A 64,556-nucleotide genomic window follows, 5' to 3' on the forward strand; every position below is an offset into this window, starting at 1 on the left:
TTATATAACCTGTAACAATAAAAAAAAAAAAAAAAAAAACAGGTCAAAAGTGAAATAGGTGCTTGTGATAAGAAAGGTAAGAACAAAACTGCAGTTCTTGTGATTGAGTCAACTTCATGGGCTTGAATTGCTCCCATAACCGGGAGCTGTTGTTTTACAGAGAAAAGATGTAGATGGAAATTGAAACCCCGTTGACATATAAACAAAGACTTTGGTAGTTGCTAGTCTAATCTAAACCGTAAAGGATTTGATGTTTTGCTTTTGGACTCGGCATTTGGTAGTTGCTCTATCAATCGTTGGTATACCAGCCTAATTATGCCGTTTAGGAATATAACACCACAAAATTATCCAAATGACACGGGACCAGCCGAATAACAGGTTGAAAATTCGACATATGTCAAACAGTTTGATAAGAAGAGACATGTTCATCATATTATGATAAATAATGTGAAAACATTTGAACTTGCACTGTATATACAAGCAATGTAATTCCATTTACATCTGAATGAAAAAATTAACGCTGAACAATGCAAAACCAACTGAAGTAGATATGTTAAGCTCAAGTCACTCAAAACAGATGTAAACAAGAAGAAAATGTGAGACTGAGTTAAAATTCCCTTCCAGCCACACCTTGTAACGCTGACAAACTCAATTTTATTTACCTCCAAACAAGGTATGAAGGCGTTGAAGATCATCTGCTGAGCAAGTATCTATTAAAGCATATATGCCTGGTCTTAGAGCCTCATCTATTTCCCTGAAAATTAAACATACAATAGTTCAGCTAACCAATGCATTTCTGTCACCCCAAGATGGTCCACACCAAAAGGTAACGCTTTTGGAGATTGTAATAGGTACTTCTTTTTATATGTGATATTACCCTCTTACTGTATAAAAATTGGAAGGGGATTGCATAATTACAAATTCAAGTTTTCCAGAAAACTTTTCAGAGGAGAAAATGGGATGGAGAAAGCGACTTATGAACATAGGATCTACACCAACCTCGCCCCTTTTCCATCTTAACTAAGGGCCAGCAGGAATTGATGTAACAAAGTAATTTGGATTGTATTATTTCTAACAAATACAATTGATCCGCTATTATTGTCACAATATAATATAATTATGGCTCGTTTGGGACTGTTTCTTTAGGAAACACTTCTACTTATAAGCGTTTCTACCAAAAACGCTTTTATTATAAAGACATTGAAATTTTCATAAGAAATCGAAGTGCTTCTTGGAAAAGCACTTGGGAGTGCTTCCTGAAGAAGCGCTTTTATGGCCCATAGAAACGCTTCTAAACTTTTCTGCCAAACGCTGTCAGAAGCGCTTTTGGTTGTCAGAAAGCGCTTTTAACTGTTCCAAAAGCACTCCCAAACGAGCCCTTAATCTGTTATGTCTATCAAGCTCACTAGGAAACTCATGAACATCATAACAACAAACAGTCTAAGGTACCAGAAATTACCTTTCTGTTTTACGAGGGCCATGTCCTGAATAAATTCATACGTAATTGGATAAAAATTGGGAACAGTGCGGACCAAAGACATCTTTTTGATGCCTTATCTGCAAAATAGATATGATAAAACGTGGTGAGAAAGATTGTAAGCAAATAATGTATCAATTATCTTACGAACAGGTTTTCTAAATGCAATGATTTTCTTTAACATGAAAGCTGATCTGGTGAGCCAAAAGGTGCCCATGCACTAAGCAGCAACCCTTCATTAAATTTTAAAAGAAGGCTTAAATAACTCCCATTCCCGAGAAGAACCCAGAAGAATTTTATTATTGGGTTTAGAGTTCAGAATACGAGTAAAAAAAATTGACCAAAATAACAACATGGTAGAGAGGAAGCTCCCCACATATATCAAATATGCAGTATATGAAGATCCCATCATTTCATATTTCCTTTGTTGTCAAGAACTTAAATAATTTAACTAGAGACGCATCATATATAATGTCATGTCTTGCTGCTTTCATATCAATTCTAGTATTCCTTTCATTTGGGGTCTAATGAGGCTGGTTCTCAACAGCATTTTTACAAAGGACAATTTATATCCATAGTTAACTGTGTCCAGGACCTTCCCCAGGAAAGTCAGATTAGGAATACATATAAATATATACATTCATATATTATACATATCATGCTGAAACTTGGTTGTTTAAGGAGGTGAAATAGTTGGGGGCCTTTGGTCCTGCAGTAAAAAAGGTAGGCAGTACGGACTTATGACACAGAAAATTAAAATATAAGACACTGGTTATAATGGAAGATACCCAGAATCTAAGATAATAATGATATTTTTATTGAGGCATATGAAATGTCACCTACCTCTTCATAAATTCTTCGGAGACAACCTGCACATTTGACTCCCTCTTCCACTTCCCATATTAAAAGAAACCTTTCCTGAGGACTGCATTAGCATCCACTCTCTCCAGACAATGAAGAAGAACACCAACAGAAGCTTGAAGTATGGCAATGCACCGTTCATATTCACTAGAATTACGGAAAAAAAAAATTGAAATCATATGTGGAGAAAACTGAAAAATGAAAAATAACTTCAGAGATTCATAAGCGTCTGAAGCCTCTTCAATAATCAATTTTGCATAAACTGATTATGAAAAGATTAAAGCTCCTCTTCTTCATATTCATACCATATCTCTACCTTTTTACTGTTATGTTTTCAATTTTGGCCCAATTAATAGTCCAAGTGCACATTACACAAATTTTTTCTTTCTTTTTTTTCGGTTGAAACACCTTACAAATACTTTATGAGGATTTTCATACAAAAAGACTTACGTCTTGTGATGCTTCAGAACAATATGCAACAAGCGACAGCAAGCAGCAAATAGGTCGATTGAGTATTGCCTATCTACGCCAGAGAAATGTTTACTTGCTACTACTGAATTAGAGATTTGGTTATTTGGAACTGTTGACGAATCATCAGGAACAAGAGCTTCAGAAAGTTTTAAAAAATGGGAGTCTCGAAAAAATGCTGACGGTATACGTGAAGATTGTGCTATGTGACAGGCCTCCATTTGGTAAAGAGCATGCTTGCCAGAAATTCTTGCCAGTACGTCAACACACAAGAATGACCGTTCCTGGATCTGGATCTGTATCCCCTTTATTCCAGATCGATCTCTCATAAAATATGACTGGACTCTGCAAGTTCAGAATAACATTGAACAAGCTAGAAATGAAGCTCTGAATGTGTCTTTGAACCACATTCAAGTGTTTGCGCCTAAGAAGCACGGACACGGATACGGATACGGAAATACGATACGACACGACACGGGGATACGACAAATTTCTAAAAATTAGGATACGATACGTCGTGGATACGGCAATTTAAATAATATATAATAATTTAAAAATAACAATATATATAATTTATAACATATTTTAAATAACATAAAAATGATAATATTATTACTTTTGATATTATTACTTTTAACATACTTCCACTTGTCTTGGTTATAATATTATTACTTTTAATAAGACAAACAAAACAAAATCCTTTTGTCAAAATGATAAGATCAGCCATCACGTGGGGTGTGGGTGAAACTATGAATATTAAACAAACAAAATCCTTTGACTGAAAAAAAAAAACAAAAACAAAAACAAAATCCCTCTGTCAAAAGAACAGAGAAGCACGCGTGAGAAAACAAAATGAAAATGGAGAAGAGAACCCGACGCCGCCGACAATGAAGAATGAAGAAGAAGAAATTGATGAGTAGGGGCGCCGCTGGATGAAGAAGAAAAAGGAAGATCTGGGCTTCTTAAGGACGAAGAAAAAGAATTGATGAGTGGGGGCACTGCTGGATGAAGAAGAAGAAGGAAGATCTGAAAGAAGTGGAGACGTTTCCTGATACGCGTATCCTAAACATCTGATACGCGTATCTGTAATGTCAGATACGAGTATCTTTTTGCCTTTGACCGTATCCGTTTACTCGGATACGTATCCATCGCGTATCCGCACGTATTCACAGCGTATCGTATCCCCTAGCGTATCGGATACGGGATACGCACCTCAACCAGCGTATCCGTGCTTCTTTTGCGCCCTGAAAGGCAAATAAACGGTCAGAAAAGCAAGTTCCAACAAACTTCAATCATATGCACTTGAATCCATGTAATAGCTGAAGTGGATCATAGTACTTTATAAGACGAGTAGGATGACATCGATAAAGATGTGAAAACATTCTCTAGAAACGTGCAGTATCCATGCAGTGGCTGAACCTTTTGAGAGAAGAATCTTCCTATTGCACAAAAGAAAAAAGTTTCTAAATGCTGGTGAAGTTTTCAAAACTAACAAGGTTTAAAGTGAGCAGAAAATTCGGAATACAAATGAGCATAGCTACCAAACAAAATCCCAAGCAGCATGCAAGAGACCCCAATATGTCCATGATTGTTATTTTTTGAATATGTACTAATAGCTGAGAGAATATACATTAGAGCACGGTAATCCTAACTGTGTGACTTAGATGGATAACTTTTATGAAATATATATAGCTTCTCTAAATTTTGATTTTTTAGTTTATACATAGTTCATGGCCATTTTGCTCCAGGACAAGACCAATGTCTTCCAATCTAGGTTCCAAAATAGTCCAACATTTTCCTGCAAGGTTTATGTTTATATCTACTATGTCTTCAAAATTAGTAAGAAACTTATTTTCTTTTTTGTATTACATATTATCACTTGAAAGTACAATGTTCTTAAATAACATTAATAATGTGCATGCAAAAGAAAAGAGATTTAGTAATAGCAGAAGAACACCTGGAACTGAAATATATGTTAGAATTCAGTTACAACTGCAAGGAACAACAATCACTATAGATAACATCAATGCAGTAGAACCATTTCATCCAAAATTATCAAAATATTACCTGAAACACGTTCTAGAATCAAATCCAAGCAATCAATGCTCCATCTACGCTTCCAGTGTGTACGTCATAACTCATGGTGCACCCTTCCTGCACACCAACTAGTGCTCTCTCTATAGCTTGTACAGCAGATAAAAGATGCAAGTCTGATGGTTTCTTTATAAACACTGTGAACGATGACCTCAAACTAGCTTTAAGTTCATCCAATAAGTATGGCCAGCCAGACAGAGATGCTTCACAAAATTCCATAGGAGAATGGAGCATTTTGGTGCTTGAGGGTGGCTCGTTTCCCTTGTAAAGTTTTGTATTTTCCTAAGCCCTTAATTGTAGCTGAACCATCTTGTCGTACAAAGTTCTGGATAAGGTAGGATTAGTCAGAGGAAAATCATTTGCTACTTCTTCCAAATACTTCAGAACATCATCAAAACACACAAAATAAAAAAAACATGGCACATGATTCATGTCCGTTGATTCCAATAACAAGACTTGTTGATGTCTAAGCCCTTTGAGCTGAATGCCTTGGAGCAGAAGTTACTCTGTCAGTCTATGTTACAGTCTATGAACTTTAGTTTCTTTTAATTTTTCTTTTCTGCCTTAATGTAATTTGAGCCTTTGGATCATAGTCCAAGTGATCTCTTAGCTAGTCTAGGATCTAAGCATTAGATTATGACAAATGGATTCATCTCATAGGATGCTAGAATCAAAGGCTAGGATTGAATAAGCTTTGTAAATCTGTTAGAGAATTAGATTCTCTCTCACACACACTTACATACATGTAGAGTGTAATACAAGAGAAATCGATCCAAGTAATCAGAGTAGCAACGTTCTCTCTCTCACATTTTCTCTGTGATTTTTCTCCTCTTCCCAAACCACCTTACAAAAACTGCAAAATACAATGAACTCTAACATGGCCTCAGAGCCAGGTTTGATCATTTGAGCTGGGAGTAAATCTGTGAACAAGGAGAAGGAATTGATTTGTTGAGCTGTTTCTGAGCTTCTTTCGACTGTGCAGCTGAGTTTCTTGAATCCAATGTCTCACATGGCAGGATCTAGCACCGCTGAGCTTCGCACACCAGTGTTCAATGGAGAAAACTATGAATTCTGGAGCATTCGGATGAAAACAATATTGAAATCTCATGGACTATGGGATCTGGTTGAACATGGCTGCAATGATCCAGATTCAAAGAAGGAAAAAGAGATAGAAGAGATTAAGGATGCTGAGAAGTCCACAATGGCTCAGCTTCTGATGAAGGATGCTCGTGCACTTGGATTAATCCAAAGTGCTGTCTCAGATCAACTCTTCCCCAGAATTGTGAATGAAGAGACCTCAAAGGGAGCTTGGGACATTCTGAAGCTGGAATTCAGAGGAGATAAACAAGTACGAAATGTAAAACTGCAAGGATTGCGTAGAGAGTTTGAATATACTCGCATGAAAGACAGTGAATCTCTATCTGTGTATCTTGCTAGATTGTTTGATATCTTGAATCACATGAAAAGTTATGGAGAGGAATTATCCAGGGAGAGGGTTGTGCAGAAACTGCTGTTTAGTCTGCCTAAATCCTATGATCCTATTTGTTCTGTTATTGAACATTCTAAGGATCTAGAAATTTTGGAAGTGCAAGAGGTGGTTGCCTCCTTGAAGAGCTTTGAGCTCAGATTGGATCGCCATACTGAAAACTCTACAGAAAGGGCCTTTGCTAGTCTGAATATTGAGGAGAAGAATCCAAAGAGTGGCAGTTTTTCTGGAGACCAAAAATCTCAGAAAAACTGGAAAACAAGTGATGGTAACAAAATAGCCTGTAAACATTGTGATAAGCTGCATTATGGCAAGTGCTGGTTTGAAGGCAAGCCTAAATGCCATGGATGTGGAAAATTTGGGCATATGATCCGAGAGTGCAATGGAAATAAAAATGCACATAAGGTGAACTATGCAAATCAGGTGGAGGAAACAGGTACTTTGTTCTACATGTGCAATGCTGCAACAGATGTGAAAAAGAATCACTCATGGTATATTGATAGTGGTTGTAGTAACCACATGACAGGAAATGAGGGGCTCTTAGTGGATATTCAAAGGAATTTGAATTCTAAAGTCAAGATGGGAACTGGAGAGGTAGTTCCAGTGGCAAGAAAAGGAACTCTGGTGATCAAAACCAAGCTGGGAAAGAAGCACATACAAGAAGTAATGCTTGTACCTGGTCTGGAAGAAAATCTACTTAGTGTTGGGCAAATGATGGAGCATGGTTATTATCTTGTGTTTGGAGGGAATATGGTGAATGTGTATGATGATCAGTCACTAGGAAATCTGATTGTGAGGGTTCAAATGACCAATAACAGATGTTTTCCACTTACAATGATGCCTGCAAGTGAGTTGGCTTTAAGAGCAAGTGTTTCTCACTGCCTGCAGACATGGCATAAAAGGCTAGGACACTTAAATGAGAGAAGTTTGAAACTGCTTGAAAATCAGGGCATGGTTCATGGCCTGCCTCATTTGGAGCAAGTCTCTGTGGTTTGTGAAGGCTGCATGTTAGGAAAGCAGCACAGAGATTCTTTCCCTTTGGAATCTACTTGGAGAGCATCACATCCTTTGGAATTGGTTCACACAGATATCTGTGGACCAATGAAAACAGACTCAATATCAGGAAATAAATACTTCCTGCTATTCACTGATGACTGCACTAGAATGTCATGGGTGTATTTTATTAGAAACAAGTCAAGTGCATTGGAGTGTTTTAGAAAATTCAAAGCCATGACAGAGCTGCAGAGTGGGTATAAGATAAAAGGCTTGAGAAGTGACAGGGGTGGGGAATTTCTGTCAAGTGAATTCAACAGTTTCTGTGCAGAGGTTGGCATTCAAAGGCAATTAACAGTGGCATACTCCCCTCAGCAGAATGGAGTAGCAGAAAGAAAGAATAGGACAGTAGTTGAAATGGCAAAGTCCATGTTGCATGAAAAGAGTATTCCCTATGAATTTTGGGCAGAGGCTGTAAACACTGCAGTTTATCTATTAAATAGATGTCCTACTAAGGCTCTAAACAAAGTAACACCTTTTGAAGCCTACACTGGGAGAAAACCAGGAATTGCTCACTTAAAAATCTTTGGATCACCATGCCATGTGCTAATTCCTTCAGCACTAAGGCACAAACTTGAGGAGAACAGTCACAAATGTATTCTTGTAGGCTATGGCCTGTGTGAAAAAGGTTACAGGATATTTGATCCAAGCTCTAGGAAGGTAATTCTGTCCAGAGATGTGCACTTTGATGAGGATGGTTTATGGAAGTGGGAAAATGAACAAAAGGGAGAAATAACAGTTTCTATGCCTGCAGAAAATCAGAATTGTGAACCAAGTCTAGACTTGGACACACCACTGCAAATGGATGCAGGAACCACAGTGCAAGATGAACCAAGTCAAGACTTGGATGCATCAACTCAAATGGGTGAAAACACTATCCTGCAAGAGGAGAGAATAAGTGGAAGCTCACAAGCCATTGACCACACACCAAAGAAATGGAGAAGTGTAAATGAAATCATGGCTCAGTGCAACATTTGCATTGTTGAACCTGAAAGCTTTGAAGATGCAAACCTTGATGAGTCATGGAGAAATGCAATGAAGGCTGAACTGGAGATGATTGAAAAAAATAACACATGGACACTAGTGGACAGACCATTTGGTAAACCAATCATTGGTGTCAAATGGGTCTACAAGACGAAACTTAATCTAGATGGATCTGTGCAGAAGAACAAGGCCAGATTAGTGGCAAAGGGCTACTCACAGAAACCTGGAATAGACTACAATGAAACATTTGCTCCTGTAGCAAGGTTGGACACCATTAGGACCTTGATTGCTCTTGCTGCACAGAAGGAATGGAATTTGTACCAATTGGATGTCAAGTCTGCATTTCTAAATGGAGTGTTAAAAGAAGAAGTTTATGTGGAGCAGCCACAAGGGTTTGTTAAAGACAATGAAGAAATCAGGGTGTACAAGCTGAACAAAGCTTTGTATGGACTAAAACAGGCTCCAAGAGCCTGGTATGATGAGATAGATTCATATTTCAACAGGGCAGGATTCAAGAAAAGTCCTAGTGAGGCAACACTTTATGTCAAAACAAGTGACACTTCAGGTATTCTTATTGTTTCACTTTATGTGGATGATATTGTTTATACTGGAAGTTGTGTGAAATTGCTTGAAGAATTCAAAAATGACATGATGAAGCACTATGAGATGACTGATCTCGGCCTGCTCTATCATTTCCTTGGCATGGGAGTTGTGCAGACCAATAAGCACACATTTCTTCATCAGAAGAAATATGCAATGAAAGTAATTGAAAAGTTTGGTCTAAAGGACTGCAAATCTGTGGTGACTCCACTAGTTGCAAGTGAGAGGCTGTGCAAGGAAGATGGGAGTGAGGCAGCAAATGAGAATGAGTATAGACAGATTGTTGGTAGTCTGCTCTACTTGACAGCTACAAGACCAGACATTATGTTTGCTTCTAGCTTGCTTGCTAGGTTCATGCATAATCCTACTAGAAAACACATGGGAACAGCCAAGAAGGTATTGAGATACATCCAAGGCACACTGGATTTTGGAATTGAGTTCATAAAAGGGAAGTCAGCCACTTTGATAGGGTATTGTGACAGTGACTGGGCAGGAAGTGAAGATGATAGAAGAAGCACCTCAGGCTATGCATTTACACTAGGATCAGGTATGTTCTCATGGGCATCCATTAAGCAAAATACAGTAGCTTTGTCTACTGCAGAGGCAGAATATGTCAGTGCTGCTGAAGCAACATCACAGGCTAAGTGGCTAAGGTTTGTTCTTGAAGACTTTGGTGAGGAGCAAGTGGAAGGTACACCAATCTTGTGTGATAACACCTCTGCCATAGCAATGGCTAAGAATCCAGTTTTCCACCAGAAAACCAGACATATCAGTCGAAAGTTTCACTTCATTCGTGAAGCTATTCAAGCAAAGGAGATTGAACTAATCTACTGCAAAACAGAAGATCAGATTGCTGACATCCTAACCAAGGCCTTGTCCAAGGATCGCTTTGTGTATCTAAGAGACTTACTTGGTGTGAAATCAGCTAAAGGGTTAGAAGGGAGTGTTGATGTCTAAGCCCTTTGAGCTGAATGCCTTGCAGCTGAATGCCTTGGAGCAGAAGTTACTCTGTCAGTCTATGTTACAGTCTATGAACTTTAGTTTCTTTTAATTTTTCTTTTCTGCCTTAATGTAATTTGAGCCTTTGGATCATAGTCCAAGTGATCTCTTAGCTAGTCTAGGATCTAAGCATTAGATTATGACAAATGGATTCATCTCATATAGGATGCTAGAATCAAAGGCTAGGATTGAATAAGCTTTGTAAATCTGTTAGAGAATTAGATTCTCTCTCACACACACTTACATACATGTAGAGTGTAATACAAGAGAAATCGATCCAAGTAATCAGAGTAGCAACGTTCTCTCTCTCACATTTTCTCTGTGATTTTTCTCCTCTTCCCAAACCACCTTACAAAAACTGCAAAATACAATGAACTCTAACAAGACTTGTGTAATGCCAGTAAAAGTATGCACCGAGCTTGAAGACCGGGGAGGACAATTCATATGCAGACTTAGCCTCAAAATAGCTGAAGATGCAATTAACAACTGCCTGAGCAAAAATGCTGAGTCAGGGTAATCACCATTTAGCAGGAGTCTCAATAAAGGCTTATCCAAAGACTGCAATTCAAATGAATCAACATCATTCAGTGCACTGGCAGTGCAATTTGCACCTTCCAAGTTAAACCTTATGAACACTACCAGACCCAGAGTAATCATGGATGTCAGATGATGCTGAGTATGTCATTGCAGCACCAGATTCATCATGAAGTTCACCACGTGCAATATCAATCTCAACACCAGCGCCTTTGGGTAAAATTTCCTCCACACCCAACAAATCTACATTGAAGTCTGACTTTTGAAAATTTTGAGCATCACATAAAGTTCTGGACTGTTGATTACTGTCAAAAACCAACATTGGTAAGAGCAGACTTCAAAATTCTGCAAAAACATCTATACAGAGGTAAAGTTCAGAGATGGGTTCAAGTTTCTGCGTTGATGAGTTTACTTTATGATCACTACTTCTCGAATCTGTATGGTTCACAAGACATGCTAGGCCCCATAAAAACCCACTAATGCAAGAAATTAAGAATGAGAACTTGTTCAAATTTAAACCATCAACACCAATCTCCACTTTTCCATTACAAAGGGCATCCTTCAAATTTACCAGTAAGCTTTACATCTGTTCCTTCAAACTCTTAGCAATAATGGTTACACTTTTCCAAGCTTCAATATAGTTGGAAGAATCCAAGCACGGATCAAATTCACTTAAACTACTATGTTCATGAACAAGTCCAGCATTCAGTTCAGCAACTTTAGAGAATTGAACAGCACGATTAGATTGATATTTACTTAATGTCAGAAACACATAAAATGTGTGATCCATCAAGGACAAGATCATATCACTAACTGGACGGCAAGTATCTTTTGACAATGACTCTTCAAGCCCAACGACCGCATTCACTGACTTGTAAAGCCATAAAATAGGAAATGAATCCTCAAAGAACATTAAATTATGTGAGGTACTAGCCGCTGTCTTCTCCTCACAAGCCAGAATTATATATTTCAAGGCTGTCCGACAAGACACAAACAATCTGAAGAGCTCGTGATAGTGATGCGAGTACAATGCATTCTGATAATCTAATAAGCCGCTAAAAAGAAGCCTGAAAAACGTAGAATGGGTAATATTAATAAGTTTGGCTTATTATCACAAAACGTCCCTAAGGTTTACGAAACTATCAGATTGCATCCTTAATGTTTTTTTGTGTCACTTATGGTCCTCAAGGTTTGTATGTGCAATCACAAATGGTCCCTGACGTTAGGTTCTGTCAAAAACTCTGTTAGTTTGCTGACGTGGCATACATATATATCACAAAACATCCCTGATGTTTACACACTTATCACAAATGGTCCTTACGAATTTATTTTTTTTTTAAATTTAAAATTCATAAAGTTTTGGTTTTCTTTTTAAAATTATTTATAAATGAAAAAACAATTTATAGAAGGATTTTAATCTTGAGGACCATTTATGAACCCTAAACCTTTAGTTTTTTTTTTTTTCATTTTTAAATTTTATGAATTTTAAATTATTTTTTAAAAACTTCATTACTTTGTTGATGTGGCATATATATGAAGCCTACATCTACAATAATATAGTGTCACATGTATTTAAAATTTAATATATATTTTAAAATAATTATAATTCATAAAATTTTAAAAAGAAAACAAAAATTTTATGAATTTTAAATTTAAAAAATTAAAAAATTTCGTAAGGACCATTTGTGATAGGTGTGGGAACCTCAAGGATGTTTTGTGATATACATATATGCCACGTCAGCAAACTAACGGAGTTTTTGACGGAACCTAACGGCAGGGACCATTTGTGATCATGCATGCTAACTTTGAGGACCACGAATGACAAAAAAAAACATTAAAGATGCAATCTGATAGTTTCGCAAACCTTAGGGACGTTTTGTGATAATAAGCCTAATAAGTTTTTTAAACGTTAGGGACGTTTTGTGATATTAAGCCTAATTTATAATTGACAATCATGGAGCATCAAATTACATACGAATATGCAATAGCATGGTAAGTTACTTCTGGCGCTTTGTGTAATTGACAACCAGGGAGCATCAAATTATATATCAATGTCCACTTGTATTTTAAGTAAGTTGTAGCATTACAAATATTCAATGTGATTTTTTTAATTATAAATATTTCCTTTGTGTATGTATTGTAGATATATATAAATTGAAATAAATATAATTATATTAAAAGTAAATAAAAATTTTGAAATATATAAATATATATTAAAAATATGTAATACTCTAATTTACAAAGAAAAGGATCCCTATTATAACGATGAGGTAAGCATGCACCTAAAACATGTAACATTGGATACTTATCCTTGTAAACCCAACGGTTTACATTATTACGGACTCTAGTTATACTATATTGGACATAGTTGTTCCCAAACCCTTTAAAACATATCCTTATTCTTGTAGGATACAATGTTTGGGTTTGTATTTATGAAACTTTGCATATTCTTAATATTTGTAACGAAAGGGACCTGTAGTACAATGTGAAGGTTATGGTCGACCTTGGAGGAGTAAAAGTGGGACATTGTGCTTGTACACAGAAGATTTTTATAAAGGTAAGGACTCCTGGTTATGCTATTATGGACATAGAGGTTCCATAAAATTATAAACTCTATCCTTAATCTTGTAATTCCATAATTTACAAAGAATTGAACACCTAGTATAATGCTAAGGTAAGAGAGGACCTTATAGACATAGAGGTTCCATGAAAGTATAAATGATATCCTTAAGCTTGTAACATACTAGTTTACAAACAAAAACCCCTACTACAATCTTAAGGTAAGACTGGACCTTGGTATAGCAAAAGTGGGTCCTTATAATTGTAAACACAGGGGGTTTACAACATTTAGGACTGTAGTTATGGACATCGAGTTTCCATTGCGTTATAAATCCTATCCTTAAACTTGTAATACCATAAGTTATAAGCAAATGACCATCAGTACAATATTAAGGTAAGATTGAACCTGTGAGGAGTAAATTGGGTCATTATTATTGTAAACACAAGGGAAATTAAAGATTCGTATTATACTAAAATGGACATAGTCATTCCATCCTTAGTCTCGTAATACCGTAAATTACAACAAGAAGGAACCCTTGTATAAGAATAGGGTAAGCGTGGACCTAGATGGAATAAAATTAGTCCTTACCCTTGTAAACATAAAGGGTTTACAACATTTAAGACTTCTGTTATATTGTTATGGACATAGGTGTTCCATAAATTTATAAAAGGGATCTTTAATCCCGTAATAGCGTAATTTACAAAGGAAATGACCCCCAATACAATGTTAAGGTAAGAATGAACCTTGGAGAAGTAAATTGAGTCATTATCCTTGTAAAAAGGATGGTATTATTCTAAATGGACATACTCGTTCCATTACATTGTAAAAGTCATCATTAATCTCGTAATACGGTAATTTACAACAACAAGGAACTCCTGTATAAGAATAAGGTAAGCATGGTCCTTGGTGGAATAAAATTGGTCCTTACCCTCATAAACACATGGGGTTTACAATATATAGGACTTCCGTTATATTGTTATGGACATAGGGGTTCCATAAATTTATAAAAGGGATCATTAATCCTGTAACAACTTAATTTACAAAGGAAATGACCCCCAATACAATGTTAAGGTAAGAATGAACCTTGGAGGCATAAATTGTGTCATTGTCCTTGAAAAAAAGGTGGTGATTACAACATTAAGGATTCGTATTATACTAAAATGGACATACTTGGTCCATTACATTGTAAAAGTCATCTTTAATCTCGTAATACCGTAATTTACAACAATAAGGAACTCTTGTATAAGAATAGGGTAAGCGTGGATCTTGGTGGAATAAAATTGGTCCTTACCCTTGTAAACACGAAGGGTTTATAACATACAGGACTTCTGTTATATTGTTATGGACATAGGGGTTCCATAAATTTATAATAGGGATTCTTAATCCTGTAATAGCGTAATTTACCCAAAACATTGGTAAATCCGCTAAACACCAAAACATTGGAATCACCGTCATAACTTGCAATACAAACAGAACCAAGACTAGCAGCACAAAATAAAGTTAACATATTAACTTCATCAATTGTTCGTACATATGGTTACCAGAAAAAGTTAACATATTAACTTCACCAATTTAAATTTTCACACCCTCTGTTACATTTTTACATCCTGTGTTAGTCTTAATCTATGATATGGATACCATAAAAAGGACACCAAATAAGACATTCAACCTAGATGTTAAAAAAAAAGTTTCCTACCTAACCATAGTCACAATCCTTTGAAAACCACTTTACAAAAAAAATTAAAAAATTAAAAAAAGTTCTCGTATTATACCATGGTGACCTTCCTTCCAAAAATATAGGGTATGCACCAAAACCAATAGCATCACATCATTAGATCTATGCTCACAAAAATATATATTGGTCAATTACGAGGTATACCTGTACGTGTTTCTGGTATAGTAACTTCTGACTTTTTTTGTTTCCAAATATAAACCTTCTTTTTTCTAATAGTGACATCCGCCACATCCTTTTTTTAAACCTCAATATTACCAATCTTCTTCCCCTTCGCCGTAAAATCATATGCATTTTCCATCACTTTCAATGCTTCACTTATCACATACGCAATTGATTTTTTTTATTTTGCAGCAACTCAATAGCAAGTCACATCCGTACATTAGAGTCGTACTGCAACCAACAACAACAAAATATCAGCATTTCATTACGTATAAAACATTTTTACCATAAAATCGCACATGCGCAATTCATACCTGTTCATGCTACAATTAACCATAATATTGCATGTAACAAAAATGCCACAATCCACACCATTAGGTTGGACGGGATTAGCATCCAATGGGGACACAACAGAAAAGAAGGAGAACGTCCACCCCGTCTCAAATACCGACAAGCTGTCATCATGAAAAACGGAGTCTAGGTACAACAACTGTTGCATGAACAACAACACAATCGACATAAGTAACATCGAGCAAAAAAACTACGTATAAGTGCATTGAACAAAAGCTTCTCCACCTAAAGTAAGTTGGTAATCGTTCTCGCGTTTCTTATTATAACGCGCATTAGGTAAACTGTTCCAAATTTATGCTTTCTTACGGAAAGTGTCACAAACCAAAAGATACTAGTGACCAATTATATTATCGTGCATCAGAATATATATCTGCAAAAAAGTGGTATATTCATTATCACTGATAATTCACATAATTGGAGCTTGCATACGAAACCCACCTGCATGCACTTCTTCAATCGCCCATCAAATCTTACGAGACGATAAAGCTTGTGTGTCCTAGCACACGACGTCATACAATCACCTGGACGTACCAACTTGGTGCCTTCCTGCATTTTATGCACATCATCTTTAACCAAAAAATATCATTCATTAATCTTATCCATTTACTTACCGACCGAAAATACGTAGATATGAACTACTTTTTAAATTCATAGTCCTTACATCATCAAAGAGAGGCGACAAGGGGCAAGGCTTCCGAAATGGTAACGATTTATAGCTACATCACCAGTTGTCAAAGAGTAGTTTTATACGAAACAGAAAAACTAAGTCTTCTAATCAATTTTTCTTAAGTCATTATGACAACATGACACATATAATAATTATTTTCACAAATTTGGTTTAGGGTATACCTCCAAGGTTTTGGAACCAATGAATTGCAATAAAATGCAAAACTTATTAGATCTATATCATCTTTAGAAATATTATTGGTCATCCGAAATAGACTGACATTCAATCTCTTCATAATCAGCTCGTAAGCAATTGCCTGGTTTTTTCATTTGCTTTAACTTTCAACGCATTGAAGTCTTCATAAAGAGTTATCTTGTGGGGACTGGACTTTTTATCTGCTGTTGCATGAGTCACTATCAGATCCCTTGTTGAAGTAGAACCGTAATTCTCTATGAACAAACTTCTTACGTCATTGTGAGCCATTTTATCCTAGTACCCATAAATCATTACAAAATAGCATTTACAAATCAATCTAACTGAAACAAAAATATATTTGATGATACAATGAGTCTACATAAAATAGGGACATCTAACTTTGTTATTACATCGGGAGACAACCAAATAAAAATACAACGTAATCCATAGTACAATGATTTCTGCAAATCAAATATTCGATGATTGTCATCATCCAAACATTACGTACAAGTGAAATTATTAAAACAAATACAAGCAACTACAACCAATACTCATCATACCTCATTATGAGGTTGTTTTGCATGTTTTCTCTCATGGATGACTTCAACAGAGGAGCCAAAGTTTTATCAAGATTTGCAAATCCTTTGACATTGTCACCTTGTTCATTGGGAGTTCCGTCTTGTTTGTCTTGCCTACTTTTTGGAGGTTTTAGTATTTCCAGGGTCTAGTTGTCCCCCATCACACCCCATATCAAACATGTTATCATCTTCCTTATTCAGTTTAACTTCGTGTTGATAAGGGCATGGAGTGCGCAATGTTCTATCTTTCTCTTCATTTGTTGATGCCAACTAATAAATAACGTTGGAGAGTGATTTGTTCATACGAGCAATAGTGGCCAACAAAGTTGTCACATCCATTTTTATTGAACTTAACTCTTTAGTAAAGTGAGTCATTGTTTTTGCATAATTTCTGAGATCTCTAGATTCAACATTGATAACAACTACCTTATCACTTTCAACCCCCCTTTTTTTTTTTTTTCACTTCTTCATTTTTGAGGTCTCTACTTTCTCCCACATAGCGAGTGGTAGCATAGACCTATCCACAAGTAGGGTATCATGAGCTATAGCATCAAGGTAAAACAATTGAAGGAATAACAAGCAACCAGCGATGTGTTCTCCTTAAATGACCTGATATTATCTAATAAAAATTTTAATGAATAACTTGCCCAGTTTTTCCTTGCTATTGCCTTGCTATCTCTTAACGGAAGCAGATATTTTAGATTCACATACATGGAAGTGGTTGAATATAACAAGGTGCATAGAGCAAACATGGCAAAACCAACTTTGAAAAAAACACTTGCTTCTTCTGTCCCCATCATCATCTGCTTCAACTCATTATTCTTAAAAGCTTCATCCCAACCAAAAGAGAATTTCGCATATTTACAATGTGTTGCTCATTCATGGATCCCGTGAAGTCAACTTCCTCTCCTCCACACTTAACACCATTATGCACACGAAGTCATCCAAGGATATCTAAGTGTTTTCCCATGTAGCACGATTGATGATTCAGAAGGATTCAATTTATCAACCAAAAAACGACACATTGAATGAGATAGTTTTCCGCACTTCATTTCCAACAACGAAACAAATCTCATTTCTTCAATGGCTACTTTTTTCTCATCACTTAAAACATTTATAGTGTCATTTACATCCTTCGGACTACATCGTGTGGCTATCTTCAAACAACTCTTGTTCTAGGTGTTCGTTAAAGGTTTTTTAGGTTCATACTCTGCTTTCTGAATAGCATCCAACTGTTGCCACATATAAATGGTTTCCTTCTTAGTCTAAGGAAGAAAATAATAAAATTCAATCAATTCATTATAAGTTGTGAGCTGTAACGTCTCTGTTTAAATGTATTGTTGCCAATTTATCACCTTAGTATCCACCTTTCTCCACTATTTTTTATTGCTTCATTTCATCGCCCTTTATTTTCCTATTTAAAACATTCACATTTAGTTAGTCCTATAAAAAAAAGTACTTAATATACTGGAAGAGACGTTTAACACTTACAGATTGTTAAAATAACCAGTCTTGCGACCAATCACCGTCTTTGACTCGTCTTTTGTTGTTTTTGGATTTTTGCCCTTATTATGCCCATCACTGTTCTTTCTCACTATTTTATAATTCCAATTAATGATGAGCCTGCATTAAACAAGAAAAACATTTTATCATATAAAATAAACTCAATAAAAAATAAGGCTTTTTATCACAAAACGTCCCTGACGTTTGCGAAATTATCAGATTGCATCCTTAAGATTTTTTTGTATCACTCATGGTCCCTAACGTTATTATGGGTGCTCTTAAATAGTCCTTCCGTTAAAAAAAACTGTTAAGTCCCTATTTTATGAGGGATATAATCGTCAAATCAATCCCTTTTGACCTCTTCAATGCCTTAAACCCATTTGCCACCAATTTAGAACCATGTCCCTCCATTTTTTGTTGGAATTGGCGGGCAACTAAAGCTGCAATTCATTTTCACATGGAATTGGCGGGCAACTAAAGCATTGAAAATGGAAAGGAACAAATTGGACTATAAACAACACACGTTGAACAAATTGAATAAACTAAAATATCAACCACTATGAATAAATTGAACCAACTGCATACATCAAAAACCACTTCCATATATAAAAAATCACATTCAATTACATCATCAACCACATTCAGTTCCATTAGATTAACCCCTACATGACTTCTATCAAAAATCACTTCCATACATACAAAAATCCTAGACCACTTCCATCAAAAACCACTTTCAGTTCCATCACTTTAACCCCTAGAAAGCTTCCATAAAAAAACAATATCATACATCAAAAACCTTAGACCACTTCCAATTACAGTTCCATAAAACAACATCTCAAACTCTCCATGGCCTTCCTTTCTTTGCTGGAGACTTTAATTTCCTTCTTTGGATAGTTTGTGATGTTGAGGCTTGCTGGGATGAAGAATTGTGTGCAGTAGGAGGTTGTGATGCCACTTGAGGTGCTGGAGAGGGTTGTGAAAACCTGACAACTGCTAGAGAAGGTTGTGAAATACTTGTTCCCGTTGGAGCATTAGAGTTTGACCTTGATTGCTGCATTTTCCTCCCTCCTCTTGCCACCTAGACAACAATTAAAGTCAAGCTATAATACAATAATTAGAACCATTTTAATCACAATACAACGATTTTGTAAAACCTTAAGTTTTGGTTTCCTTTGTCTAGGTTTAGGGACCACTTGGGCACTTGGAGGCTGCAAAGCATATGAAGAATTTTAGTAATTAATCAATAAGCAAATGAATAATATAATTCCTTGAAGTAAGAATATAATATACCTGTTGACTTGTTGATTTGCCACATGTTTTTTTATTATGGCCAGCTTGGCCACATTTGCTGCAACTAAATTTGACATGAACCCACTTAGATAGTTTGTTTCCTTTGGTTGCAGCAAGTGGATCACCTTGCTCCCTAGCCCTTTTCTTTCTTGGCCTCCCAGTTTGCTTCTTAAATAGAGGAGGCAACAATGGGTGAGGACCAGTGCTTAGCCACTGATCCATACTAGGCATTGGAGAAATAATAGGGTTATAGCACTTAAGATAAGCTTCCCTTTTGTAGCACTCATCTACATATGAGTAAGGGTCATGCTTCCTTCTAAGAATGCAACTGATCGCATGTGGACATGGGAGCCCACAAAGATCCCATCTCTTACATGAGCATGTTTTTATTGCAAGATCCACCGCAAATTGCCCCCCATGCATATTTGTGACTTGATACTTCATATCCCCAGACAAAGTAGGAATACAATAACCAGCCTCAAGCTTGTTCTTCTCCATAATTTGTTCAATCCTTGGACCAACATGCCTTTTCCACTTCCAAGCTGCAACCCTCCTATTTGCCATCCTCACCATGAGATTTGTCCTTATACCCTCAAGCATTGACAGAATTGGCTTGTCCCTTGCCTTTAATATTGAAGAATTGAAAGCCTCACAAAGATTATTCAGCAAAATATCACACTTATACTGAGTTCTAAAGTGTGATCTACTCCAATGAACTGCAGACTTTGGGTGCAACCACTTCCAAGCAACTTCACTCTCTTGCTTCATCCTCTCCATATGGCATTGCCACCAAGGAATTGTTGTTGCCCTAGCTGCATCCCACATAATTTGTTTTAATGTCAGGCCACTATGTGAAGTCTTGAAATTGTTGTAAAAATGACGGACACAATGCCTATGTTCTGCATTGGGAAGTAAATCACCAAGGGCAAGTCCTAAACCCTTTTGTTTATCTGAAATGAAAGCATAACCATGTCCATTTTCAATGGCTAAGTCCGCAATCAGATTTCTTATAAACCACTCCCATGTCTCTTTATTCTCTATCTCTACAACAGCGTAAGCAAGCGGGAACATTCCATTGTTCCCATCGATCCCCACTGCTGCCAATAACTGACCAGGATGTGGTCCCTTAATGAAACACCCATCCATACCAATTACGGGCCTACAACCTTGCAAAAATCCAGTCTTGCATGCTTCCAAACAAATATACAGCCTATGAAACCTTCTTTGATCACCATCCATCTCAGTTTTAAGCAAAACTGTGCTTCCTGGATTTGCCCTCTTCAATTCCTCACAGTAATCGTGTAGCTTGTGGAATTGCTCAACAAAACTACCTTTGTTTAACTTCGTTGCCTTCAGCTTAGCTCTATATATTTGTTGCATACTCGGCTCCAAGCCAAAATCTCTCTGAATTGCAGCTGTAAATCCAGGAACTGACCAATCCGGATCAGCCCTTAACTGATTTGCATACCTTTGAGCAAAAAAAGTAGAATTCAGCCAATAATTTCTTTGATCCCTTGAACACTCATGCTCCAAATTCAAGGTTTTGATGACCATTGTTGGTGAGTCATCAATTCTCGAAGCAAATATCACAAAAGGGCAGCCCACCTCACATGCAGCTCTTACTCTTTGTTTGTCATCCTTTTTAAACCATATGTTCTTCCCTACCATGCAAGTATAGTGTTGCACAGCCTCTTTAAATACTGTTTTGTTGGCAAAGTGCATGCCAATATCAAAGGTTGGATTTTTTAGCATAGCTTCTCTCCTCCATTGTCTGAAGTTTGGAACATTTATTTTCCTCCTATTGCTGGTGACTTCACCATTCTCATCACACTCGTCATCACTATCTTGTTTGCTATGAAGATCTTCTGAATTCTGGACATCATCTGAAATCTCCCCTGCATAACCCATTTCTTCAGGCTCTTCTTCAATTGGATTGTCAATGCACTCCTCAAACATTGTATCATCAATCTCCACCTCTTCTGCATCTGTATCTTGCTCATAGTCACTATCTAAGAACTCTGTATCATCTTCTTCGTCACTCTCTTCATTTTCACTAGCATTCCCAGCTCTTTCCCTTTCTTCCTGCATATTAACTTCTCCATTTTTTGTACCATTCCCACCTTGTCCCTCATTTTGCCCTTCATATTCCCCTTTCTGACCTTCAGCTTCTTTGTAGGTGCCACTTGCTGTTTCACTTAGTAAATCCCCATGCTGACCTTGCCATGACAACTCATAAAGTGCCACATCAAATGAAACAACATATAGATGGATAATTTTGTTGTTAGGCCTTTCTGCAACCATCTGCAACACATTTTCATCATTACCTATTAATTTGTAATCCTTATCACGAGGCAACTTGTAGTAAAAACATATGTTCTCCCCTGTATAACCTATTTCTTTTGCAATCCTAACTAGCTCAATCCACGATAATTTATCTCCATCTATATTGTCAAGAAACACAACCTCCCCTCCACAATATTCATCCCCTTTTTCGACAGCTACTTGCATCAGTGTACCTCCATAGTGAATCTCAAGAGTAAGCTTGTCAGGATCTGCCAGAACAAACACTTAATTAATCCTAAGAATTGAAGTCCGTTTTTTTTCCTTTATTACCTATTTCAAAGCTTTTCTATAATAAATACATACACCAACCGCATGAAAACAAACCATATATGACAAACCACAACCACACACTGACAACAGCCAAAGTACCAAAGCAACAAAACAATAAACAAACCCCCATATTTGAATATGACATAAACTAGTCAAATATGGACCACACCCAAAGCATAAAGCCACAAGTTAAAGCATAAAAATCCTCATAAGAACCAAATAGTCAAATACGACTCAAACTAGTCAAATATGAACACTTTGCTTTTTCATTCTTCAAAAGATTCTTACCTTTATACGTTGGAGCCTTTCCTCCTTTTCGATAGGTTTCATTTGCCTCATCCATCTTCTCTCAATCGCTTTTGCAGATGAACTTTACCGCCCAATTTCCCAGAAATAAGGGTAGAAATAGGTCTGATGATGTTGACGACGACCTCGAGGAAACATATTTGAAGCGTGAGAGGGAAAAGGGATCTGACGATTTTATCCCTCATAAATTTGGGGATTTAACGATTTTTTTGACGGAGGGACCATTTAAGAGCACTCATATTAACGTTAGGGACCATGAGTGATAAAAAAAAACCTTAAGGATGCAATCTGATAGTTTCGCAAACGTCAGGGACGTTTTGTGATAAAAAGCCAAAAAATAATAACATGTCAACTCATATGCAAATTGTCAAACTATATCAAACAAACTCAACGGGAAAATAACATTTCAACTCATATGCAATTGCCAAGGGAGATATGAAATTGCAGGACCCTTAGGCATTGCATGTTTGTGCCCTCTACGCATTCCGCGTAATTCTCAGCCATCCAAAACTATTTCAATACTTGTTCTCATGCTATCTACTTACATGGAAATTTTACAATTTTTAATAATATGTGAATGAAATTAAATTCATATTAGGTTACCACCCTTTTTTAAAAAAAATCTTTCAACTCATTCAATAGTTCGAACATCCAAGAATACAACATATTAAACAAAACAAAAAGTAGTCTTATCAAATAAACTCATCGAAAAATAACATGTCTCATATGTCAATTGTCAACCAGGTGATATGAAATTGCATTACCCCTAGGCAATTGCATTTTCGTGCTATAATATATCACCTTCTACATATCCAATATAATACTGAGGCATCACAAATCAGTTTTAATGGTTGTTCTCAGCCTACTGACTTTAATGAAAATTTTACAATTTTTAATAAGTTTACCCACCCACATAAATTAAATTCATATTACGTTTTTAAATTTTAACTTAAAGAGGTGAGGTTAGGGTTTAGCAAAACACAGGTCATATTACGCAATACTAATTTTACAAAAGGTTAGAGTTTATCAAGAGATAAATGAGATTCTTCAATACAACCCTTACAAAACTTCAAACCAAGTGCTTTAAACCTTAAGTAAATAGTTGCCAATCAATGGAGGAATCTTCACCACATAATATATGTCAACTCATATGCAATTGCCAAATCATAGAAACAAATTTCATGAACCCTATAAAATTGAATTTTAGTCAATCATATCGAATAAATTGATTTTTATTGAATCATATATGAAATTGCATTCTTGCCAGTCATATCAAACAAATTCAATTGGGAAGTAATATGCCAACACATATGCCAATTGACAAATAGAAAGCTATGAATTGCATGACCCCTATGCAATTGTATTTTCGTGGTCCAATAAATCATCTTCTATACATCTAACGAAATTCTTATGCATACTATTACAATGCTTGTTCTCTATATAAAAGATTAAATTGCAACGCTACCCAAAATTAACTTATAAATTCTTGAGATTAGTTAGGGCTTAGCAAAGGACGGGATGAGATTAAGGTTTACGCATAAACATAATTAACTTTAAAAGAGGTGAGGTTAGTTAGGGCTTAGCAAGAGATAGGTGAGATTGCTCAATACTAACCTTAGAAAGCTTCAAATCCAGTGACACCCAATGCTTTAAACCTTAGGAAATAACTGACAACCAATGGAGGAGATGGCCATCTTCAGCAGTAGAGTTTTTTTGGGTTTGAAGTTCAAGACTTGATTTTGGGAGCATCACGCAAAAATACCCAAGAAAAAACCTATTACCTTGACCTGTTATAGCAGGTTTTCTTCTATTTTTTTTAACAAATCAATTACCATGTGCACTGCACATACTTCATAAAGGACAAATGGCGCATAGGTGCGCCTGGTGCACTATAGAACGTGCCGCACAAATCAATACTGAAATTCCTTTTTATTTCCAAATAGTGCCACAAGATCCCTTATAATTTCTGCACGCAAACATGTATCAATTTCCAATATTTCCCATATCTAAGTAAAAACAAATATAAATTTTAAAAAAAATCCATTTTTATGCAGGAAATTCATACTTGTAAAAAAATGCTTATTTAAACAAAGCCCACTCACAGAAAGTCCAAGCTAGTATGGCTCGGTGGGGGTCTCGCTTGTTAGCTAGCTGGAGCCTAAGCACCTATTAAAGAAATATCGAGATATGTTAACAATTGTATTTCGAACATGAACTTTAAATTAGAAAGAAAACTCTAATTCTCGGGATTTAAATGCGTAATTTTTTGTTAAGATGGTTTTGATAGGTTCATGGTCTACGGTTTGGTCAACTTCCCATTTTTGGTCAACCTTGGCCCACGGGGCCAACGACTTCTGATTTCCAAACTGAGAGTTCCCAAAGGTCCAACTCAAAACAAGCAACATGTCCCAAGGGTTTGGTCTCCATCGAGCAGTCGAATTACTCTCGATCGCACAATCAGACGATTATTGGTTACTCAACCCTAAACTCCTTGAATTGAAGTATCTGGGACTCCAATTCTTGACCCATGAATTCCTACTCGATTACGGAAAATAACATACTTGGAATTGGAGTCGATCCAACGGTCCGAACATATCAAACCCAGATATCACCTAATAGGCTTAAGTCTATTCGACTGTATACGATAACCAAAATCGAATCCCAGCATACCATTGTTCTCGGGACGACAAGGGGATCAAAGCATAACCGAATGGGACACCACACCATGGCCCACGCGCCGGCAACTCATGGGTAGCTTGAGAAATTTCCGCACGCGTCGGCAGTCTGGGTAGCTTAAGAAATTTCTGGCAAAGGAAATTTCTCAAATCACCCAACAATACCTATACCTACGTGATCAGGGCAACTAGGGGAGCAACTTATATAACTGGGCCGACCTCCAATTTGGTTGGGAAGTGGCTGGAAAACGCTGTCAATGTCTGACAAAACCTAGGTTTCTAATCAAACACTCACGGCTTCAAATGGATCCAAACTAACTATCAAAACGGCTGGAACGCAAAAAATGGATGAAGAAGCATACCTTACTCGTCGAATTCCATTGCCGGAATTGCCGAAAACAACTATGGAAAAACCACTACTTTGTTCCTCATTCCAATCGCTTCACAAATCGAAATTGGGTCTGGAAAATTAGTGGTCATGTAGAGGAGGTGGAGAGGAGTGTTTTGCAAGTTGTGGCTTCGGATTTGGTGGCCGGACGACGCCGGAAACGCCGTAGGAAGCGGCAGTATCAATGAAGAGAGAGAGAGAGGGGAACATATTTTTTTTGAAACCCAACTTTAACAAATTTATGGTTGTGCCATTGCACTTCTGTTTTACCATAAACTTCTTCATTAAAACTCCGATTTGAGCCCACTACATGTCTACGAACTCGTGAGAGCAAGCTCTACGCCATTGGTCGTTTCAATTCCCCAAAGTCCTTTACAAATTTGAAGTGACCAATTTACCCTTACCCTTAAGGATAAAAATGTAATTCCACAGTTAAATTTTTAATTTAATAATTATTTTAGATTGGGATGTTACAATAGGAGCCTCGAAGGCTAGGGTTTTGCAAAGAATATAAACTCTTCTTTGGAAGGAGTTTATTGTTTCCAAAAATTGCAGAGATTGAGTCCATTAGGGATTTGATTGGGATCAAATCTCATAATTTGATGATGATTTCTTCAAATATGGATAATATCTAAATTGGTGATATTATCTTATGAAATAAATATAATATCCCATATTTAAGATATTATCCCTATTTTTAGTATTAATTAGTTGGCCAAATAAATGGGCTCAATTAATTAACCTAGGGAAAATTCTTTTTTTCCAAGGGGCATCTCATAATTGGAGATGAAAATATTTGCTCCCATAAAGAGATGACCAAATTTGGAGCTGAGAGCGTGAGTTAGGTTTTCTTTGAGTATGACACCGGAGAGAAGATAAGAGGAATTGGAAAAGAGAAAGAGCGACAGTGAATTCAGAAGACAAAATTATAGGTTGGTACAATTTTTAAGAGGGGAAGAGGGTTCTCAAGTTTCAAATATGGCATTTTTGGTGGCTAAAAGAAAATTTATGATGTCTGTTTCTAATCAAATTTATATAGGTTATGGATTGCATGTTTACTATTTCATATAGGGTAAATTAGTCAAATGGTCCTCAAACTTATACTCGATTTACATTTTGGTCCCTCAATTAAATTATTTGTTCAAATGGTCCATCAACTCTATATTATTCGCTTCATTGGTCCTACCATTACATTATGTCAATATTTCTGTTAAATATGTGGACAAATTGGTCATTATTTTTCCTAAACTTAGGTTAAATCTAACATAAAATTAGACGGTAGGACCACTGGAGCGAATAATATAGAGTTGATGGACCATTTGAACGAATACTTTAGTTGAGGGATCAAAATGTAATCAGGTATAAGTTTGAGAACCATTTGAATAATTTACCCATTTCATATATGCTTCAAGAATGGACTTATTTCTATATAAAGGATTGTGCTTCTTTTAAATACACGACTAGGCTATTATGTACTTTACCTTCATTTGACTTGTACCACTAAGCCTACCTAAAAAAAAAATTCAGCACTCGGCTGGAGTAGATCCGCATGTGGCCTTAGGTGTCTATGTTTTCATTTTATTTTAAGTCACACATGAAGCATGCTTGCATGAGGTAGGCATGCACTACTTAACCAGGTCAAGTAGCTTGCACATGGTGATCAATCCACACACGTACAACAATTAGGTGAACGTAAGACAAGGTTTTATTTTATGGTCTCAGTTTGCTGATTAATCTTAGAAACTTCAAAAGTTCGGCCCAGTTTTTGCAATTTGCTGATTAGATCACAAGATGTCCAGGGTTCCTCATGTGACTTTGTGAGTGTACTCTTTGTTGTTTGTAAAGGATCACCGTTTAAGCATTTTAGCTCACCAGCCACTTTGGATCCACTGCTCAAAACAAAGAGACATCTTTGCCATAGCATATTTTCAGTTGCTAAACAGGCCACTGACCCAGTTGGCATGTTCTTGTTTAATAAGGTCTAAGTACTACGAAAATTCTACCATGCGCCAGGAGCATGGATGCGCCCAAATTTCAGTCATTAGATCACTTTGAATCTATGGCTCTTAACAAACACTGAAATTGAATCCCACCAACCTGTATAACTGGTGAAGGAAGAAAGAGAAAACACAAACCAAAAAAGCTGGCAGCCAACATGGGCTATTTAAAAAAGACAAAAGGCAATGTTTATATATATATATATATATATATATATATATTATTTATCTTTTGAGTTGATTAAATGTATACGAATAGTAGGCTAGTTTTTTTATTATTTATTAATTTCTCTTTTGGGTTGATGTTTACGTATATGAAAACTTAAAGTAAGAATGTAATTAACTGAAAAAACCAATATAAATTAAAAGAAAATTACAATAAACAGAAATTTTAAATATATTTATATTAAAATAATAATAATAAGGATTAAAAAATTTGTTCCATGTTTTTCTTCCACTAATCTCACTTCTATTATTTCTCTATTATTCCATCGGTAACTAGGATGTAAATGATTTCTATAAATAAAAAAACCAAATATTTTAGTAAAATATAAAAATATTAGGTATGAACAAAATTAGGAAAAATAATAGAATGATTTAAAGTTTCAAAAAGTAGTTAGTAAAACATTAAATTCTTACATGACAAATATTTATTTATTTGTGGTTATGTTAAGTAACTTTGTAAACATCTTGATTACCATTTATAAAATATATATCTAGTTCATTGACAATTTTATGTGCATAAAATACAAAAAAAAAAAAAATACAAATGTTATTTCACCAAATATTTTAAAATCTAATAATATAGATTTTTATAAACTTGTTCTTAGTTTAAAGAATAGTTTATATTTGCATATAATATAAAATATTATTGCTAATAATTTAAAAATCTAAGAGTATAGATTTTTATAAAATTGATTCTTAATTTAAAGTATATTCTTTTTTGGCATATAATATAACATATTATTGCTAAGCAAAAGAACACTATCATACACAAGCATAAGATCATATAAATACTTCTTTGTAAAATCGACCAATTATTAATCGAATTTTTTTTTCTCCATGTTTTCAATGCGATTTCTTTTTAATTTTTTCATTGTGTATTTATAAATATATATATAATAAAAATAATAAATAATAAATAAAAAATATATAAATATGTTATACCTTAATTTACAAAGAAAATGAACCATAGTACAATGTTAAAGTAAAAGTAGACATTGAAGAAGTAAAATTGGGTCCTTAGGCTTGTAAACACAAGAGTTTACATCATTAAGGACTACTATTACACTATCATGGACATATGCATTCCATAAGCTTGTAAATCACATCCTTAAATTTGTACATTACAATCTTTGGTCTTGCATTTAAGAGACTTTGCACCTTTGTTAAAACGTTAAGGTGAATCCTAATCCATAACATTGTAATGCTCATTTACAAAGAAAATAAATTCCCTTATAACATTGAGGTAAATATGGACCTTAGAGAAGTAATTGTGAAACTTAATTCTTGTAAACACTAGGGTTTACAATATTAAGGACCTCTTTTACAATGTTTTGGACCTCCATGTTCCATGAACTTGTAATGTGTATCCATAAACTTGTAATATCTAAATTACAATAGAAAGAATCTCTATTACATGGTTAAGGTAATTGTGGACCTTGGAGTTGTAAAATGGGCAATTTTTCTTGTAAATGCAATGGTTTATAACATTAAGGACTTGTGTTACAGTGCTTTGGACGTAAGCTTTCTATAAACTTGTAATGCAGATCCTTAATCTCGGACATTACAAGATTTGGGTTCTCAATTATGATTTTTCGCACCATGATTACAAGTTTGAGGTTCTTCCTTATCCATAGCGTTGTAATATCTTAATTTACAGTTGAAAGGATCCCTCTTACAATGATAAGGTAAAGGTAGACTTTGGAGAAGTAAATGTGGTCCTTATTCTTGTAAACACAAGGGTTTACAATATTAAGGACCTCTTTTACAATGTTTTGGACCTGCATGTTCCATAAACTTATAAAGTATATCCATAAAATTGTAATATCATAAATTACAATAGAAATGATCTCTATTACAAATTTAAGGTAATGATGGACCTTGGAGATGTAAAATTGGTACTTATTCTTGTAAATGCAATGGTTTATAACATTAAGGACTCGTATTACAGTGCTTTGGATGTAAGCTTTCCATAAACTCGTAATGCAAATCCTTAATCTCATACATTACAAGATTTGGGTTCTCATTTATGATTTTTTGCACCATGATTACAAGTTTGAGGTTCTTCCTTATCCCTAGCATTGTAATATCCTGATTTACAATTGAAAGGATCCCTCTTACAATGATAAGGTAAGGGTAGACTTTAACTTTGTAAATGTGGTCCTTATTCTTGTAAACACAAGGGTTTACAATATTACGGACCTCTTTTACAATGTTTTGGACCTCCATGTTCCATAAACTTGTAACGTGTATCCATAAATTTGTAATATCATAATTTACAAGAAAAAGATCTACATTCCAAGATGAAGTCAAGAACGGATCTTGGAGATGTAAAATTAGTCCTTATTCTTGTAAGTGCAACGATTTACAATATTAAGGACCCATATTACAATGGTTTGGACATTGGCATTCCATAAACTTGTAAAAATTTACCCTTAATCTCGTAGATTATAAGATTTGGGTTCTCATTTACGCTTTTGTGCACTACGATTACAACTTTAAGGTTCTTTATAATCCATAATCTTGTAATGTTATAATTTACATTAGAAATGATCTATCTTACCATGTTAAGGTAATGGTGAATCTTGGAGAAGTAAATTTGGTCCTTATTATTGTAAACACAAGGGTTTACAATATTAAGGACCCTTTTTACATTGTTTTGTATGTCAATGTCCAAAATGTTGTAGAACTTATAAACTTTGAGTTTACAAGATTATGAATATACTTTACAAGTTTATGGAACATTCAAGTTCAAAACAATATAAAAAGGGTCATTAATACTATAAACCCTTGTGTTTACGAAAATAAAGACCGCATTTATACAGCCAAGTACCAAGGCCTTGGGAGAAATTTGAACATGTTTCACATACTATGTAACTGCCAAACAGGCAATGATAATTGCATACTCTAATGTAATTGCCAAACAGGCTATGGTAATTGCATACTATAATGCAATTGCCGAACAGGCAATGGTAATTGCATACCTAATGTAATTATCAAACAAGATATGGTAATTGCATACCATAATGAAAGTGCAATTGAAAAACATGCAATTAATGTCTCCCAGTTTGGGAATTGCTCATTATGTTGCCAATCTATCCTTTAACTCCTCCCATGTTATCTAAATCCCAAACAAATAGTAAATGACGATTTTGTCTTTGAAGGTTAGTGGGAAATTATGAGTAATTTGCAATTTGCAAGCGAAGACAGAATAATTGCGTTTATTAGCTTGGTATTTACTTATGCAATTAGTATCTTCCTGTTTGGCAATTACAGGTTACCTAGAATAAGTTCAGATTTCTTGAAGTTTTTGCATTTTATGCATTGTCATGCCAGTCCAAGTTGGTTTCTAAGTTTAGGCGATTACAAATTTATGGATTGGGGTGAATCATGACGTTCTCATTAATAGGAAAAACTGTGTAAATTGGGACCCGAAGTCTTATAGCACATGTAATGGAATGAGATTTGGACATATTTGCAATTACAAAACAGAGTGTAATGCATTTGCAAAGTGGTTACCCGCATGCCATGGCTATTTTGCACGTAATTACTGGCTCTAGTTTGAAAATTTGACATTATTTGAGAGACATTTTGGACATTTATCATATTGACCGCCCCACACCCTCATTTGCACTTCCTGATGTTATTAGTGACTAAACTCATAGAAGGTGATTCCTCGCAATTACCAGACAGGGAGCTAGTAATTGCATATGGAAATAACTTAATACATTGCAAATTGCATTTTTAATGGCATTTTTATTCTTTAACTTCTTTCGATGGTCATATAGAATTTTGTGCCGCATAAAAAAAATATAGAACTGATTCCTCCAATCAAGAACTGAAACTATTGAAAGCATTGCATAGATAAATAGATGAAAGATATATTATTCAATTAATCACAGAAACATGGAAATGAAATAATAACAGTAAGGAAATGATAAAAGAAAATTGCTCAATACCCTGTGCAGAAACCATTTCCAATTTCAGGTAAAACCTCTCTGAAGATTACATAAACACAACCAAATTACATGTGATAGATATGGGCATATATAAGCATATGCACCATATACCTGTAAAAATAAAAAAATAAAAAAATCTCCAAAATCAAACAATCCAAAATTCAGAGATTCCAAAACCAACTAAAACAATCACTAATCATTCCCCAAAATAAAAACAAACACTAACAGACCAAACAATTTTTTTTTTCTTCTTCATATTTCTAGCTATATATTTTTTATTTTTTGGTCATTCAAGCTTGCTTTATTAAAGCATCAGCCAAAGACATCAAAGGCCAGCAAAACAACAGAGAACGACAAACAGAAAAATAAATTTAAACTCAAGGCACCTTGCATAAGAACACGAGCAGGTTAAGTAATAGCCCAAAAGAGAACTTGTCATGCACACTCAAGGCACCCTGAAGAGCATTGTTGGGACCAATATGAGTCATTCTTGGTAGTCCTTCGCTCAGCATACTCCCTCTAATCAAATAAAGTTCACCAAATTTTGACAAGAAATACCTAAAAATCTAAGCTAGTTAAGTGGACTTTGGAAGAGGTAATTAGAGAAAAAATTCATATTCAAAGGAAATTTCAAAAATTATGAGAAGATCATCATTACATAATTTAAACACTAGTATAAAGTTCAATAAAGAAACAATTTATAGATATTGAACTGACCCACCAAAATTTGAAATTTCAATCTAAAATTTCATACCAAGTGGATCTTGAGAGTTAATTCAACTAAAAAACTATAGCAGAATATAAAATTTAGAAAATATTAGGCTCAACAAGAAATACAAGAGAATTAAAAACAAAAAAACAAAATCAAGGAAAATGATATTTGCTAGAGGGTGATGAGATGAGGTCCAAGATTTGAATATACAGCAGTAACACATCATACTTGGGCTAAGATGAGATCGAAGATGGCGCGTGCAGTTTGCATCAAGCCGTCGTCACTATCAAGAGAGAAGAGAGCTGCGCAATCTGTACATGGGAGGAAGACTTAGTCACCGTTGTCGAGAAATAGAGGAGTTGGCAGTTGAGATGGGTGGGTTTTTGGTCGTCGTCGAGAGAGTGATAAAAGAGCAACTTTTCTGCTAGGGTGTGGAGAGCACCACCATAATCTTTTCTATTTCTTTTTATTTCTTTTTGTTTTTGAAATATAATGTATATAATATTACCTGCTACCTGCTGTGGCAGTTTTGAAAATTGGCGCATTAGTGCGCCAGGTCCACCGTAAACGTTGTCCTAAGTACTAAAGTCCCCCACATCATATATCATATTTCTCACAATATCATCTCGTGACATATTTATATATAATAATTTTTTTTATTGATAATTATGAAAAGAGAAATTTGAACTTTAGATATTATATTACTATAATAAGAGCCAGTTGATTAAAAATCATCTGAAATTTTAAAATGTAATATGCAATTGATTTATACTTAATATTAAGTCGACATGTAACGCAACCAAGTTGCCCATCAGAGTCAATAAAAATCATCCACGATGCACCAAAGTGTCAACATCTTCCGTACATCACAGAGCCTCATCTGCCAAGCCGAAGAGGTCATGTATATGATGTAGCAGTGATGTTTAGGCATTCTAACCCCAAACCCATCTGCCAGTCATCTCAACCATTTCACAGAGTACTGAGCGACCCACCACCGCCTCATGGTACCCAACAAAAGATTCTATAAGAATACACTGTCAGTAGTGAGCTTGGTTAGTTCTCTCAAGCTTTGGCCTTTGGAGACTCCTTTGAGGTTAGTTCTCTGTTCTTGAAAACCAATTAATTAATCAATTTCCATTCCATAATGCATGCATGTTTTGATGGGTTTGGATTATCAAGGGATTCAACTTGATTGGATCTTGAAGCATTCTACATCAGTTCTGGGATTTGTTTTCCGGGAATTGCTCTTCTTGCGGCGAACAAATTTGAGTATTTTCTTACATGCTAGTCTCATATCTGTTTGGTTGCTGAAGAAACAAGTGGAAATGAGAATCAAATTGAATCCATTGATTATTACCTTTTATTTGGCTTTACAGAAATCGAAAACCCACCTTTCATTTTGTTTGGTAAATTATTGAGATACCTAACTGCTGAAATTTGAAGGATTGGAAACATAGTAATATATTTGGTTTCCTACATTCTTTTGGAGCTTCGTTATAATGATATGTATTATTGATTGTTATTGGGAAACTGGAGGGTTGTGAATTTTCCTGCTGTATGCAACAAACTTGGTTTGTAAACCACTTCTTAATTGTCAATTATCATTCTATAAATTAATCTCATTACAGTTCTTACTCGGGTGGTTGGAATATTTCTATTTGTTTTCATTGGATAGTGTAGTAAAGTAAGTGGGTTCTTATCCGTTATTGGTCACATGGGAGAGGTGGAAATAGATGATTACTGCCTCTTTGCAGATGATCAATGGTTCAAATCTGGTGGTTGAATTGCAGGGTGAGTGTTGAGCACTAAACTAACCATTGGGTCACTGTCTGTCAAGTGCTGAAATCTGTGGAAATGTCAATACCCAATTCAGACATGTCTCAGACTGGAAATATAAGGCATGTTGATGCCTTATGTAGTGTGGCAGAAATTGAAGAAATTGATTTTTCAAAGTTGTTAGACCGACCAAGCTTTCTGAATATGGAGAGAAAAAGATCATTTGATGAGAGGTCACTCAGTGAACTATCTGTTGCATTGTCCCCGCGTCACTCATCAAGAAATGCTGATTACTCTTCCAGATTTTTTGACCATCCTGAATATGTATTTTCGCCTAGTAGAACGTCATTCATTGGCACCCCTAGGTCACTGACTGGCTTTGAGCCACATCCAATGGTTGCTGAAGCCTGGGAAACTTTGAGGCGTTCGTTGGTGTTTTTCCGTGGTCAGCCAGTTGGGACAATTGCTGCAACAGATACCTCTGAAGAAAAACTTAACTATGATCAGGTAGAGACCTCCTCTCCTTGTTCTTCATATTAAATGTACATATTCTTGGAACGTTGATTCTGCAATAATAGAGAGAACCTAAGACTTCATTGTTTGTATATCTCCATTTGTTTATGTTTTCAATCTTTTGGTTATAGTATCACCCTACAAATACACACACACGTGAGGAACATTTATGATGTTTTTGCATTGAAGACATGAGTTATTGTGACACATCCATATAGTAAACAAATTTGAAATGCATTGTGTTATCCTTCTTGTCAGTCCCTGAGTCGTCTTGGGGAGCCTCATTTTCAGTTTTTGATGACCACCATGTTTATATGTATACATGTCTTAGGACTTTTGATACATGCATACAAACAGGCTTAGGCACATTGTCTGCCTGGGGGCAGGGGGGGTGGAATACCCAAGTTTCCAAGCTTTATAATTAACTTGCTGATTTAATGTTCCAATAATATATTTCAAACTGTGGGATATGATCTGCCTTGGATATTCTTTATGCAGGACATATTTTTTTATATGTTGAACAAACTTTATTAGTTTCAACTTTCAACTTATCCAGTTCTCCATTTGTGCTTTTCTTTAACTCTGATTTACCAGGCAGAGTTTCTGTTCCATAAAGTTGGCGATCACAAATTTTATTCTTATTTTTTCTTCTTATGCATCTGTGAAGGTGTTTGTCAGAGACTTTGTCCCTAGTGGATTGGCTTTTTTGATGAATGGTGAACCTGAAATAGTTAAAAATTTTATCTTGAAGACTCTGCGTCTTCAGTCATGGGAGAAAAAGATTGATAGGTTCCATCTTGGAGAAGGAGTAATGCCAGCTAGTTTCAAGGTACTCCATGATCCAGTCAGGAACAGTGAGACTTTAATAGCAGATTTTGGCGAGAGTGCGATAGGAAGAGTTGCTCCTGTTGATTCTGGATTTTGGTGGATCATATTGCTTCGAGCATACACAAAATCCACTGGAGACTCTTCATTGGCGGAACTTCCTGAATGCCAGAAGGGTATGCGGCTTATTCTAAGTTTATGTCTATCAGAAGGGTTCGACACATTTCCAACCCTTCTTTGTGCTGATGGATGCTGCATGATTGATCGTAGAATGGTAAGATTTTCATAATTATGTTGAGTCCTGTTTTTCTATCATCTGGTATGAATCAGGCCATCATGCCTAATATCATGAGTTCACCACAGTCAAAGCCCTTAAAATATTAGCATATGCATAAGTTGTTAGTTTTGCAGCTAGTAACTTAGTCTACAACATTCAGAAACTCAAATCATCCTTCTGTGAGTAACTCTAATATTGAATTTCGTGTCAACCTGGTCAGCCTTCTCGTTTGTTTAATTGTCTAGGAGGATGGAACTTGGATCTAACATATTCGAATTTGAGTCGATATTTTCTTGTCTGCCAAAACAAATAAATCTCCCAGTTAGTGCCTTCTTCCTCATGATCTGAGTGCAGCATTCGAAATTATATTGTAAATCAGGTTTGTTGTAAAGGCTTATGAGCTAAGTCACTCACTTGCCATGTTATCTCTGCCTGAAGGATTGTTTTAGGTTCTTATGACCCTGGCAGAGGTAAATTCATGCAACTAAACCCATCGTGATGTTTTGGTGCACAGACTTTTGAGAACTTTTAATCTCCCCATCAAATTTTCAGCTTGTCATCAATTAAATTGCAAAAAACAAAAACAAAAGCAAAAGAAAGTTAATTTAGATTACATTTTCTTGTAATATGAAGCACTGTGGGCACTCTCTTGTTAGAGCATTCATTGATCTTCATCAGTCGTCACTACTAGCTGCTTTCAATTTTGTATTTTAAGATAAATATGCTGCTTTTTTAGATTTTGGTTTTGTGTTGCCTATCTTTTCAATTCCTTAGGCTCACTTCTGTATTGGTTTTGTGTTTTCAGGGTGTCTATGGGTACCCCATCGAAATTCAGGCTCTTTTCTTCATGGCTTTAAGATGTGCTTTGCTGTTGCTTAAGCAAGATGATGAGGGGAAGGAGTTTGTAGAGCGCATAGTAAAACGCCTTCATGCCTTGAGCTATCACATGAGAAGTTACTTTTGGCTTGACTTTAAGCAGTTAAATGACATATATCGATATAAAACTGAAGAGTACTCACATACAGCGGTCAACAAGTTCAATGTGATACCAGATTCTCTTCCAGACTGGGTCTTTGATTTTATGCCAACTGGTGGTGGTTACTTTATTGGGAATATCAGTCCCGCCAGAATGGATTTCCGTTGGTTTTGCTTGGGTAATTGTATGGCGATTCTTTCATCCTTGGCAACCCCTGAACAATCCGTGGCAATAATGGATCTCATAGAATCACGGTGGGAAGAATTGGCAGGAGAAATGCCACTAAAGGTTTGTTATCCAGCTATAGAAAGTCATGAATGGCGGATTGTAACAGGCTGCGACCCGAAAAATACAAGATGGAGCTACCACAACGGAGGGTCTTGGCCAGGTATGCTTGCACTCTATAGCCTCCTCTGTACAAAATTTTACCGTAACTACTGATGGCATTATGGAAATTGCACAATAGATCAGTAGAAAAAGATTGGAAAAAGAGAACTTCTCCCCTGCTCCCCATCCTTCTCCCATGTCGCCTCCTTCACCCCTCCTTTGGCCCATTCTGCTGGACCAATTCTGCAGTTTACATGAAAGCATATTGAATCTTTACTCAACCAACTCTTATTCTTCACTAATTTGTAGATTTCACCCTCTTTTGTCCACATTTCTCTATCCATGGTGCAAATTTCTTTTTCCCTATAATTCAGCGTTTGAAATTTTTCAAGACAGCATCAACGCTATCTTGGCATGGACTGAATGTCTGCAAATAATTGCAGACGAGATGAGAGAATATAGGGGTTTTCTAGGACAGAGCAACAGATGCAACTTGCAAGTAGAGTAGGATGTTTCATAACTATTTTACTCCATAAATTTTTGGAGAAGTTGTCATTTTTGTCACTAGAAAGGTTTGGTCATGAGTTATTAGCAGTGAATTGAGATAAAAACTGTAGTATTTTTACTTTGCCTAAAGCTTGAGTACTCTACATATACCTGTGTATACATCTCACCGTGATAATTAAATGATGTGGTGATGTTGTTGTTAGGGTGTTCCTTTATTTTTCCTGCCATTTACATGTTGTCATTGTGGTTGATACAGTGCTGTTATGGCTTCTCACTGCTGCATGCATCAAGACTGGGCGGCCTCAGATTGCTAGACGTGCCATTGAACTTGCTGAGAGCAGGTTGCTGAAAGACAATTGGCCTGAATACTATGATGGGAAACTTGGTCGTTACGTTGGGAAGCAGGCCCGAAAATTCCAGACCTGGTCAGTTGCGGGGTACTTGGTAGCAAAGATGATGTTGGAAGATCCGTCTCATTTGGGTATGATAGCGCTCGAGGAAGACAGACAGATGAAGCCGGTAATGAAGAGATCAAATTCGTGGACTTGCTAAATTCGATTGGTCAACCTATGACCTACTCGCCTGGTTTTGTGTTGGAGTTGTTACTGTTCATTAGAAGTCTTTTGAGCACAAGTCAGCGCCAAAATGCCTTCATTCAAAACTGCTGGGAAAGTAGGAATTATCTGGATGCTACATCATGGATGAATTTAACACTCGGTCTCATCGGATAAAACCAAGTTGGACTGGATTATTGTCCAAATTAGTTCCCCAGGGTTTCTCTGAGTTCTCAGATCATGTTTCCTGAATGGGTTAAACCAATATACGTTCCTGATAAAATGTTGTACATGTAGAATTCTTCTTTCCTTTTCTTATTGGACATGCAGAATTCTTCTTGAAATATGATTCTAGACAAAACAAAACAAGAAATAGAATTTCCAAATTCCAACTTGTGTTGGATACTGAAATTTTTTTGACTTACAGTTTTATAATTATTTACTATATTACGTATATACACGTACGCAATGGTCTCTGCTAACCAACGAAACATAAAAGTTGTTTCTAAAATGAAGGAGAAAAAAAAACGGTGCCTTGTCATCCAAGAGTATTTGGATTCGGAATAGCACCTCTTGGATCTTTAAAAACTTCGATGCTTATTTTAATATTTGAAGTTAGAGTAATGTTACACTTATCATATTTTTATCCTACATTTTTATATTACATGATGTGACATGTCCATATTATATGCCACATCAATTAAATCCATGAAGTGTATTTTAATTTAGACAATTAGAAAATCAAATACTGGAATAAATCATAAAAGAAAAGAAAATATTAAATAATTTTAATTGATGTGGCTATCCACTTCAGCAGCCAAATAGGATGGTATAAAGATGTGGTATACAAATGTGGTAAGAGTAGCATTATTCTTGAAGTTATTATACGCATCATATGGGCTTTGTGGTAGTCGTTTGATATCAGGCATAAATGCATCAGATTTAGGAAAATGATTTTTAATAAAAAATAAGAGTTTCTTTTTTTTTTAAAGGTTCGTTGTTGAACTCAGAGAAAAATGACATCAATTCAATACTTCCTAAACAGAAGTTCCTTTCCTGAAAAGTGATTTTAAAACCCTGTTTTTGTTTTCTTTTTCTGGCCTTGGTTCGAAAACTTGTCTACAATGTTGTTTTATTGGTTTGCAATTTCGAGAACAACAGATTGTACGAATGAAAACCAAACTTGCCTGCAAGCCATCAGAATTGTGCCTTTTAAACCATCCAAGGTATGCATATATTCATTATGGATTATAAAAAAAAAAAAAGTTCTACATATGACAATAAAAAAATTTCTCACCACTGTATACAAAATAGAAAGGGCTCGACTTAAAACTGCAAAATCCCTTCAGGGTGGAAGTCTCAACAAATTCAGCGAGGATGACCAGTAATGTCTGGCTGCAACTTGGATGAGCAGTTAAGCACCTTTCTATACAATCTTAATACCTCAAAACAATGAAGAAAGAAGCAGGAAACGCTTTTGCTATCTATGAAACTAAATTGTAACTGCTTATCTAAAGGCAATGCTGAAGCTACTTTGCAAGCCCTTCTTACCCGGGCCGACAAAATTTCCTTTTTGCATCATGGCCACAAACTCGTTGTAATCTATGCGCCCATCCTGCAATAAATACATAAAAGAAAAGAAATTTACACGGGTAACTCTCACATGTAAAAAGATCAGAAGGCTGGCTTGACAGAAATCATCCCTTGTGCAATAAATTTTAGTATAAACATGTAGTAATGAAACAAAGACTAAGGCACGGATTCTTGACATACTCATTCCCCTTTTGGGTCATCACGAGTTCTAAACACCAAATCCACTGTACTATTTCAAACAACATTACCATGATAGTAAAAGTGCTTTTGCTTGACATTGAAGTCATTAATTTTGTTTGAATTCATTACTTAAGGTCGCAAAGCAGACATGCAGTTTGACCAAGTTTCATGCAAACTGCTTTCTAATCAGTCACAAAAGGCTACTGGGTGCATGCAAAAGCAAATACTATTGACAAAGTTTGACCGTAACAAATTTGTTTCATAAACTGAGGCAGCAATTGAGTTTGCAGCCACCCGTACTCACATGATTAATTTGGTGCATTTAGCATGCCTCTTATGTATGCTAGCAAACCGAAAATGGAACTGCCATGTCAGTTTATAAAATAATTTTTTTTTTGTATAACTATTTGTAACTGTTGCATCACCCTTCGAATACGTGAACCTATTGCATTACTCTCCAAATAATGCTAGTTTACTATTGAATCATCCCAAGTTTAGACACTTGGGATCCATGCCTTATTTTGAGCCACATCATCAACTACTTCCCATCCTAATACCAATGATGTATTGTTAACATAGAATCACTTACATTGTCCTGATCAACTTCTCGTATCATTTCTTCAAGGCGAACATCCTCTATGCCAAACTCCTCACAAGCTAGTTGAAGCTCATCTGGAGTAATATAGCCACTTCCATCCTTGTCAAAGTAGGAGAAAGCTGCAAATAGATGATCTTCTCTCTCAATTTTGTTTAGGTGCAATGTTGCAGCTACGAATTCTCCATAATCAATGGTTCCACTGTTATCCACATCTGCCTGCAAATCAGAAAATGCGTTACTTATGATCTTAAAGAATCTCTGCAAAACGACATTATTAACTTGCACTCCCTCTAAGAAAGGCATTCTAACCTAGAAAGAAAATCTGTGTAATTTGTGACACGTGACAATTAAGCGTTAAACTTCTAAATGTGGACATATTTGCTTCTTTTTCATTTAAACTCTAGATCTTCTAATCTTTCTACAAATCTAGAATTATTTTTACCTCTAAGGTTCTACCATCATACAATTTAGTCGCATTTACCCCTATTTATGAAACCATAAGTTCTATAAGTGTTGATAAACAAATCGTACGCTGGCTTTTGTTTTTGGGCCAACCACATGAGGTGCATCCGTAGTTTGCCCATTTCAATATTTTATCTTCTCCTGAAGAGGCCATTCTATATGAACCAAACTAATTTCTCTGTATAGCCACCTTAAAATTAACTGTATTATTCTAAAAAAAAAAAAAAAATTCTTTCATTTTTTTAACATCAGAAAAAAAACTTGCACTCATCTTTTCATTTCTTTAAAAAAAGGTCACTGGCTGGAATGACCATGGTGGCTATGACCAGAAAAAAGCACAGGCCAGGGAGGGTAAGACAAAGTGTGGCGGCAGGTAGAGCTAAGAGAGAGAGGCACGTATCTATTACTTTGGTCAAGTCTTCTAGGGGTAAAATATGTGTTCCTACTATTCTACTTCTGACTTCGTGAAAAAGATAATGAATTACTAGAGTTGAAAGTACTCCAACTTTGATCTTTTACGTACTGCTTGCATTAGATCATAAATTTCAGACTCCTTGAGATTAGCTCCAAATCTTTTCAATCCAGCCTTAAGTTCCTCAAAAGTGATTTGACCACTGTTGTCAGCGTCTATTATCTTGAACATTTCTTTGAGGCCAGCTATTTCTTCTTCAGATAAGCTCTCTGCAATGACCTGCAAAAAATTAAAAAAGAAATTATCATCTTGGTGAAAGACAATCCAAAAAACACTTCGTTTAAGTTATTAATCAAAGTTCCAGCCAAAAGACAAAAGTTCTTAAGTATTTCAATAAGTTTTAAGCAACAAGTTCAAATATTTAGCACTCCAAATATTTAATGTTTGTGCCTGGCACATTCAGATACTTACTCTGAGAGCCATTTTTTTGAGCTTGTTCATTGCTGAAAATTGCTTTAAGCGACTTAGAACTGCAGAATCAAGAGCCTTGTCAGGAGCCACACCATCAACTTGCACCCAGGGATGGCCTGAAAGGAATAAAACCCATGTAATCAATTAAAAGAAAATGACATGCCTAAAAATGATCACAACAAAATACATATGACTTAAAAATGCCTAAAAGTGTAGCAGCCGAAGTGATCCTTGCTCATTCCTAAGAGGTTTAAAAAAAAAAAATATCCGACTTCAACTGCTGTGTTAAGGTTTTTTAAACATCATTAACAATCACATCCACTCTAACCTTATATTGCCGATTTGAAAGACAAGGTAAATTTTTTAATACCAAATAAAGAAAAACAATGCTGATAAGACACATAATACACATATGATTAGGCAGGAAATTGTCTTTCTTTTTAAGTATATGAGGTAGATGCTGCACGCATTAGAGCTCACAAAAAGGACTGAAAGGGTAAACATCAATGGGAGAATTACTCAGCAGTCATATTTGCACCTGTTTTTGTTCAACTTCCACTTTCTTTAGTCCTTTTTGGACAGCACATCAATATTAAGATTTTTTTAACAGTCCAGAAGAGTACTTAAGGCCTATGACCTAGAAAGCTCCAAGTAGAGCAATCCAATGGTGATTTGGAAGAAATTAAGTACAAATATGCATTCCAGTTTGGATTCTGATTAGTCCAATACCCTAGCCATAAATAAAAATCCTCAAATTTCACTATCAACAAACCTGAAAGAATATATAATTTTATTTTATTTTAACATTGAAAGGGACTCACACAAAACTTCATGTGCAGTCAATCGCCTTTTAGGGTCTCGAACAAGCATCCTTCTCACTAAATCTTTGGCACCATCAGAAATACTAGGCCACGGGTCTGATGTAAAATCAAGGTCACCATGCAGGACCTGTTCAAATATTCCTTGCTCGTTTTCTGTGGAATCACAACAAAGTAAAGTCAAAACAAGAAAATGGGAAAAATTATTACAACGATCAAAAGTAAAATCATATTTATTAAAGCATGAAAGAACATCAAGAATCAAATGTATATCAAGTCAAAAGTTCTCACCAGCCCAAAATGGAGGTACACCACTTAACAGAATGTAAAGGATCACTCCAGCACTCCAGACATCTGCTTCTGGACCATAACGCTTTCGTAAAACTTCAGGTGCAACATAATATGGGCTTCCAACCACATCACTAAATTTTTCTCCTGCAAGGAGGCAACTATGGATCTTTCAACTCTAGATTCCATCATTAAATTCTGAATAGTTTAATCTTCAACTCTAGCTATTATTTGTTAAAAAAACTGAGTACCAATGAGTCAAAAGAGCACAGACAAGAAGCATGCTTCCCCAAACTAAGTTCGGAAACTACGCACAGAAAAGGAGTTAATGTATGGTTATTTGCATTACTATAAAATCATATCCAATGCATCCTAGAAATTTGTATGGATTCAAATATTATATTGAAATTTCCACTGATGGAATCTATCTTTATGACTATTGAAACTTTGTAAGTATTCTATTTTTTTGGTACCAAGCTTTTGTCATGAAATTCCAAAATTTCATTTTCCACAATGACCAGACTTTGACCTCAAGCTAAAGTTCAAATCCAAAGTTGACATTATAGGTACTGTAGCTTATCCCATAGTGTACAAGGTTAAGTAAAGTTTTGTGGAGAGAATTTTAAAAAAGACATTAGGAACCTACCTGAGTGGAAGAAGGTGGCTAAAAGCAAAATATTAAAAATTCACGTCATTGTCAGAAACTTCGAACAGCTAACTGAATTTGGTCATTACATATGGTATGTGAACAAGTAGTAATCAAATAATTAGCATCCACAATAACATAAATCAATAAACTAAAAAAATGACCTCACACTCGAACTTATTTTTTAGAATAAATGAACCATGTGCATGAACAAAGGTTCACCTTATCCAGATCCCAGAGGTGATACATTTTGCAATCATTACAGCAATTTGACTATTTAGGAATACTGCAACAAAGCTATCCAAAACCATAAATTGTCCTACACTGTAAAAGAGGATGATTCATTTGGCTGAATTTATTTTTTCTTAGAAGACAGAAGGTTGGCTTATACAAATCCCATAGGTGAAGGTGATGCCATTTGCAATCACTACAGCTATTTGATTATATAGGAATACAGCGGCATAAAAGCTCTCCCAAACCAGAACTTTTCCAAAACTGTAAAAGAGGGTGGTACATTGCGTGAAACAAGCCAAACAAATCGGCCAAGATTCAAAAGTAGAAAGAACATAGTCTGGGATCTCAGGCGTTCAGTGAGTATGACTGCAGAGTTAATGGTTGAACAGTGTATAACAAGAGAATGAATTGGAATTATTGGTAATACAAATGTCATCCCAGTCTCAGCTCAAGGTATATAGGCTACTGAATGGATAGAGCAAGAAATAAATGTATACTAAAAAGATGCAATGCCAATGAAAAAGTAGTGGCTCTCAGATATTTTGTGTAATGCTTATTTAAGAAGTGACCATTATGGAAAAAACTTAGGTTAGGTTATTTATGTGACCTTTAAAACTTTCATGTGTTGGCAATAAGATTAGGGATCACGCTTATCATAAAAAATCTATTGATTCGAATTTACATACATGAAAAATTATAGCATTTGTTCTAAACTCCCATTTTCTCATAAAATTCATATAAGTTCTAAACCATTCATGAGATATAACTTGAATCATACATTAAAGTACTTACTTTTTGAGAGTTTTTGTAAATACTATCAACTACACAAGAATATGAAATACAAAATTCCGATTTTAAATTTCATTATCAAAATTTTAAATTTTCTTAGAGAACCCAAGGTAACATAAGCAATTGTATAGCAGTCTTGCCCCTGCTTTCCCCTGTTTTTGAAGCTACCAGACTGTGTCTGGTTTCCACAATCAGATCTTTTAGTTGGAACTTTGAAGCCTGGAAGAAGATAATTCTAAAATTTTAAAAATTTTAAAATGGGGAGTATAATGTAAATATGGCCTCAGGTATTCCAATTCCCAGACTCAAGTATCCAAGAAAACTTATGAGTTAACTGGATGATTACTAAAGAAAAAGCTAGCATGCTATAAGTGATTAGTTCAGAGAAAATGGTACAACAGCACAATGGTCCAGAACAGAGCCACGAAATGTTAAAACATGATTGAGTATCAAATTCAAGGAACATTCTCCAATAAGTAATTTATGTTAAGGATTGGTTACATATTTCTAATATCGACCGTTGGATTGCATGTATGTTGCATATTAAATCTACCAACACATCTAATGAATGCAATCCAACAGATTAGAAATATGTAACCAATCCTTAACTTAAATACTTATTGGAGAATCGCCCTCAAATTCAAAGCATATTGTAAGACAAGTGAGTGAATGGATACTGTTTAAAAGGTGATTGAAAGGAGCAGATGGACAATGAAATATTTAGACAAAAAAGTTTCTGTGATCAGTTTTACGCACAATATTGTAATAGATCGCATTTCATTTGGTAGGGGCATGATAGACTTAAAGCCTCGAGCATCATAACTGAAGCAACATTAATAGAAGAATATCTAAAAAGAGATTCCAATAATAAGAAAATGGCGCTATGACAATTACCTGGCTTCAAGAAAATAGATAATCCAAAATCAATAGTTTTGAGAAGTGCATCCTCATCCTGACTGACAAAAAGAAAATTCTCTGGCTTAAGGTCTCGATGCATAACCCCCAATGAATGGCAAGCTTCCACAACTCCAACTATAGTTCTAGTAAGCTCAGCTGCCTTTCTCTCTGTATAATGCCCACGCTGGATAATCCTATCAAAGAGCTCACCTCCTGCACATAATTCCATAACTACATGAACTGCTACAGCATCCTCATACGCACCCTTAATAGATATAACATTTGGGTGCCCTGCCAAATGGTGCATTATCTGAATTTCCCTCCTCACATCCTCCACATCATCATCACTTAATAACTTTCTTTTTGCAATCGATTTGCACGCAAATTCTTTCCCTGTCGCCTTCTCCACACACAAAAACGTTATTCCAAATTGCCCCTGTCCCAGTTTCCTACCCAAACTGTAAAACTCCTTTAACTTTCCAGTTCTCGTTTGTAACACTGAACCGGTCCGAAGTCCTGCACTAGAGACCCTCTTCATCTGTGGTGGCTTTTTGGGTTTTGCGGATTGCTTTGGCTCGGTTTCTGGTTTTGGTATTGTCACTTGTTCTGGTGGTTTGTCTTGTACCGGCATAGGTGACTCAGGTTCCTTAGGTGTTGATGTCTCATTGATAGTTTCTTCGTTTGTGTGAACTGAGTCATCTGGCGACCGGTTTGGCCACATTACAGCCGAAACCGATTGGAAGAATCCATTCTTGGAAATGCTCGGTCCAACACAAGTATTCCCCATTTAGACCTACACTTAATTCCTTCCTTAACAATTCCTCAGCAGCAATATCTAACTCTACTGAATGTCTTAACAAAATACATAAGATCCAATCTCCAATCTCCAAATTTGAGAAGTCAAATCCCTCTAGATTGACTTTATAGATGTAAAATAAAAAGCATGGATTTATACCCCCCAACAAGTGATGTACAATTGCTACCACCAAATCAACATACAGAAATCACTATTACCAACTTTCTGATATGGCATCTATGACAGATGAATTCCCTTCGATACAAGAAACAGGAAAAATAAATCAAAAGTGCAACCACACAAAAATGATGAAACTTGAGACAAGACAACCAAAGAAAGAGAACCCAGAGAGGGTCAAAACCTTGCTTGATCAGCGACTGAATCAGTAATTTGTACAACAAAGAACACACCTTTGAATCTGTGGATCACAAACTAAAGTTACTGAACATATAAGACCGCAAAACCAAGAAAAGGTCTACAGAAACAGGACAAAAGAAAAATACTAAAATCAATAAACAAATCAACAAAAAGCTATCAAATTTGAACAATTCAACACGAAACTAGAAAACCCAATTGAGCCGAAAGAAAGAGCAACTGAGTAGAATGAAGGGTAGAAACGAATGATGGGTACATAGGTGAGAAAGAAAAGACTCAACCTTTGGTTTACCAGGGTGCCTGCCTAGTAGAATACGCAGAAGCAGAGAGAGAGAGGAAGAGAATGAAGGCTGTCTGGCTGTCTTTATATACTTCCACTGGCGGTATTATTATATTTAGACAGGTTTCTGTGTGAGTGCAAGGAAAGACCATCAAGTAAACGCGTTGGGTCCAAATACTCAAAATCCCGGATTTCTTGGGTTGTTTAATTTGCTTGTGTTCATGCGTGATTTTTCGAGTTTTGGCTAGGTTTAGGTCCCACTTTACTCAGCCTTATATATACTGTTAAAATGAAGAGACTTTTTTCTCTCTTTCTTCTTTTTAAAGTCAAAATAAAATTCCAATTACTACGCCCTGTCTAGAGGATCTTCTTCATAATTGTTTTTTTTTTTTTTTTTTAAATACCGGTTATAATTTAAATAAAAACTATAAAAAAAAAAATTAACCAATACAAGAGAATGTAAAGTGAATGGAGTGGTGAAGGTATGGAACATGAGTTCTAGTTCAATAACTCAATTAGATTTTTTTTTCCATCAAATATAGACTTCAAATTTGTTCATTAATTTTTTCTCATAAATTATATTAATTTTAAACCTCTTTTATAAATGACCTTAGCATGATTGAGCATCATTTGAGTGTTTTTTTCCTTTTAATATTTATTTACATTGTTGTTGAAAACTAGAAATAATATCTGACCTTCACTTATGTAGTTATGACCATCATTAGTAAAAGCTTTCATAAAGGAAAAAAAGAGTCTTGCACTCTTTAGATGTCAGTTTAATGGTAGGTGAGCTTGATCAGTCTACTATCTGTTACCTGGCGAGGTCCAAACTCCTTATTACCCTGGCAGATGAAGCATCCTTTAACAACCACGCAAAGTGAGAGCATCTATAATCACGCTCCTTACTTTTTAGTTAAAATTTAGTTAAAAATACACAAAAGTTATTATATGAGCTCTCTATAAAATTTGAACTCCAATTATACTCCCTAGTTGAGCGAGTCATAAATACTATAGTTATTTTTTTAATTCAATTTGATTGGTTCATCTCTATTAAAAAATAGTTAGCATTAATTAAAAATTTAAACTATGCATAAAATAAAGCAACATTAAATTATAGGGAGCCACTATGAGTCCTTTCTCTTTCCTCATATTTAGAAAATCCTAAAAATCTCTCTATTTTAATAAGTGGATATGGAGTATGGTTGGAGTTGTATTTTTTCAATTCCTCCTTAAAATTTGTGAAGTGGTTTAGAAAATCCATTATGGATGCTCTAATATCTCACATTGCTCCCACTCGTTTCTTGGGATCAAATCAAGAAAACTATAGTGCCAGTGACATTGGAGAACTAGGCAAGAGTCAATTGTGAAAAGATTTTGTAAAAATAAAATTCATTCTTGATGAGTGTCGGAAAAAAAATATACTTCTCGAAAATTGCGCAAGCATTTGAGAGATTTCTGGTCATTCTGATGTGGCGATGAAGCAAAGCTCAATGATAGGCCTACAACGTGTTGAACTCAACAACGTAAAAACTATGGACGAATGCCAATCTTTTATTAGTAAACAAACTACTCCGACAACTAAGATAAACGCGTCTTCACATTTCCTAGTAGTCATGGAGAAGTGTCAATTCATCGTGTTTCAATAACTTGATATTCTCAGTATTTAGCATGCAAACACACTTCAGTCAATTACCTAGGCATTGCAATGTCTACCTTCATCGGTCTGCAAAACGTTAAATTCATGTTGACTATGAATAACTCTCGACGGACCTTTATTAATGATAAAATAATAAAATACAAAGTATGTTCGAGGATTAACAACTGAGGTCCTTCATTGGTGATTTAGAGTGCGTGTGACGTGGGTGATGTGTATGATGTGCTGAATCTGGACTTCGTCAAATGATTGTGATCGAGGAAGGAGGTTGGGGGTTCGATACCCAATGGCTTTGTCTTTTTGTAATATTTCAAGCGTTGTTTCGTCATAAAAAAGAATTTCAAACTTTTACATCACGACTCCTTGGTCTAATAACCCTAGATCCGCCATAATGGCCATGTCATTTCTATTCGAGGCGTTTTTCTCCATATGATAGATTCGGCCCAACAAGTACTCCCCTCCTCTTGTTTTCCATTCAACGATCAGAACTTTACATCATCCTTCAAGAATTAACCCTGATAAAATTGGAAGGTGCTTGGTCATCTATGGTGAAAAAAAGAGTTCTTTAAATAAAACTTAAATGAAAATATGGATAATCAAATGGCTACCGTCTGGTAATAAAAGTTTTTTTTTAAAGGAAAATGACATGAAATTAAATTCAATAAAACCCTGATCCGTGGGAGATGGATCGGTTTGAAAATTGCACGTCAAGTCCTTGTATGCCAGTGACCCTCTTCTATTTTATAACTTTTTCCATGCTCAGCTGTCCCAATCCCTCGCCACCACTGTTTCTTTTTTTATTTTACTGATTAAAAAAACATTATAAACCTAAACAATTATATTATATATATATATATATATATATAAAGCAAAGGATTGAGAATGATAAAACATTCAAAATACCAAAAAATATCTTGGTTAATGCAAATATTAAGAATTGAAATTATTAATTAAATGAGAATAATATAGTAAATTCATATTTTTTCATATTAAAAAAATTAAAATTAAAAGAAAAATCAGATAATTGATCCTATTTTATGGAACACAGTCACCTATTATTTTTTTTAATTCTAAAATAAAATAAATTAATTTTTTTTAAAAGCCTCTCACAATCGTGGAAGAGCATGAGGAGAGTAGGGATGATAATGGGTCGAATCGGGGGTGGGTATGGCATTTCCATTCCCATCCCCATCCTTGTTAAGCTTTTTTCCTCCATTGCCTCCTTTATACTCACAATATTCATATCCGGGATTCCACATCCCCACCTTCGTTGGGAAATGGATTCCCGGACCCGCCCTATTATGAAGGAAAAAACCAATTTACAATTACTTTGTTGAAGAAAAAAAAAAACAAGTAGTAAGGCGAGTACGTGTTAAGTTATATCCAGATGATTAAGAATCAAGCTAATAAATTGAATATAACTTAATCATCTGGATATAACTTAACATGTACTTGCCTTACTCCAAATCTTAAAATTTAAACCTTCACACATAAAACAATATTGTTTTATATTTGTTAGTCTAATAAATAATAGTATATTATGGTTTCCCCCTCAACAAATCGATCATTTTCCTTCTCGTTTCAACGTTGATTTTTAAATCCATACCCCCAAATATGTTGGCGAGTCCTTATTTAGTTAGGATTTTGGTTCCTTACTATATTAAGATTTTGGTTACTTATCCATTTGTCTAGTTATAGTTGAGATTTATTTTTTATTGTAATTTAGATTTATTTTTTATTATAATTTAGATTTATTTCCTATTTTATTTAGGGTTGTACTTCCTTATAAATACCTCCATATTGAAGAAGAATACATAACTGAATAAAACTGAAGCGAAAATGTGAATAATCAAACAGCTAAAAAGTGTATAATTTAGCTCATGATTTTCGTGGGCAATCTTGGAAAGAGAACCTGAAAACTAAACAGTTTCAATCATTGGCCTAGATTCATGATGTGAGAAAATCCATAGCTGAGTTACATATATGAATCAACTCTAATTCTATATGAACTCTAAATTTGTTTTGTTAACCCCTCGGTATTTGTGTTTGTGAGGTAAAATACCTCTAGGCCGAGCTAGGCTACATCGTTGAGCTGGCCCGTGTGGACTTGGGGGCCCATTTGAGCTCAACCTCGGTGCACATGAGTTTGATTTACGTGGTGTTCACTCAAACGACTTCTAATCCCAAAAAATTTAGGATGTTTCAAGATCACCAAGACGCCAATCTAAATGGAGTCCTAATCCGAGGAGGATTAGGTTATTCTGGAGTCCTAGTTCGAGGAGAGCTGGTTTGCTCTAGAGTCCTACTCTGAGAAGGATTAGGTCATCTAGGATGATATAAAAGGCTAAGGCCATCATCCGTAAAAGGTATGCAAGTCTAAGCCTAGAACCTATTGTGCAACTTTACTCTCAAACACTCGACTGACTTAAGTATCGGAAGGTCCTTGGCCGGCACCACCCCGGTGTCACCCACTGAAGTTATCTTGTTTTTACAAGTTCTGAAGGACGACTTGGTTGGTCACGCCGACCTAGTCCGGAAGAATTTCCTGACCTCAATCTCGAAGAGGTCATCTTCTATTGAACCAAATTTATGCATCAACAGTTTAGCGCGTTTGTGGGAATTGACATCTTGTTGATTTCCGTCTAAGTTTTTAAACAACAACCACTTGCTTGAAACCATGAGTCAAGAGTCCAGCCACAACGAACCCATCACCCTTGCTGCGACTATCAAGGGGAGGAAGAAATCCAATCGCCTAACTAACATCGAGACCTACCTGAAGAAGATGAGGAAAGACATTAATGAACTCCGTGACCATAATAAGGAGGTCGGAGGGGGAGCTGAGAAGACCTATACAGGAAGGCAGCGAAGGCTAGAAGAGTGGCTTCAAGAACATGGAGATAGTCAACAAGGCGGACCTCAACGCTGAGGCAAACTTCAATGTGAAGGATAGAACAATGAAGAGGGTGAGAGCCATCCCCGATCTCCTAATGGAACAGACTGTGGGAAGCTGCAAACTTTCGAGCCTAGCCTTCGCGGCTCATTCTCTGGTTTCTCTCGCATGCCAACTGAAAGCCAGAGGGAATACCTTGACCTAAGAAATTTGCTTGAGGCAAAGAAAACTCAGTACGCCCGACCTCATAATCGCGATCGTGAAGTCAATCATGGTCGTGATCATGAGGTCGATCGTGATCGGGAAGTGGATCAGTCTGAAGTCCGCCCTAATAGGGATAAGCAAGCTGGAGAAAGTAGAATTTTGGAGGCCATGAAGCGGATGCAAGATTAGATGGATCAGAAGCTGGAACTCCGCCTAACAGCCCTCGGGCGTGAGCGAGGTCCAGGACTTATCGACCTGGTCACGACATCTGATGCCCTACCATTCACTAGGGACACCCTTGAATTCAAGCTCCCAAAAGATTTCAAACAGCCCAGGATGCGACTCTATGATGGGACCACTGACCCGGTTGGACTTCTTGAACGACTTCGGTTACTAGATGAATGTGAATGATGCCGGAGATGCCATGAAATGTCGGGCTTTTCCTCTGCTCTTAGAAGGATCAGCTAAGGATTGGTTCAAGTCCTTGAAGCCAGACTCCATCAGCTCATTTGACTTGCTCAAACAGAGTTTCATTAACCAATTTCTATCTGCCTCAAAGAAGAGATACCCACCTAACTACCTCCTTAGCATCAGGCAAGGCCCTAAGGAGAAGTTGTGAGACTACATCAACTGTTTCAATTGAGAAGTAATTAGCATCTAGTTGCTCTAAAGAAACAGCTTGTACTACCTTTCTAGCTGGGTTCCGAAGAGGACCTTTCCTGTTCAATGTAAACAAGTTTCCACCTAAGAGTTATGAGGACCTGGTGTCCGAGGCGTATCGTCATGCCATAGTCGAAGAGATGACATATGATGCACCAGAAGGAAAGGACCTATCGCAGCCTGGTGTGGGAGATAAACAAAGAGAAGATTGGAATGATGTACGTGAGAAGCCAGACTACAAGAAATGAAGATTTGAGAACTCTAGAAGAGGTGGAAGAGACCGAGATCAGCCACAAAATCTATTTTGACCACGGTTCAACAACTATACCCCATTGAACACTAATCGAGAAAAGGTCTTCTTCCACGTCCAAACTGAGTTGCCAAAACCACGACCTTCGAGGTTTTCCAAGGGGCGAAAGGATCCAAATCGATATTGCAGATATCATCGCAAAAACGGTAATATGACGAACCAATGTTATGAACTCCAGGATGAGATTGAAGTATTAATTAGGCGAGGTCGTCTAAGCCAATTCGTGGGTGAGAAGAAGCAAGCAGAGCCACATGACAATGCACCAAATAAGCATCCACGTGCTATGAAAGACATCAATGTTATCTCAGGTGGAGCAACCCTAGCTAAGGACTCCAACAAAGCACGAAAGAAGTATGCACGATGTACCCCAGGTGGACTCAAGGCCCTTTCTATTGGTCTAGGCTACTTGACTCCGAAGTCACCCAAGCTCGAGTACTCAGCGATCACCTTTAACGAGGGAGAGGAAAAAGGTGTAGTTCACCCGCATGATGACCCATTCATAATCCAAGATGAAATCGTAAATTATTGTGTGAAATGGGTCTTCATTGACACAGGTAGTTCGGTTAATATCATCTTTACATTAGCTTTCGAACAGATGGAGATATCACTAGAAGAGCTCAAGCCAGTGGTCACTCCTTTGCTCGGATTCACTAGGGACAACATCAACTCCATTGGGAGCGTCACATTACCTCTGTTACTGGAAACAGCACCCCAACAAACAACGGTTTACACAACTTTTTCTAATAGTTGAATGCCCTTCTGATTATAATGTCATTTTAGGTCGGCCAGCCTTATGCTCTCTCCGAGCCTTCATCGCCAGCCACATGCTCTTGATGAAATCCCAACCAAAGCTGGTGTGGGATATGTAAAGGGTGACCAACAAAAAGCTAGGGAGTGTTACATCACAGCATCCAAGTAGAGAAGGAAGGAAAAGATGGAAATGTACGTCGTCGAGCAAGATGGGATAGATCGTGAGGTTGAGCTTGACCCACAAGAAGGTACCAATAAACAACAAGCAATGCTAGGAGGGGGCCTAGAGGAAGTGCAAATCGATGATAATCACCCAGAACGGATAGTCAAGATTGGTGCCCAACTACCACCTCAAATTCGTGATGACGTGACAAACTTTCTACTTGAGAACGCTCAGGTATTTGCATGGTCGTATGAGGACATGCCTGGAATAGATCCTGAGATCATATCACACCGTCTAAGTATCGATCCCGTCTTCAAGAAAATACGCCAAAAATGTCAAGCTTACGATGTAGAATGGTATGCTCCCATGAAGGAAAAGGTGGACAAGCTTACGAAGATTGGTTTCGTTTGTGAAGTCTACTATCCAAGTTGGTTGGCCAACGTGGTCATGGTGAGGAAGACACCTGTAAAATGGCGAATGTGCGTTGACTTCACTGACCTGAATAAGGTGTGTCCCAAGGATAGCTTCCCGCTATCCTGTATTGATCAGCTCATTGATTCAACTGCGGGCCACGAGCTCTTTAGTTTCATGGATGCATACTCGGGGTATAACCAAATTCTGATGTAATGTACCCACCAGATTAGGAGCACACCTCGTTCATCATAGATCGAGGTCTTTATTGCTTCAAGGTCATGTCATTCGGTCTCAAGAACGTAGGGTGCAACATACCAGCAACTTGTCAACCAGATGTTTGCCAACCAGATCGGGAAGAATATGGAGGTGTATGTCAATGACATGCTAGTCAAAAGTGTCACGGTTGATCATCACATTCAAGACTTAGCTGAAACCTTCAAGGTATTAAAGAGGTATAAGATGAGGCTTAATCCTGCCAAGTGTGCTTTCGGGGTTAGCTCGGGAAAATTCTTAGGTTCATGGTCAGCCAGCATGGCATCGAGGCAAATCCAGAAAAGATCCAAGCTCTGCTTAACATGACGTCGCCTAGAACTTTAAAAGAAGTGCAAAGCTTTACAAGCCGTTGGCTGCACTAAATCGATTCATATCTCGAGCTACAGACCGTTGTCAACCTTTCTTCTAAGCTATAAAGGGGAGGACGAAACTCATTGATTAGACCCCTGAGTGTGAGCGCGCTTTTCAACAGTTAAAGGAATACATGGGCAAACCCCATCTTCTGTCCAAGCCTGAACATGGTGAAGATCTGTTATTGTACCTATCCGTGTCCTCTATAGCGGTAAGCTTAGTGCTCATCAGAGAGGTAGCCAAGGTTCAACACCCCGTGTATTATGTAAGCCAAGCTCTCCAGGATGCCGAAACGAGGCACCCTAAGATTGAGAAGTTGGCCCTCGCCCTTGTTATTTCAGCTCGAAAGTTGAGACCTTACTTCCAGTCTCATACCATCGTTATGCTGACCAACCACCCATTGAGGCAGGTCTTGCAAAAGCCTAACACCTCAGGTCGGCTCATCAAATGGTCAATTAAACTAGGTGAATTTGATATCATATACCGCTCACGAGAAGCAATCAAGGCTCAAGCTGTGGCCGATTTTCTTTCCGAGTTCACCGATGTACAACCACCACTATTGCCAACCGATCAGCCTAAGATGAGCAGGGAGAAGAAGATATGACCTAACCTCCCACTTTGGATTCTACGTGTTGATGGTGCCGCAAATCAGCAAGAAAGTGGGGCAGGGCTAGTGTTAACCTCACCTGAAGACGATGAGACCCAATATGCCTTATGGTTTGGGTTCAAGGCCTAGAATAATGAAGCTGAGTGTGAGACACTCCTTGCAAGACTTCGCTTAGCGTATGAGCTCGGGGTTCAACAGCTCTGCATTTTCAACGACTCCCAGTTGGTAGTAAATCATGTCACCGAAGAATACCAAGCTCGAGATAGAAGCATAAGTGCCTACCTAGCCAAGGTTAAGATGGATGATTTTGTTGGTTATGAAATCATTCAAATTCCTCCGCTCGAGAATACAAAAGTTGAGCATAGAGGAAGATTGTGTGGAAGTGTTCCCTATTAGTTTCGAGTCAACTTGGATGGATCCAATATGTGATTATCTAACGCATGGAGTCCTACCTGGGAAGCAGAAGCTCGATGAGTATGGTATAGGTCATCCCGATATTTGATCATCAATAACAAGTTGTATAAAGAGGTTTCTCTTTGCCATACCTGCGATGCTTGACACCTGATGACGCTAATTATGTGCTTCGTGAAATCCACGAAGGTGTTTGTGGAAATCACTCAGGCACTTGATCTCTTGCCCACAAAGCCCTCAGACAAAGATATTACTCGCCAACACTCCAAGCTGATGCCAAGAAGATTGCTCAAACCTGTCCCAAGTGCCAAGAATACGCGGTGGTTCCCCATCAACCACCGGAGGATTTGACTTCAATTAGTAGTCCTTGGCCCTTTGCTCAATGGGGAATTGACCTCATTGGCCCAATGCCAAAGGGAAAAGGTCAAACAAAGTTCGCGATTGTTGCAGTGGATTATTTCACCAAGTGGGCTGAGGCTAAACCCTTAACTACAATAATTGAGAAGAACTACACTGCGTTCCTCTAGAAGAACATCATATGTCAATTTGGTATCCCATACTCCATAATTACTGATAATGCCAAGCAATTTGATAATGCCAAGCTTCGTGAGTTATTTGCCGAGCTCAACATCAAGCATTTCTTTGCATCTCCAGCTCATCCTCAAGCTAATGGCCAAGTCGAAGCAATCAATAAGTTGATCAAAAAGAACTTGAAAACAAGGCTAGACAAGGCTAAAGAAGCATGAGCTGAACTGTTACCCCAAGTCCTTTGGGCGTACAAAACTTCACATGAACATCCACGGGAGACACCCCAAATGCCCTTGCTTTTGGAACCGAAGCTGTAGTGACTGTTGAGATTGGAATGCGTACGCACAGTGGAAGCGTTTCAGGCTGAAGCAAATGATGACCAGATGAATCTTAACCTGGACTTAGTAGATGAACAACGGGACCATGCTCCGCTGCTCAATGCCTCATACCAACAACGTGTAGCTCGCTACTGCAACTCCCGTGTCAAACACCTAGTTTTCCAGGTTGGTGACCTGGTACTCTGCAAGGTCATGCTTGCTACTTGTAAACCTTCAGATGGAAGCTTGGGACCAACCTGGGAAGGGCCTTACCGTGTTTTTGAAGTTGTACGCTCGGGCACCTATCGACTAAAGGATCTCAAGGGAGCAAATCTACCTCATCCTTGGAACGCTGAGCATTTAAAGAAGTATTACCATTGACTTCCTCCTCGTCTACATGCTCTCAGAGTTAGATCATCAGTTTGAGATTCAGATTTTCCGCTTTGTTTCTTTTTGTTCAGTGTGAGACTATCCTGTTATGATATCTCATGTGGTAGTTTTTAGTTCTTGAACTTAGTCAGCCAGCGTACGAGTTCACTCTTGTTTTGTTTTCAATTTTTTATTAGTGAATAAAATTGGGATTCCTTTTCCAACGTATTGTCTCTCCAAGCCTTAACAAAGTAACTCAAAAGGCCACATTCAAGTCAGGATGAAATCAAGCTCTAGAGATTTGCCAAGCTTAGATGAACGAAAGGTCCGAGCTATATTTTTATCGGGCTCATATAGACGAAAGGTCTAAGCTCAATTTTGGCCAAGCTCAAATGGACGAAAGGTCTGAGCTATATTTTTTATCAAGCTCATATGGACAAAAGGTCCTAGCTTTATTTTTTTATCAAGCCCATTATCAAGCTCATATGGACGAAAGGTCCGAGCTATATTTTTTTATCAAGCTCATATGGACGGAAGTTCTGAGCTATATTTTGATCAAGCTCATGTGGACAAAAGGTCCGAGCTATATTTTTATTGAGCTCATATAGACGAAAGGTCTAAGCTCAATTTTGGCCAAGCTCATGGATGAAAGGTCCGAGCTATATTTTTATCAAGCTTATGTGGACAAAAAGTCCGAGCTATATTTTTTATCAAGCTCATATGGACGAAAGGTTCGAGCTATATTTTTTATCGAGCTCATATGGACGAAAGGTCTGAGCTATATTTTGATCAAGCTCATGTGGACGAAAAGTCCGAGCTATATTTTTATCAAGCTCATATAGACGAAAGGTCTGAGCTCAATTTTGGCCAAGCTCATATGGACGAAAGGTCCAAGCTATGTGGACGAAAGGTCTGAGCTATATTTCTATCAAGCTCATATAGACGAAAGGTGTAAGCTCATTTTTGGCCAAGCTCAGATGAACGAAAGGCCTGAGCTATATTTCTTATCGAGCTCATATGGACTAGAGGTTCGACTTATATTTTTATCAAGCTTTGATGGATGAAAGCTCCGAGCTCGTGCTCAGATTGGCAAAGAGCCAACCTTAGTTCACCAAGCTCATGGCCAAGTTGGCAAGGAGCCGACCTCTACCTCTCCATACCAAACTCATGGTCAGGTTGGCCAAGAACCCACCTCGTCATACCAAGATCATGGCTAGGTCAGCAAGGAGCCGACCTCTACCTCAGCATGCTAAGCTCATGGTCAGGTTGGAGAAGAACCCACCTCCCCATGCCAAGCTCATGGTCAGGTTGAGAAAGCACCGACCTCAACTCGCCAGGTTCATGGTCAAGTTCGCAAAAGCCCACATCGCCATGCCAAGCTCCTGGTCGGGTTGGTAAAGAACCAACCTCGACATGCCAAGCTCGCGCTCAGGTTAGCAAGGGTTCAACCTCAATTTGTCGAGCTCTAGCATACCCATAGAGATATATGTATATATGTGTATGTGCATATATATATATATATATATATATATATTATCCGAAAATCTGCTAAGCTTAAAAAAAAATCACCTTCGAGTTTTTGGCCTACAACAACATATGTGGAGGCATACATAGATAATACAATGAAGACCAAGGTCCAACAAAATACATCGAACAACCACCATGATCACAGAGTGACGACAAAATAAACAACACAAATGTCTCAAAACAGATATAATTAAGGCATAACAAAAGGAGTACTAACTCCTGAACTCCATGGATGATCGTCATACTAGCACTCCACGTGGGGTATACAAAAAGGCCAGTCTAGCCCGATCAAGTCAGAGAAGCGTCATCCCCATGAACACCTCCCATCACGGTCTCATCGTGCGCATCAACCTCATAGGTGCCCATCTTCACCTCACCCACCATTAGACCCCCCCATGTCCAAGGAAGGGGCTTCTCTCAGCTCGAACTTTCACGATCTGCTCCAACTTCAGACCTCAAATGGAAGGTCTGGCCCACCTATCTGCAAAACCCCGTATACACCGTGTATTAAACGGTCAACCAATCATACAAAGGTGTACTGATTAAAAATATGCTAACCTACATGACATGTAAGTACCCACCTGCTCGACGAAAGCAAGTCTGAACTCGAGCGCCAGAGCCCACATCTCCCTCTCTAAACTTCCAATTCCCTGAGGCAAAGAAATACTTGTTTTTCCAAGCTTTCTTTGAAGAGTTATTTGTTATCAAGGCACCTTCTATATTCATGAAAGCACAGACATACCACCACCCTATGCTACCTGGATGTTTCTTCAGACAATATTGGTTTGCGAACTGAGCAAAGGAAGGCTCACCAAGCCCTAGTTGCTTCCATAACACATACATGCTCAACCAGGCTATATAGACATTTGGGTTGATTTGCATGGGAGCCAACCCTAAGGTTCTAAGGAATTTATGGACATACGGGTGGAGGGGCAACCTAAACCCACATTTAAAGAACCCTGGATGTATCAAGACCGAGCCATCTGGGGGCTGACTTGCCTTCTCATCCTTCCTGAGTAACCTCAGCTTTATGGTGTCTGGGATCCCATACTCCAACCTCAAATGCTCAAGCTCACCTTCGGTCATCTCATTTTTTACCTTATCAATGCTATATTGGCCTATCCTCCCTGCTACCACCTCATCTTCCATATCTACCTCATCATCAACAAGACCGCCATCTCCTCCTACTATCTCAGCCTCTTCATCCTCATCACCCCCTTCACTCTCGTCTCTCGGATCCCAATCTCTTTCCTAATCCTCCATCCCAAATCGTGAACTATCCGACTCAGACATCTACTTGGCACGTCGCATACATTAGGTCATATTCTAGAATGGGGACTTAAGCAACTCAGATGGCGAGGTTCTTTTCTTTTAGGTTCTGATCCTGTTGATAGATCTTGATCATGAGCTCTCCTACCCCTTGCTTGTGCCTACATGCACCAATAAACATATCCTTCAGTCATGATGAAAATGATATGGACACACCAACATGACAAAACTGACGACATGACAAACAATTCAGCAGCATATATTGTGCCTATTTAGAAATTCTATTTTTTCACATAATTTTTTGCAACAAGGCGTATGGGGGTTCATATAAGGCACAGGGCAGCGGCCCAGCAACTCACATCCATATATTTTGGGTCATACCCACACCCAAAAGAAAAAGAAAAAAAAAAGGGGAACAAGAGATACTAACATCTCAACAGCACAACGGCGCTATGTCAACAATTTAAAGTGCAAGGGGTTCCAAGGAAGAAAAATAAAGAACAAAGCCTGGTCCCAAAGATTAATTCCATGACATAGTCACATAAAGAGGGACAAACTCCAAACTTTTTTCAGCATATCAAGACACATGGCCTCCTAGTATCACAAGGTAGTGAACTATTTGGTTTATGTTTACTTCAACAGATATATTCAGAACAAAGAAAGTCAGTTAGCGATTCATAAAGTTCTCCATGTTTACATATGCCTAGGGACTTCTTCCTTGTGTTTTAATTATCACAGCTACCCATTTGAGTACTGGTTCTCTCATACATGGGTTGCACACCAATATGCCAAACCTGTGAGTATATTGGCCGTGGGTTTTCAAGCAGCAACAAAGAACAAATTTCAACAAGCATAGACCACGTGCATACACTTTATCAAATCATATATATATATATAGGGGCGGATCCGTGGCATTATGTTTTTGACACAAGTTTTGACACAATTCTTGGGCCATTAGATTATTCTACTTTCAGTGGTTGAGATTAAACTTGACATGGGAAATAATTTTAATTTCTTAATTAGACAATCATTAATTTTATTTTCTCTCTCACCATAAAAATAAAAGAAACGATTTTCTCTCTCCTTCCTTTTTCTTGGTAATCTCTCTTCTTTCTCGCACTCATCTCTCTCACTCTCTTTCATGAGACCATAAAAAATATCGGTATCTTTTTCTCTCTTTATCTACAACAAGAGTCTCCTCCCTCCCTCTCTTTCATGAAACCAGAAAAGACCTCCATCTCTTTTGAGGGTTTGATTTAGGGATTTTAATCGTTTCATATCTGAAAATTTTGACTATTACTGTTTTTTTTTTTTCATTAAGAACTTTTATCGTTTTAATAGAGAGAGAATACAAAGTGAAAATTTGATGCCACAACACTTGTTGATTATCTCGTGAAGAACACAAGTTCCACTGATCAACCTTCACTTTTACCAATTAGATGAGCTTAGGCAGCAAATTTCTTCTCTGCATACATGGTTGCGGGATTGCGTGATCATAGGCCTTAACACAAAGGAGGAGAGAAGCCGAATTTTCTGTCAGATTGCATACACTTGCTGGAATATATGGAAGACTAGAAATAGGGTGGTGTTTGACAATTTCACACCCCAACCCTAGCAAACCCTCAAGGCCATTTTCAACCAGGTAAATGAAAGATTCTCTCTAAAGCATCTAATCACCTCTTCCACCATAAGATCAGTTCATCCCTCTGCCCAGGCGTCTTGGGCAGCCCCTTCTGAGCCTTTTGTCAAAATAAATGTTGATGCCGCTTGGAGGAAAAGCACATGTCGTGCAGGGGCTGGCATAGTTATTCGAAAATTTGAAGGAAGATTTCTTGGGGCCAAATCTGTGGATTTTCAAGCGGAGAATGCTCTTATAGCTGAGGCAACAACGTTATGGGAGGGCTGCAAATTTCCTAAGGAGCGGGGTCACAACATGGTTTGTTTCGAGTCAAATTATTTGGAGCTTATCAAAAGTGTTTGTGGCTCTTTTGGTCGAGGGAGTTGGAATTTGTACCCAATTCTTACACTCATCCGCAATGAGCAACGATATTTTGAAGAGTGCAGGTGGAATTGGACCACTAGAAATTGTAATCAAGCGGCGGATCATCTTGCGTCGCTGGCACTATCGAGGAGGAGTACGGAAGTTTGGGTTGCATGGCCCCCCACCTCTCTTGTGCACATCCTTTGCAAGGATGGACTCCCTTGTCCTCACCATGCCTAATTTGGTTGTTGATTGGTCTTGAATCGTTTTGACATCCTTATGGTTGGATCATCTTTCTGGCGCCTTTCTTCTTGATCAATCTATTGTATTGTTTGGTTTCTGGACTCTCTATGTTTTGTCTGTTTCCTTGCATGGACAGACTTGTTTTCCTTTTATGGGCGTGAGACTCTTGTTTAGAGGTTCTTGTGCTTTGAATAGAAGATCTTTTTGACGAAAAAAAAAAGAACTTCTTTAATTTGAATCACCATTCATGATTAAAAATGATGTTCTATGACTGGCAGCTATCCTTTCGGAACTATTGAAATTCTTTAGATCATTGAAAGTAGACAAATGGCTTAATTTTGATTAAGATTTTTATGCTTGAAAACTTATAGATAGTATTCTTACAATGTGAACAGGAATATCAAAACATTACAGTTGAACAATGTCCAAGATGGCCCCTGGCATGGTCGGGGTTATACAATATACACAAGTAGCCTTGGGGAGGAAGTCATTCTTTGAGCTACAGATTGTTGTGAATCATGAGCTTAATAAATTGGGCATTTACCATTCCAGAAATTGGCTACAGCTATGATTGGAAGTTGACTTGAAATTTAATTAATTTTCCCGGAGATATGGGATTGAGAGTTGGAGGAAATATCTTGTGGGTGCTCCAATATTTTGATGATACAATATCTGTATTAAGATAGGAGAAATTGCTTTGACATAAAAGAAAAAACTACTGAAGATGAATTGATGATTGCACATGAAGGTGTGGGAAGAAGGGGAAACTGAAGAGACTCTTCACGGTTTGGGCCTTTAGTTTTTGGTGAAATTCTTTATTTATTACACCTTAATAAATATTTGATATTAAAGAGGCAGCTGGGATTACGTCTACAAGAAAAAAAAAGAGGAGAGAGAAAATCATTTCTTTTATTTTTATGAGAGAGAAAATAAAATTAATGATTGTCTATTTAAAAAACTACTTACCATGTGAGGTTTAATCTCAATCATTGAAAGTGGAGTAATCTAATGGCTCAAAAATTATGCCAAAACTTGTGTCAAAAACATAGTGTCACAAATTCGCCTATATATATATTATATTATATTATATTATATAAAAGCACACCAATCCCTACAAACAGCAGACATGAGGTCCCAGACATTGTTATACATTAATTCATATATGGCCTCCATTAAGAAGCAACAAGAAAGCAGCAAGAAGAAACGCGTGGGTCCAAATAAAAAAATAAACAGAAAAGTATAGATCTCTCTTCACAAAATAAAAAATTGGGGCTGATATGTTCAGTTCAGAAGTGGTGGTAGCAGAAAATAAAAAATGGGTTGGTGAGATCCTACCTCCTTGGATGTATTAGCGTTGCTGGGATCAGATTTCAGGCCTTCCACTTCGCCGTCACTCACCCTTTCCTTTCTTCTCCAAATAACAATTAGGTTAGGGGCTGATATGTTCTCACTTTTTTTGCTGTGCGTTTTTGTGGTCTGAACCCAGCTTTTGGGGTTGTTCTCATTTCAAAAATGGGGCTGTCATGGAAAGCTCAATTTTTTAGCTCTCTACCAATGCATACTTGCCATGTGGCGTCCTCATCATGAGATATTTTCAAACATTATCTTTTGTTATTCTCAAAGACACACAAGTCTGAAATCAAATATCATATGTACAATTAAAACTCAAATAATTGTACGCAAGCAGCCACATGGTAGTTAATGTGAGACAAGGCAAGCATCAGGTTTTATTATTCTCTTTCATGCTAAATTCTTATTCTCCCGCCACTAACCAAGTCCTTTTGCCAAGCTTGTTTTTGTGGAAACTTGGGGGACTCCTGGTGCTGATATGTGACATGGGAAATATTAAAAAATTATTTTATAACTTAATATTGCTAGCTCGGCCAAATTATTAAAGTACAACTCCCCACACAAAACTCTCTTGTCAGGGGACTTGAGGGACTTCTGTTTGTGAGGTAAAATACCTCTAGGCCGAGCTAGGCTACACCACGGTGTTATTAGTCGAGCTAGGCTAGACCACAGTATTAGTGGTCGGGCTGGGCTCGAGCTTGGTCACCATATATTTTTCCACCCTGACCCATGTGGACTTGGGAGTCCATTTGAGCTCAGCCTCGATGCACATGAGTTTGATTTACGTGGTGTTCACTCAAAGGACTTCTAATCCCAAAGAAGTTGGGATGTTTCGGAATCACCAAGACGCCAATCTAAATGGAGTCCTAGTCCGAGGAGGATTAGATTGTTCAGGAGTCCTAGTTTGAGGAGAGCTGGTTTGCTCTAGAGTCCCACTCTGAGAAGGATTAGGTTGTCTAGGATGATATAAAAAGCTAAGGCCATCCTCCGTAAAAGGTATGCAATTCTATGCACATGAACCTATTGTACAACTTTACTCTCAAACACTCGACTGACTTAAGCATCGGAGGGTCCTTGGCCGGCACCATCTCGGTGTCACCCGCTGAAGCTATCTTGTTTTACAGGTTCTGGAGGACGACTTAGTTGGTCATACCGACCTAGTCCGAAAGAATTGCCCGACCTCAATCTCGAAGAGGTCATCTTCTGTTGAACCAAATTTAGGCAT

The 64,556-nt window shown here is 37.0% G+C and overlaps 3 protein-coding genes across 5 annotated transcripts; 1 reads left to right on the forward strand and 2 right to left on the reverse strand.

The window, feature by feature from the left end:
• Positions 1–33,266: 33,266 nt before the first annotated feature.
• On the forward strand, positions 33,267–38,607 carry LOC117618561 (probable alkaline/neutral invertase B). Of its 3 annotated transcripts, none has more exons than XM_034348188.1 (5): positions 33,267–33,559; positions 34,200–34,749; positions 35,423–35,854; positions 36,663–37,221; positions 37,924–38,244. In XM_034348188.1, exons 2-5 carry the CDS (start codon positions 34,321–34,323, stop codon positions 38,217–38,219), a joined length of 1,716 nt encoding a protein of 571 aa, XP_034204079.1. In that variant the 5' UTR covers positions 33,267–33,559; positions 34,200–34,320; the 3' UTR covers positions 38,220–38,244. The 3 variants fall into 3 exon arrangements, with proteins under 3 accessions (XP_034204079.1, XP_034204078.1, XP_034204080.1); XM_034348187.1 differs by having other exon boundaries at positions 33,268–33,559; positions 34,257–34,749; XM_034348189.1 differs by having other exon boundaries at positions 33,298–33,559; positions 34,221–34,749; positions 37,924–38,607.
• Positions 38,608–39,392: 785 nt separating this feature from the next.
• Positions 39,393–47,289, reverse strand: LOC117618562 (calcium-dependent protein kinase 1-like). Its single transcript, XM_034348190.1, has 7 exons — positions 45,607–47,289; positions 43,047–43,190; positions 42,759–42,911; positions 41,938–42,053; positions 41,578–41,745; positions 40,584–40,808; positions 39,393–39,836 (listed from the first exon to the last, which is right to left on the reverse strand). The coding sequence occupies exons 1-7, from the start codon at positions 46,394–46,396 to the stop codon at positions 39,729–39,731; spliced, it is 1,704 nt and encodes a 567-aa protein (XP_034204081.1). The 5' UTR covers positions 46,397–47,289; the 3' UTR covers positions 39,393–39,728.
• Positions 47,290–58,551: 11,262 nt separating this feature from the next.
• On the reverse strand, positions 58,552–59,911 carry LOC117619489. The gene is made up of 2 exons (XM_034349460.1): positions 59,070–59,911; positions 58,552–58,969 (listed from the first exon to the last, which is right to left on the reverse strand). Exons 1-2 carry the CDS (start codon positions 59,635–59,637, stop codon positions 58,944–58,946), a joined length of 594 nt encoding a protein of 197 aa, XP_034205351.1. The 5' UTR covers positions 59,638–59,911; the 3' UTR covers positions 58,552–58,943.
• Between the last annotated feature and the right edge of the window lie 4,645 nt (positions 59,912–64,556).

Source organism: Prunus dulcis, chromosome 2 (genome assembly GCF_902201215.1).
Source record: "Prunus dulcis chromosome 2, ALMONDv2, whole genome shotgun sequence".
Lineage (NCBI taxonomy): Eukaryota > Viridiplantae > Streptophyta > Magnoliopsida > Rosales > Rosaceae > Prunus > Prunus dulcis.

What these genes read in the sequence shown, in the direction of transcription:
- LOC117619489 (XM_034349460.1), bottom strand. Translation starts at nt 59,637, where the DNA reads ATGGAAGATGAGGTGGTAGCAGGGAGGATAGGCCAATATAGCATTGAT. An exon ending in GACTTGCTTTCGTCGAGCAG is followed by an intron (nt 58,970 to 59,069) that starts GTGGGTACTTAC and finishes GGGGTTTTGCAG; the next exon opens with ATAGGTGGGCCAGACCTTCC.
- LOC117618562 (XM_034348190.1), bottom strand. Translation starts at nt 46,396, where the DNA reads ATGGGGAATACTTGTGTTGGACCGAGCATTTCCAAGAATGGATTCTTC. An exon ending in TTTATGATCTAATGCAAGCA is followed by an intron (nt 40,809 to 41,577) that starts GTACGTAAAAGA and finishes TCTGATTTGCAG; the next exon opens with GCAGATGTGGATAACAGTGG. An exon ending in GAGAAGTTGATCAGGACAAT is followed by an intron (nt 39,837 to 40,583) that starts GTAAGTGATTCT and finishes TATTTATTGCAG; the next exon opens with GATGGGCGCATAGATTACAA.
- LOC117618561 (XM_034348188.1), top strand. Translation starts at nt 34,321, where the DNA reads ATGTCAATACCCAATTCAGACATGTCTCAGACTGGAAATATAAGGCAT. An exon ending in AAAAACTTAACTATGATCAG is followed by an intron (nt 34,750 to 35,422) that starts GTAGAGACCTCC and finishes GCATCTGTGAAG; the next exon opens with GTGTTTGTCAGAGACTTTGT. An exon ending in GCATGATTGATCGTAGAATG is followed by an intron (nt 35,855 to 36,662) that starts GTAAGATTTTCA and finishes TTGTGTTTTCAG; the next exon opens with GGTGTCTATGGGTACCCCAT.